The sequence below is a fragment of the Pantherophis guttatus genome, chromosome 5, assembly GCF_059756535.1.
Source record: "Pantherophis guttatus breed Tessera chromosome 5, ASM5975653v1, whole genome shotgun sequence".
In the NCBI taxonomy this organism is placed as follows: domain Eukaryota; kingdom Metazoa; phylum Chordata; class Lepidosauria; order Squamata; family Colubridae; genus Pantherophis; species Pantherophis guttatus.
In genome coordinates this window covers 58,603,020-58,667,657 of record NC_142067.1, presented here as the reverse complement: position 1 = coordinate 58,667,657, position 64,638 = coordinate 58,603,020, and the positions used below count along the sequence as shown (strand labels likewise).

The window sequence follows — 64,638 nt, the reverse complement described above, 5'->3', positions numbered from 1 at the left end:
TCTGCAGTGACCTGCTCAGGTTCCTTTGTAAGTGAAACCTCCACCAGAAACAAACCAAACAATCTACATTAGTAGGATTAGAGAAAGTATTAAATATTGTGCTCCATAAAAACCAGAAATCAAATTGGAATTTGGTTGAGACACTATTAGGGACATTTGAGTGATATAAAAGGGGAGTTGTGTAAAATCCATTTTTTTCCAATATAGAAACTCAATGTATATGAAAAGGAAAAGTACTATCTTTTGATCCAATCCCCACCTACCACCCACCCGAAATGCTCAATTGTCTTCTGAGAATAGGTCTCAGAAGATCTGTCAAGCCCTTCCAGGTGGGTTATAATTTAGCAGAACCAAAACCTTGGACATTTTTCATCTTTCAATTTTCAGGCGAGAAAATCCAACTGTCTTGAGACTGGAATGAGGCTTCCATACACTTGGATCTTGTTTGGGTTGGGCTTTAAATGGTTGATGGTATATCGTCCCAATTCTTCAAGTGCTAGCATACATTTCCCAGCTACTTCATCATTAATCCTTGTGCAGCTGCTGCTATATTGTTTGCATAAATGAATAGACATGTTAGGATTTAGCTAAAGATAACTTTGTGTTAACCTTAATATGTTCTTTTTAAAAGGCTACTTGAATTATCTGCAGCACAAGAAAATGTATTTAGTTGGAGCTAAATGAAAACTGTGTGTACTATATGTGTTTTAAAATGTCCATTTTCATGCCTGATCTTTAGCATGGTCCCCACTTCCTTCTATTAATAATTTGCCAGCAAAAATGATAAGAGAATTTATGTCCTGGAACCTCTTTCACTTATATAGAATTGAGTTCTTGCATTTTTAGAAGTAATAAGAAAAGAAAAGTGCTATCCTTTCTGAAACTAAGTTTCAGTATAGCAGAAGTAGGATGGAAAAAAGGGCAAATCATAGCTTTCCGGGGTAAAAGGTTCTTCCGGGAGACAGTGAAAGATAACAGCTTCAGAGCGGTTCGGACCAGTTCGCAAGAACCGGTAGTAAAACTGGCAGGAGGCTCTGCCCACTGACCCGGAGGTCATCATAGGTGATCTGCGCATGCGCGCGTGAGATGCAAACCGGTAGTAAAGGTAAGTAGAACCCACCCCTGCTTCAGAGGTAGGTGGTACAGAATGTCAGCAAACTCCAGGATATATGAGCTGTGCAGGCCCTATGGCCCATACTCCATTCATTAAAGTGGGTACTCTTAAGAGGCATTCCCATAACCCTAGTTTGAAAACCTGACACTATCATCATGGGGAGGTAATTCAACCAATAAATTATCATTTTGCTTTTTAATCAACATGTACATGCTTATATGTGTTATATATAAAACACTGAAATGAATTTATAATAATAAGTAATGTAATGCAATGCAATGTAAATGTAATGCAATGTCTTAATCTTATATGGCCATAAAAGTAATTGAATAGCTGAATTTTATGTCACTTATTTTAAAAAAGCACATTGAGATGAATGTAGACAAAACGTTTAGTTCACAAACAGGTCAAAAGTATGAAAACCAGGAAGAAACCTCCCATTAAAATTCCCACCTTATCTGTGAACCTATTAAGCAATATATCCGGGCTGAAATCTCTCAGCTTCAACTTTCTATTGATCTTGAGGAAAAAAACTCTAGAAAAATATTACCAAGTTATTGTGAAGTACTTTTAAAGTATTCCCTCCCTCCTGCCCTCCCTCATGTCCACTGCTTGTTGCATGATTGCTCCATGTATTTGGATTATTCCTTAGTTCACGGGTATCAAACTTGATTGCGTCACGTGACATATCATGACTTTTTTGCTTTGCAGAGCCGGGGTAGGCCTGGCCTGCACATCCAGCCTGGGGGCCACCAGTTTGACACCCCTGTAAAATCATCATCAAACCATTTCTATTGTTGCCAAAGTTAATTAATTAGAAACAGCCTTCTAAAGTTACTCACCCTTCCTATTGAAATTAAATTCTGGCTTTTCCCATCTTCCTTATCAAACCTGACAACCCTACCTTCATTTTGTTCTTTTAATTATAGTCCATAATTCCTCTAGACCAAAACCTCATCCCATAAAGTATACTCAAGTTACTTTTTAAAAAAATATCTTTTATTATACAATTTTCTTTGTTCTATATAAAATTTCCATATCCACAATGGCAATGTGACTGACTGGGTATTATCTCTTTTAAATACAAATAATAAATCTTATACACACAATACAGGAGTGAAATCCAGCCAGTTCTATCCAGCTGAGGCAAACCAGTAGCGGCAGCTGCGGAAGGCTCCGCCCACCCGTGCGGATGTCATGACGTTGCTTTTTTACAACATTTTAAGCCTCTGCGCATGTGCAGAAGTCTTTGCGCATGCGCAGATGACAGCACACGCACATTGGCAAACCGGTAGGGAAGGTAAGTGAATTTCACCCCTGATACAATAGCTATAAATATTATTCTCAAAATCTATTCACCGTATGCTTCACATATCCTTATTAAACATTTTCCATTATTTAATTAAATGCTCTGTTCGGTTTTGTCTATAATTAGTTAATATCAAACCATATAAACATCACATTTGTAACCGTTATCGTCCAAGTCTATTAATCATAATGTTTACTTATCCTCATTATTCAATATTCATTATTTAATTACGCATTTACTTCATTTTTATTTCCATATCGTCCTTGATTCTAAATTTCTAATTTCTGCTTCTATTTTCTAACCATTGATAAAATAATTCCCAAGTTAAAAAGTATTGTTTCCTCCTTATCCTTAATTTTCAAAGTTAATCTATCCATTTCAGCACATTCTAGTATTTTCTTTATTACATTTCCTCTATAGGTATATTTTCATTTTTCTAGTTTTGGGCATACACAATTCTCTCTACTGTTACCAAATATAAAATTAAATATGTATTTCTTTTATTATATTTCTCGAGTAGGATACCCAACAAGAGCATCTCTGGTTTTAGGTCTATTTGTTGTTTTATCATTTCTTCTAGCCACATTTTTATTTTTAACCAATATTTTTTTGCCATAGGACAAGTCCACCACATATGATAGTAAGAACCCGGTATCTGTTTACATTTCCAACATCTGGAAAATATGTTTTGGAACATCTTTGCCATTCATGCTGGTGGCAGATGCCACTTATAAAATATTTTGTAGAGATTTTCTTTGTAGGCTGTTGACAATTTATAGTTTCTTTCCCAGAGTTTTTGCCACTTATCTAATTCTATAGTATATCCAAAAATTTTGGACCATACTATCATAGTTTCTTTTACTTGTTCTTCTTCTATTTTAAAATTCAGTAGGTAGTATATATATTTTTTTATTTATTTATCATCTGTCCAGTGGTGGGGTTCAAATTTTTAAACAACTGGTTCTGTGGGCATGGCTTGATGGGCCTGGCTTGGTGGATGTGGCTTGGTAGTCATGTGACTGGATGTGGCTGAGGTATCGTGACTGAGCAGGCGTGGCCAACTTTGTGTCACTCGCATGGGTGGTACCTGGCAGGGTTGGGGAGGGAATCCAGGGGTCTCCAATGGGTGGGGCTGGAGGGAAGAAAGAAAGATCCAACCTGTGTGTGTGTGTGTGTGAGTGAGAGAGAGAGAGAGAAAGAGAGAGAGAGAGAGAGAGAGAACACCGCCACCAGCCCTGATTAGTCTCCAAGATTGGATTGGACCTCTCTCTCTCTCCCCGCCCCCTCCCTTAGAAAGTCTGCCAGGCTGAGGGAAAGTGCATGTTGAGCTTGGTCTCCTGCTCGACAACGCATATGGGAGGCAGGGAGGAGGTCGTGGGAATGCAAGCTCAAGCTACCTGGATGCCGAATTGGGAAAGCTCTTCACAGGGGGTGGTGATGGTGGCACTGGGTGTTAGGCCGTCGGACACATCGGGAAAGGATTGGCAGCGAGTGGATGCAGTGGAGGATCACAGGCAAATGGAGGCAGCGGTAGCATTTGATGATGTCACGGGCCAATGCAGGGATGCTTGGCGGCCCGTTTGAATGTATCGATCAGCTGAGACTCGCTCAGCTGTTCACTATGTGTGTGGGATGGGCGGGGCCTGCGCGGACGTATAAAAAGCACTGAAAGGCAGCTGCTCTCAGCACCAACTTTAAACTAATGTAGCTCAGCGTTGCTTCGGAGCTAATGTTCTGTCCCCGTCTCACACACACATACCAGCAGTCGACCAAGAGTTAAAATAAACCAGCAGACAAGAATTTCCTTTGATAACAGAATTGGCAGCAACCCAGTGGCTGCTTGCCAAAAGTTTTTACTTACAAAGGGAGGTTTATCTCCTCTGACCGAAAACATCAAAGTAAGTCCACAAAAGCCAAAGAATAGTCAACTCCAGTCCAAAAATCCATCCAAGCAGAGCATATAACAAAGTTTCAGAAATGCAGAATGACTTGCTAGCTTTCAGTTTTGTCCGTCACAAAGCCTGAATGGCCACCACACCCTCTTTTATCCCCTGTTGGGTGTGGTCCAGTGACTCAGCTTAATCTCTGGCATGCCTCCTTCTCTGCTGTGCGCGCTTGTCTTTTCGATGCTGTCGGGGATCCAGCCAAGACTTATCTCCATCGCTGTCTAACTGTGGCTGCTCGGAAGTGCCTGGCTCCTGGCCTATCTCTTCTCTTTCGGAAGACACCTGAGGAGACGCCAGAGAGGAGGGTCCTGGAGAGGGAGGCCTTGCCAACTCCTCTCCTCCACTTTCGGAGTCTACTCCCTCCGATAAGACAGGCTCAGGAGTCGGAGTCACAACAGCTAACTTGCAGCAGCAATAAACCATTTGCCAACTCCGGTTTCAGCATGGATTGTTTGGGGCTGTCAAAGTTTGTTTAGGAACGCTGAGAGAGCATGTGCTATGGCATACTGCGGATGCCCCTCTCTGCTTGCGCTCTCCCTCCCCAGTCTAGCTTGACACAGGCAGAAGCTCACAATTGCCCTTTCCAAGCCCACTGTCAGTGAAGCTGGGCTTCCTCCCCAGGCCCCCATCTGTTTCACACACACACACACACACACACGACAAACCTAGGCAAAAAGCCATCCTTCACCGGCACCCATGCACAGAAATCAAGAGGATTTCTTTCTTCTCCCACCCCCCACCTCTGCACTACACTGCTAAACCCTGATCGGAACAAGCCTTTTTTTTCCACCTCCTTTCTGCAAAGGAGACACTATGCATGCCTCCACACTTGGAATTAGCAGTATTTGCGCTGCCCCAAGGAGTGGAAATGCTGGAGAGACTGGCAGGCAAGGCTGGTAGTTGATGAGGACTCCGCATCCACGCGCCCATGCGCCCGGTCAGGTTGTGGGAGAGCTGGGTCTGAAAGGCAGCTGAGCCTCACAGTGTCCTCCATCAAGCAGCCCTTTGGCCAAGTGCGACGGGCTCGGATCTGCTGGTCTCCCTCCCCTGCCGTTGGCCTTACCTTCTCAGGCCAGGTGAAGAGTGGTTGGCTGTCCTGGAAGGGGAGGGGCGAGTGGCACCCACCTGCAGGCTGCTGCCCATGAAGAGGCCACCCGGATAGCCGCATAGCACTAGCAGCTCGTGGATCATGGTGCTGCACGGGGACCAGGCCTGCCTGAACCCCTCTTCACAGGAGCCCCAACTACATCTCTGGCCTCCTTAGTGCAGAGCCAGCTCTGGGCACTAGACTGGCTCCCTGCAAAGCCCATTGTCTGCTGAGGAGCCCAGTCGAGGCCTCACCCACCGCCTGCTGAGGTGCACCTGGACTCCCGGTGACGAGATGGGATCCTTCAGGCACTTAGCTTGGCCGCCTGTTTAGTAACTCCAGCCCCTCCCTTAAAATGCCTTGTCAGAGCTGCCTTGGGTTTTTGCCTGCACTGACATCGCTTGTTTGGAGGACGGCAGGGGGCTGGTTAGAGGAGTGCCAAAATGGCCTCAGGATAGGCCGCCCCAGGCGAGGAGTGCTGGGGAGGGGAGGGGCGAGGGGCAGGGCCAGCCAGTGGTGGGATCAGCCAGTTCGCCAAACTGGGCCAAACTGGCTGAATCTCACCTCTGCCAATAAGTAGTGGCTGCACGGGGCAGAGTGGGGCCAGCCAGCAATTTAATAACCGGTTCATCCGAAGTTGTGCGAACCAGTTGAATCTCACCACTACATCTATCCCTAAAAATATCTGATCTAATTCTGAGGGTTCTTTGTAAAATCCATACGTTTCTGCATCTTTCTTGTATCTTGATTGTATTTGCATACGTGGCCACCAAGGCAAATCAATTCCTTGATTTTTCAGTTCTTGTTTCAATTTTAATTCCCCTTGTTCATTTAGGATATCTTTATATATTGTAATTTTTTCCAGTTCAAGAACATTTGGATGTATTAGTGCTTCCATCATGGATAGCCAGACCAGTATTTTCATGTAATATTTCTCTTTGATTGTTTCCCATACTAAAAGCAGAATATTTCTAATATAATGTCTTTGAAAATATCTATGTATTTTATTTTTCCATACCACATAAATACATGCTACCCCAATTGTAAATCATATCTTTCTAAAGTCAATATTCTTTTGTTCCTCGAATTAACCCATTCTTTCATGCACTGAGATCTGGTAGTACAACTGCCAATAAGGTAACCCAAATCCCCCCCTTATTTTTAGCTTCTTGTAGCATTTTCAATTTTATTCTTGCTTTTTTCCCTTGCCAAATAAACTTTAAAATCAATTTGTTTAAATCCTCAAAAAGCTTTTTTTCTAGTTTTATCGGAATTGTTTGAAATAGAAATAATAACTTTGGCAAAATGTTCATTTTATTGTAGCTATTCTTCCAATCATCGACAGCTGTAGGTTTTTCCATTTTTCCAGGTCTATATTTGTTGTATTAATTTAAAATAATTAACTTATTTAATGGTTGTACATCCCACCGTTAACCAAATTCCTAAATGTTTTACTTTTTTAGTTATCTGAATGCCCATCTTTTCCATCAATTCATTTTTCTGTTTATTTGTAAGATTTTTTTACCAGCATCTTAGTCTTTTCTTTGTTTATTTTTAATCCTGCTACTTCACCAAATCTTCTATTTTTTTAATTAATTTAGATCCCATTTCTAATGGTTCTTCTAGGATAAATACTAAATCGTCTGCAAACGCCTGTAATTTGTATTTTTCTTTTTTATTTCTATACCTTTTATTTCTGGGTCTTGTCTGATCTTGCTAATCAAGACTTCCAAAGTTAGTATAAATAATAGGGGGGACAGAGGACATCCTTGTCTTGCACCCTTACTTATGTTGAAATTCTGTCATATCCCCATTTACTATCACTTTTGCCATTTGTTTAGAATATATTGTCTTAATCATATTTATAAATTTTTCACCAAAGTCCATACATTTTAGTTGTAGTATCATGAATTGCCAATTCAGATTATCAAAGGTTTTTTATGCATCTAAGAAGATCAGCGCTAGTTATTTTTAGAGTGTACTTCATAGTATTCCAAAGTATTCAATATGATTCTCATATTATTTTTAATTTGTCTTTTGGGTAAGAAACCATTCTGGTCCGGGTGTATAAATTCGTTCAGGAACCTTTTTAGGCTCTGCTACTATTGAGGCATATATTTTGTAGTCTACATTTAATAATGATATTGGTCTATAGTTTTTTATCTGCTGTACATTTGAATCTTCTTTGGTATTAAGATAATATTTGCATTTTTACTGTATCTATAGTCTAGTTTGACATCCACAATTGCATTGAAGTCTCCTATCATACATATGTTTTCATAGTATTTTTTAATTATCTTCTTATGGAGCTTTTCATAAAATTCTTCTTGTTTGTTATTTGGTGCATATATTGCGATCAAAAGAATCTGTTTAATTTTTGTAGTTTCATAAACGTTTTTTTCCTTTTCATAGGGGAGTTCAATCCATTTATGTAAATTGATAACATCTTTATTTCTTCTTCCATCACTTCATTTATATATAGATTTTACACTCCTAATTCTTATCTCTCTCTCTGTTCTTTTGCTCTTGCATCTTCTCGTTCTGCTCATTCTCTTTTTTTCATTTTCACTCTCTTCTTGTTGCGAAGTCTTTTCTTCTGCTTGTATTTCTTCTTGTCTTTTATTTTCTATCTCTTCTCTACTTTCCTGTTCTTCGCTTGCAATAAAATGATGATAAAATAATTTATTTGCTTTATCTAGTGAATCCAATCTAAATCTTTTATCTTGCCAAATAACCAGGATTCCCTCTGGTATCAGCCATCTGAAAATCACATTACATTTGATCAGTTGTGTTGTCAGAAATTGATATTGTCTCCTTTTATCTCTTACTCTCATAGGGATCTGTTTCAAAGTCACAATTTCTTTTTCTTTATATATAGTCTCGTCTCTTGATTTTTTAAGTATTTCATCTCTCAATATCTTTTTAGTAAATCTCACATGTATCTCTTTTGGGAATTTATATCGCCTTGCATAGTTTGTATGAATTCTAAATATTTCATCTATTTCCCCTTGAACCTCTTGTTTAGTTTTCTGTAGAGCTCTAGCCAACAACTCTGTCATCATGTCCATCAGGTCTTCCCCTTTCTCTTCTTCAATATTCTGGAATCTCAGGAAGTAGGCTGCCTTTTCCACCTCCAGGGCAATTACTGTCTCCTCCAGACCTTTATTAACTTATGCTACTTCCTCCACTTTTTTCTCTGCTTGTTCTGCTTTTTCCTACATTTTCTGTATCCTCTGTTCATTTTTTTGCTATCATTTGCTATTTTTTCACCCATCTTACGTATCTCCTCCTTCATCTCCCCCGTTTCATTTTTTATTTCATCATGATTTTTTGTCATGTCTTCTTGGTTTTTAACCATAGCTTCTTGAATCGATTGAAACATTGTGTGCATAATCTGAAAAGAGTTTGATTTCTCCAAACCAAACATACTTCCTATAGATCTTTGACTGGATGGGCTGGATGCTGCTGCTGCAGAAGATGGTGTAGATGAGGCTTTCTTTCCTACCTTAAATATATTCGAGGCACTTGTCATTTCTGTTGATCAAAAGGTCTTAAAAGAGGGAGAAAAAATTTAATTTTATCTAGACAGGGTAAGAATACTTTCCAAATGTCCAAATATTCCTCCTTAAATTTTTCTGGCATAGTACACCAAGATGTTAGCCAAAAATCTAAGATTCCCAATCACCCCTGTTTTACAGTTATATATCTGCAATATATCTCTATAATCCACAAAATTAATCAATAATTAATCAAACAAGTCCATCAACAACTTAAGATTTCTTTAGGAACAGCTGTTTTCCTCTGTCCTCCTTCTTTTAACAATTTAAATTTGTAATCCACATTGGTCTATCAGTTCTCCCATTTATTGTAATCCACAGTATCTGACAGTGTCTGGGAGACCTAAATGTCTGTCCAGGCCAAAAAAAGAGATATTCCATTTGTATCCAATGTCAGTCCAAGCTGTTTCTTGATTTTGCCTTACCAGACTTATTTATATTTGTATGTCCCCTCATACAAGAGTCAATGTTCTCACAGCCTGTGTTTATATGTCCAGTGAAAATAGTTGCAAATATAATCTTAGTTTCTTCTTCTTTGTACTTTATACTTTATACTCAGTAACCACCACTATTTTCCTTTTGCTTTGACAATATTTGTAATCCACCAGGGCCCCAAATCCCACTGTATATCCAAATCAATAGACTTTCACTTCAGAGCCATACCAAGATGAAAAGACTGCTTTCATGTTCACAGTACTCATTACTCCTTCTTTTTTCAGTATTCCACAGCTCAAGGTATTTAGTGTTCTCACAGCCTGTCTCTAAACATCCCACAGTTATCAGTAGCCAGCTGTAAAAAACACTTTGTAACCAACAGTTCTCAAGGGCCTCTGTAGTCATAACAAAGATAGACCATTTTCACTTCTTCCAGTCTCTTCCAGTCAGTAGATGGGACCCTTGCTCTTTACTTTTCTTTGGCAGCTCTGTTAAAAGTTTCTTGACGATTTCAAATCAAATAACACTCAAAAAGTACTAAAAATATATATTCTAGTAATCTTCAAACAGTTAAAATTCTTTAAAAAAATAACTAGTCCAAACTATCCTTTAATTTAAAATTAACTCCTTTATAATAATTTCTTCCATTCTTTTCTGGATCAGTCAATGGTACTGAAACGTAGCCGCCGCTACTTTCGAGGAGCAGTAAATCCTGCTCCTCCCTTTTCTTTTGAGTTCCATTTTTCCAAACTCATTAGCATTTGAATTGGGATAAATTCCACAGCAGAAAGTTAGGAAAGTCTCACTCAGCACAGCCACGCTGCTCCTTGATTTTTCCCTTCCTTTCTCTTTCCAAGCTGTCACAGCTTCAGTTCAGCCTTAATGGCCATCTTCTCTCCTGCCAGTTTCAAGGGGCTTTCCCCGGATCTAATGGGAGATTGCACTTCTCCTCACGCTCTACGGGGCTTCCCCTCTATCTTCGTCAACCCCTCTGGGGTTAACTTTGGCCTTGGGGGCCTCCAGACAGGCAAAATCGGATGGGTACGATGGAGCTCCATTTTCCCCGCTCTGCTCTGCTATGACATCAGCTTCCTTCAAGTGTATTCAAGTTACTAAAGACTTGGAAGGCCAACCAGATGCTCTATGTAAGAAGATTTTTCTGAAAAGTCAAGCTTCCTTTTTGAAATCAGCAAGATGTTTACATCATGTAACTGTCTTTGAATTCCAAAGAGTACTAATTTTAGCATGCTTCAATGCTTTTCCCAAAGCAGTCTTGGAGGACTGATATAAAGAAGTTTCCTATGAGCTACAGTTATGCCTCTGTAGACAAGGGAGATATTGATATTGAAACTGTACCTCATGTCTTGTTATACAGTATTGTACCCTCTGTAAGGATCCTAGGACTCATCTTGCAATTCCTTTCCTGATAAAACACTCAGGAAATCCTGAGCTTTTTTTCTGTACAATTATTGTTATCCGATTAGTATGATTTTGTTTCCTTGAACACAGCCAAATTCTGTTATACTCCTTATAAAATTAGACATACTTTCATTGATCCAATAATGAATCCACCACCAATTGCAACATTCTTACCCTGTTTTTATTTTATTTTATTTTATTTTATTTTATTTTATTATTAATATGTTTTATTTGTAACTCTCATCTGGGACCATAATAAAATCTCTCTCTCTCTTTCTCTTCCATACTTATGTTTCCATTTGTGCACTGTCTCTTTCCTATCTTCCAGAAGAGCAGGACTCAGAAATTTCATTTCCATACATTTTGTGATTGAAATAAAATATTTCTTATCAGAATTTGGGATTACAATTGTAGATTTCATATGTTAAGAGATAAATAATATATGCATTATCTAATATGTTAAAAGTGAAGAAAAGAGTAAGAAGAACCCTGGAAATATTTAATAATGGAAGAACTCAAGGACATCTGGATAAATTACCTAAAATTCCTCTTATTGCTCCTCACCCCCTTTGAAAAAGAACTATTTCAAATATACTATTTCAAATTCAAGGTAGCCCTTGAATTACCACCACAATTGGAACTGGAAAATTCATTGTTCAGTGATGCATGTGATTGTTAAGTGAGACATCACATGACTGTGACTTGCAATCTTCCCTGACAGATTCCCCATTGACTTTGCTTGTCGGAAGCTGACTGAGAAGGCTGCAAGTGACCCTGAGACACTACCACTGTTGTAAATGTGAGCCAGTCGCCAAGCACCCATATTGGGATCACATGGCCCTGAGAATGCTGCAATAAGTATGAAGTGGATTGTTATTCACTTTTATTGATGCTGTTATAACTTTGAACAAGTACTAAATGAATGGACTAATGTTGAGGACTAATGTAGAAAATATGGCACTGCTGTACATCAAGTGTAAGTTTATTCTAATATAGGGTTTTGTATGGGTCCCCCCCCCCACTTTTATAAGTAAAATGGGGAGGCTGCTATCCTGAATAGAATAAATGATCTTGTATAAATCATTTGGAATTGGGTTTTGAATCATTGAATAGAATGGATAGGAAGCAATTTAAGAAAGAATCAATATTTCTTTTAAAATATGTTGGCTCTCTAAAATACCTTGTGAGAAATACATCTTCTTGAAATAATTCAATAACAGAAATAAATATGAAATGAGAGAATAAGAACAATAATATATAGGTTTGACATATGTAATCACATGGCTGTTACAATTATTTATGAGTCCTCAAAAAGTAAAGCAAATAGCTATAGAGTTTTAATCTGGAAGACAGTGAATGTCCAATACAAATCCTAGTGCTAATGTTCTGAAGAATTTGCTGGTTCCACAGCAGAAGAAGCATGTAGTTTATAGCCCAAAGATTCCAAGAAAATATTCAATTACAGTTTTGTGCTATATTTGCAGTCAGGATATCGGTAAACAAAACGGGAATCGCAAATCTGCAGAGGTTTCAAAATGTTTACTAGCAGTTGAGTTGCTGTGATAATCTCTTGGTCAGAAAGAAAGCTGTCTGCACAGATACTTAAAGCACTGTTAATCTTCTCCTGCAGAGGTAATTGGAATTTTTGTTTTAAGAGTTTAGGCAAAAATTTCTCACATATCATGATGAGGTTCTGGCTTTCCTTGATGGAACTACAGGAAGGGAGCTCAGGCTCACAATCCACAGCTAAGCAGCTAAATATATCCTTGTATTTCTGTTGTCTATTCATCAAGTCTCTGCCTATTAAAAAGAATGAAAAAAAATCTGCTTAAAACATAATTATATTGTTATTATATTTACTAGGCAGTCAATAATCAATTTTCTGTGGGTAAAGCAAAGAGAAATTTAAAATATAAAAATAACAGTAACATGATAATAAAAGCGTGTTGAATAAAATTGAAATAAATCAGAAACAAAGAGTAAAAAAGTAATGCAGTACAATATAACATTAAAATAAAAGCCAGCAACAAATAAATAAAACAATACAAAAATCTAAAAGTACTCAAAAGTTTTTAAACTATTTGGCAAAAAACATATCCATGAAATCAATATTGCTAAGAAAGTATGTATCGCAGTAGGCTATAAATATAACAAACAAAGAAATAAATTAAAATATCATTTTGTAAGAAATTTTTTTCATTATTTACCATATGCAGCGTTGACTTTAATATTGCTTCAGTTTTCTCATTCATATATTTATTTAACAAATGACAAATTTAATTATTTATCTTTTATTGTTAATTTTTGAAGCATCATTATAAGAAAACTTTATTAAAGATGATATACAATTCCATCTAGTTTAACAATCAGTTCTTCAGTCTGGCTTCATCAGAAATATTTATAATCTGTCACATGCTCATTATGACACTGTTTTCTGCCTATGTAGTTAGTTAATTGGCCTATCATTTTATGAGTTAAGCTGAAAGAAAAGTGAATAGAATGTATTTACACCTCACCAGTCAGTTCTACTAGATAGACCAGATCAGGAAATTGATTCTACAGGAAAACTAGGATTAGGTTTGTCAAGATTGGCTATAATAACAAGTCTGATTGCCCTATACACTCCCCTGCCCCTGCCACTTCTTATATTTCAATGAATGAGAGAGGTGTCTGCCTGCTTCACTTCTGAATATTATCTTGTTTCTCAACGCTTTAAAATGTTTACACCTCCTTTGCTTACATAATGGTTCTTGCATATCTCTGTTAGTCATTTTCATCCCTCTCCATAGTGCCTCCTAACTTGTTGTGACATATTATTCAAATTTGCATCTGAATACCTTCTTGTTTGTCAATGACTCCTAGCATGCTGGCATCCTGGATAAAGAGTTGTCCATTACTGAAAACACCAAAGGTGTCAGCATCAACATGAGTAAAGTAGAAGAAATAGTTCAGGCCATTATTCATCATGAAATCAATAATAGTGAGGAGCTGAAGAGCTAAATCCACTGTCACATCAGAAGATGAACCATAAAATTCCTTCAGAGGTCTAGTACTGGCTGTTACTATTAGTCGGCCACAGGATCCCAAATATTTTGGAAAGGGCCATCCTTCTGCTCCAGGGAAAATCTGCCAAAAAAGGAAATGTGAAGTGTATTACATTACCTAGTGTAGCTATGTAATGTAGCTATATTAGTAACTATACTAGCTAATACCCTCCTGATATCATGCACTTCCACTCCATTGCCCCTCTATTTAAAGAAGACTAATTCTAGTGAAATCAGGGAATATACTGGTTATTCCTTGGGTATACTTTTATTAGGGCTACCATGACTGAGTGGTAAAACTCCAAATGATCACTAGATTCCAGTGCTGAAAGAGGAAAGTGCAGCACTGCTGCAAGTTAGTAGTTATTCTTTTTCAGATTTCATCTTTTCTATATGTTTTCTAAGTTATTACAAGCTTCTGAGAAAATCAAGCAAACTAAAAGACAGTGTAAAGTGCAAATTCAAATTTTTTTTAGTTAAATTTGTGATTAAAATGTTATTTACTCACTTATTCATTAAGAATAAAATTATGCAGTATGCTAATTACCAAAGAAATATGGGTTTGGAAAAAAGTATTGCTTAAAATATTAACATATTTAGATATGTTAAAACTATTAATGTTAAACCATTAATCAAATAATTATTACAAGTCAGTGTCAATATTTAGATTCCATACAAACTACAGTGTAATACTAAGTTTCAATTAAATCATACTAAATTATAATTCTTTATTATAATACCATGTGGAGTATGTTCCTAGAAAAACATTTGATATGTTACATGATTTTAGGTTTCTCATTCCTGAACTCATCCTTGAAGATTTGGACTAGCTCCTGATGTTCTGCTCTTTGCATTTTTAAAATGTGTCCTTTTTGTTTTTCAGTTTATCAGACAGTTCTTAGTGCAACCATGGTGGTTTCATCAGGTCTCTCTTTCTCTCTCTCACTCGTATAGTTTGGATATATCTTAATTATTTCTTTCTTAGAATTTCTCAAGTATCTTTACTTGTTTTTCCTTTCAGAATTTTCATCCATGGAATTTTTCCTACTTTTCTTCTTAGCTTTTTAAAGTCAGCTTTTGTGATGTTTAGAGCAGGGGTCTCCAACCTTTTGGACCTCAGGGACCACCAAACTCATAATTTAAATCATGTGGACCACTGGGGGAGGGGAGGCTCAGCCGCCTTTCAGGCCTACTTGTCTGCTTCTGCAGAGGCCTTCAGGTGGGAGGCCCGAGAGAAAGTGCCTGGTCCAGGCACACAGCCTGGAAACCTCTTTTGTGTTCCTTCTCTCAAGAAGTTTGGTCAATCTGAGTGAAGGAAAACGAAGACAGGCAGACTGACGGTGGCTTGCTGACGTTGGTGGGAAAGTTGGTCCCATATTCCAGAGCTGTGGTAGTCGCTGCCTGCTCCCTGGCAGGCCAGTGCACGTGGGTGGAGGAGCTGCTCCGGGATGACCAAAGGGCCAGTCCTGGGACTACCACAGCTCTGGAATATGGGACCGGGCCATGGTGGGGCTGGAAATCTCCGCCATAGGGGGTGGCACGTGCAATGTGCAACTTTGCAGGTGGTGCAACATGCAAAAAGGAGCGCAGCCCTTGCTGGCCGGAACAAGATAATAGTGTTGATATGGAGGGGGGGGCAGCCCAAGTGGGCCGAAGCGATGGTGGCGATGGCTGGAAAGTGTGGGAGCAAAGCATTACCTGCATTTTCGTGGCATCAGCATTCCACCTTTGCAGTAGTATATTTGCGCCAGCTGGTGGCACCAAGGCAGCCCTTGTTTCCTGCCACTTGGGGCTCAGAATGATAAACCACCTCCAGGAAGTACTACAGCTTTTTTCCATTTTATCATTTCTTCCCTATATTACAGTACACTGTTCATAACTGTCCTATTTTAAATTTAATCAGCATCAACCTAGAATCTTAACCGGTGCACCATTATTATTTTTTGCACAACATAATCAAGGCAATGCAGCAAACAAATCTCAGTTCCCTCGCTTCATGCTAAATTTCTTTTAAGAATTTATACTCATTCCCATTTTAAATGCATAGGCATATTTATGCCTGGGATATTTCCACCAACCAAATACAAAGAGAAGTCTTTAAAGCCTGGTGTTTCTAAATCTTTGCTTTTAAATTGCACAGGCAAAAAAAAGCAGGTTGGAAGCAAATGAGGACTTGGGAAAGTAATGGTTAGGGGAAAAAATCAATGAGAAAAACGGAGATGTCTGGAAAGGGACGGCAATCTAAATAATAATAATTTTTAAAAATCCCAATCAAAGGGGATTTAGGCAGCTAACACTGGAAACGCCAGCTTTGGAAAGCGCCAGCTGGGTACAAAAAGAGAAAGGGGTCTTTTTTCCCCCCTGAAAGAGCTACAGGGAAAGAAGGGGAAAGAGCCAGTCGACTTTGTGCGAAAAAGTGGGGCAAAGATACCTCAAAGATATCTCCAAAGAAACCTCCTCCTCCTCCTCATGGAACCGCTGCTGCTCTTCTTCCTTTTCTTCCTAGTCGTAGCCACCCAACCTCTGAAGATCCAGTATTTCCACCTCATCCAAAAGGCTGGCTGAGGGCAGAAGGATAGAAGGGGTGGCGAGGGCTTTGTGGGGTCCCCCTGATGGGGGATGGCTTGAAGTAGACGAAGAGCTCGGCTTGGCAGAGCCGGCACTGGGTTTGACCTGCCAGCTGGAGGGGAGCTGCTGCAGGGGACTGATGAGGGGGCGCTTGGGGCTCGGAGTGGTAAACTGCATCCAGGAAGCACTTACAGCAGAGAGAAGCAGCTGGAGTCAACCTTGGCTTTGTTCTCCATTGCAGATGCTAGATTGGCCCCAGCAAACTGTCATCTCTCGAGGAGCCCAGCTGAAGTTTCCCGTGCCGCTTCAGCAAGCGCTCCTCGAGAGATGAGAGTTTGCAGGGAGCCAATCTAGCGTCTGCAATGGACAGCAAAGCCAGGGTTGGCTCCAGCTGCGTCTCTCTGCTAACAGGCGGCCAAGCTAACTGCCTGAAGGACCCCATCCTGTCTCTGGGAGTCAAAGTGCTGAAGCACGAGCGGCGCAGGAAACCTTGGCTGGGCTTCTTGAGAGAAATGCAACAATTTCTCTGTGGACCAACAAAATTTTCTCACGGACCACCGATTGGTGACCTCTGGTTTAGAGCACTAATCCGGCTGCCTTCAGTTCTCCCTGCCCACTGTATGATGAAATGATCACTCTTTCCCCAAATTCCTAACATTTCCATTTCTTCAACTACTTTCCCCATTATTAAGTATCAAGTCCAATATAGTCAATCCTCTAATTTCTTTTTCTACCTTTTGAAAGGTGAAGTTTTTTGCAAGGCCAGGCAAGAATCTGTGGCATATCCCACTTGATTCCCAGTTGATGTCAAGATACAGAAGCTAAAATACTGCATTATTACATTATGTAATTCTGGAACATTCTGGCCATTGCGGATATGTCATCTATAACCAGTGGTGGGATTCTGCCGGTTCTAGGTGGTTCGGCTGAACCGTTTGTTAAATTGCTGGCTCGCCCCGCCCCTTGCCAATAAATAGTGGGGGCGGGGCAGGCGAGCCAGTAATTTAACAAATGGTTTGGTGTTTTTTTGCAATTTATTGGCCTCGCAGCACACCGAACCGTTTGTTAAATTACTGGCTCACCTGCCCCTCGCCCTGCCCCACCTCCCACCTACGCAGCGTCAGCCTATCCTAGCCCAGGGCTGGGCAATTGTGGCTCTTTTACAACCTGTGGACTTCAATTTCCACCTAGCCCATTCTGGGGAATTGTGGAGAATTCTGGGAGTTGAAGTCCACAAGTCTTAAAGCTGCCAAGGTGGGAGACATCTGCTGTTACACTGTAGAATCCTTTCAGGCATGAAGATGGCCAAGTATCCTCCTTGAGAGACAACAGTTGAACATCAGGAGGGCTGTTAGAGGGCAGGGCTACATTTGGAAATTTTTGCATTTTTGCAGGTGGTGCAATACGATCTGGTGTCTGCAATGGAGAGCAAAATCCGGCTTCTTCTCTCCGCTGTAAGTGCGGCATCAGGATTCCACCTTGGTATATTTGCAGCACAAGGCAGCCTTCATCTCCTGCCGCTTGGGACTCGGAGCAGTAAACAGTGTCTGGTTCGGGGAACAGCTGGATTTTGCTCTCCATTGCTCTCGGCCCCCTGCAAGCTCTTGTCCCTCGAGGAGCGCTCCCTGAAGTGGTGTGGGAAACTTTGGTTGGGCTTCTTGAGAGATGAGAGCTTGCAGGGGGCCGAGAGAGCAATGGAGAGCAAAATCCGGCTGCTCCCCAAAACAGACACTGTTTACCGCTCCAAGTCGGCAGGGTCGAGCTGAGGACTTTGTGCAGTATCTGTATGACAAGATTGCTCAGATTCGGGAAGGTCTGGCCTCTGACTGGGTAAGTCCGGACGGGATGACTGAGGCAGGTCTTGAGAGTGTTATCTGGGAGGAGTTTGATCCTGTTGCTCCCGAGGATGTGGACAGGATCCTGGGATGGCTGAACGCAACCACATGTTTATTGGACCCGTGTCCCTCCTGGTTGGTACTGGCTTCCTGGGAGGTTACACGAGGCTGGCTCCAGGGGATTGTTAACGCTTCTCTGAGTGAGGGGGTCCTGCCGACCGCTTTGAAAGAAGCGGTGGTGAGGCCCCTCCTCAAGAAGCCCTCCCTGGATCCGGCTATTTTGGCTAACTATCGCCCAGTCTCCAACCTTTGCTTCGTTGCGAAGGTTGTTGAGAGTGTGGTAGCGCGGCAGCTTCCCCGGTACCTGGATGAAGCTGTCTATCTGGACCCGCTCCAGTCCGGTTTCCAGCCTGGGTACAGCATGGAAACGGCATTGGTCGCGTTGGTGGATGATCTCTGGAGGGCTCGGGATAGGGGTCTATCCTGGTCCTGTTAGATCTCTCAGCGGCTTTTGATACCATTGACCATGGTATCATGTTGCACCGGTTGAAGGGGCTGGGGGTGGGGGGCACCGTCCTGCGGTGGTTCTCCTCCTACCTCTCTGACCGGTCGCAATCCGTGTTGACAGGGGGGCAGCGGTCGATCCCGAGGTGCCTTGTTTGTGGGGTGCCACAAGGGTCGGTCCTCTTGCCCCTTCTGTTCAACATTTATGTAAAGCCGCTGGGCGAGATCATCCATGGTTTTGGGGTGGAGTTCCATCAGTACGCTGACGACACTCAGCTGTACATCTCCACCCCAGGCCACCCCAACAATGCCCTTGAAGTGATGTCCCAGTGCCTGGAGGCCATGCGGGCCTGGATGGGGAGAAACAGGCTCCGACTCAACCCTTCCAAGACCGAGTGGCTCTGGCTTCCGGCGTCCCGATATAGCCAGCTGGTGCCATCGCTGGCTATTGGGGGCGAATCACTGGCCCCCACGGAGAGGGCTCGCAACTTAGGCGTCCTCCTGGACACATGGCTGTCTTTAGAAGAGCATATGATGGCCGTGGCCAGGGGGGCTTTTTATCAGTTTTGCCTGATACGCCAGTTGCGTCCCTTTCTGGATCGGGACTCCCTACGCAGGTCACTCAAGCACTCGTCACTTCCCGCCTGGACTACTGCAATGCTCTCTACATGGGGCTCCCCTTGGGGTGCACCCGGAGGCTGCAGTTGGTCCAGAACGCGGCCGTGCGGGGGATTATGGGAGCAATGGGGCGCTCACATATAACACCTCTCCTGTGCGAGCTGCACTGGCTTCCTGTGGTCTTCCAGGTGCGCTTCAAGGTGTTGGTGACCACCTTTAAAGCGCTCCATGGCTTAGGGCCGGGGTATTTGTGAGACCGTCTTCTGCCGCCAATAGCCTCCCACCGACCGGTTCACTCACACAGAGAGGGCCTCTTCAGGGTGCCGTCGGCCAGGCAGTGCCGGCTGGCAACCCCCAGGGGGAGAGCCTTCTCTGTGGCAGCACCTCCCCTCTGGAATGACCTGCCCCCTGAGATACGCACGATATCAGACCTCCGGACTTTTCATCGGGCCCTGAAGACACACTTGTTCCATCTAGCTGGGCTGGCTTGATCCCATCCTCTTAGTTTTTAATCGAAATTCGGTTTTAATTGGGTTGTTTTAAATTCGGGCCAAAATTATTTAATTGTTTTTTAAAATGTTTTTTAAATTTTATATACTATGTTTTATCCTGGCTGTACACCGTCCTGAGTCCCGCAGGAGAAGGGCAGTATAGAAATATAATAAAATAAATAATAATAAATAAATAAACGAGGGCTGCCTTGCGCCGCAAATATACCAAGGCAGAATCCTGATGCTGCACTTACATCAGAGAGAAGCTGGATTTTGCTCTCCATTGCAGACACCAGGTCGGCCCCCTGCAAGAGAATGAGAGAGAGAAAGTGGGGGAAAGTGGGGGAGAGAGGGAAAAAGAGAAAGAGGGGAGAGAGAAAGCGAATGAGAGAGAAAGGGGGAGAGAGAAAGAAAGAGGGGGAGAGAGAAAGAGTGGGGGAGAGAGAAAAAGAGAAAGAGTGGGGGAAAGAGAGAAGGGGGAGAGAAAGAGAATGAGAGAGAGGGGGGAGAGGGAGAGAAAGGGGGAGAGAGAAAGAGAATGAGAGGGAAAGAGTGGGAGAGAGAGGGGAGAGAGAGAAGGAGGGGGAGAGAGAAAGAGAGAATGAGAGAGAAAGAGTGGGAGAGAGAGGGGGAGAGAGAGAAAGAGGGGGATAGAGAAAGAATGAGAGAGAGGGGGAGAGAAAGAGAATGAGAGAAAGTGGGAGAGAAAGAGAAAGAGTGGGAGAGAGAAAGAGAGAAAGAGGAGGGGAGAGAGAAAGAGGGGGGAGAGAAAGAGAATGAGAGAGGGGGAGAGAGAGGGGGGAGAGAAAGAGACTGAGAGAGGGGGGAGAGAGAGAAAGAGGGGGGAGAGAGAGAAAGAGTGGGAGAGAGAGAAAGAGGCGGGAGAGAAACGGAGAATGAGAGTGGGGAGAGAGAGAAAGAGGGGGGGGGACAGTGCCTGAAGGACCCTATCCCATCACTGGGAGTCCAGGTGCTTCAGCAAACGGTGCGCTGGATCCGTATTAGTGGTTCGCGAAATTTAAAATTATGAACTTGGTGGTCCCTGAGGTCCAAAAGGTTGGGGACCCCTGCTCTGGAGGATTTAAGCAGCTTAACTGTGCTTGCTTGCCAATACCAGAATTACAGAGTTGGAAGGGACCTTTGGAGGTCTTCTAGTCCAGAGATCTCCACCCTTGGCAACTTTCTCTGCCTGGGCCTGATGCTTCCTGAGAGGCAGGGGGTCTCTCCGAATGGGACCCCCTCCCCAAAAGGCTGGCCCCAAAGTCCTAGCTCAGAGGTCTTCAAACTTGGCAGCTTTAAGACTTGTGGACTTCAACTCCCAGAATTCTCTAGCCACCATAGCTGGCTGGGGAATTCTGGGAGTTGAAGTCTGCCAGGGTTAAAGTTGCCAGAGTTGGAGATCTCTGGACTAGAAGATAAATGATGGCATAAATGATGACCGGTCAAAAGTACGAGGACCTGTCAGAAATCATTTTTTTCAGCCCTCTGGGTAGTCCCTATGTGCATAGGGACTACTGAGAGGGCTGAAAAAGTTATTTTTGACCGGTCCTCGCACTTTTGACCAGTCCTTGAACTTACAACTGTCCTCACATTTTATGTTTTACGTCCTATCTTGTCACCATGGTGAAGAGAAGTAGTGGTGAAATGATTGACACGGTTGTTAAGAATGCTGCAATGGTCATAAATGTGAGGATGGTCATAAGTGTGAGGACCGGTCAAAAGTGCGAGGATCAGTCAGAAATGACTTTTTTCAGCCCTCTGAGTAGTCCCTATGCACATAGGCACGCCCACCCGGTCACATGACCAGCTAGCCACGCCTATCCAGTCACATGACCAGCTAGCCACACCCACCCAGTCACATGACCACCAAGCCACACCCCCAACTAAGCCATGCCCACAGAACCGGTTGTTAAAAAAATTGAATCCCACCACTGTCTATAACCTTTGATGGGGTTATGGTTTTCCATTCAAGGATGGTGTGCCGTCTGAGAGCCCTGAATCTTCTTTAGTGCATTTTCCCTTTCTTGAGAGTAGTAGTAGTAACTGAGTCTGCTGTCAGGATTTCATCCAGGGTTCATCAATACATCTCTCAGTACATCTACATTCAAGAACTAGTAGCTTTCTGGGGGTGGGTGGGTATATTAAGACATGATAATGAAAATCAGTTATTGCAAAGTCAAACAGTCAAGCCCTCTATTTATAACAGCCCCAAGGTTTAAATCTTACATCTCTTACTTCAATTAAGACTCCTTGACCCTACTATTACTATTAATACTACTATTCTTGAACTATTTTTTTTAAAAAAGTTAATACTTAAAAGCTAATACGTTTAATATTTAAAAGAATTATATATAAGCAATAATTTACTTATAAATGTAAATTATATTGTGAAATTATAAGCGGTGGTAGAAGAAAGATAAGGAATTACTGTTAAAGTGATTGACTGGAATTTTGATACGAAATAGTGAATGAGCTGATTATACTCTTGAGACAGATCGACTGATAAATTGAGTGATTGAATAGATTGGTAATTAGAAAATTAAGAAAACAAAACTGTGATTGATGAAATAAGTATAAGTAAATTGATTTGTATTGTGAATAGAAATTAACTGACTAAGTGGGGTAATTGGGAAATAATAGAAATAAGTTGTGTGGGGAATAAGTGGTTGAGTGGGGGAAAAAGAAAATATTAAGAAATAATCTAAAATTTTATGTTAAGGTGGGAAAACTTTACACAAATATTGAAAATGTCTACAACATCCACCATAACAAAAACAGGGGAAAAAACCTATAATAAACACGACAGTAACGACTGCTTCCCCACTACAACAAAAAACAATAGATAGCATGGTAGAAAAAGAAAAAGAAAATTGGAAATGTCACCAAATGTAATACAGAATATGTTTCAAACGATTCAGGAATCACCACTCAGAACACAAGAAAAAATAGCGGAAAATCAGGAAGAAATGAGAACTTTCCATGCAGAGATTAGAAATGAAATAGGAGAAGTTAAGGAGGACATCAAGATCATGAATGATAAAATTGGGGATATTCAACAATCTATAGTAGAAAATGAACAGAGAATTAGGAAAGCAGAAACGAAAATAGATCATGTAGAACTAAAAGTAGAAGCAATGGAACAAAAAACTTTACAACTAAATAAAGAAATGTCAGATTCATTAGCCATGCTAGAAATGGAAAAGACTTCATATTTTTTGTGTTTTCAAAACATACTAGAGGAAAAAGATGAGGATTTAGAAGGAAAAATGGTGGAGATCATCTCAGGAATGACTCAAAAAGACCAAAGGGAAATAAAAGGACAACTGGAGGAAACCTATCGTGTACAAACAAATTATATAAGGAGGCATAGATTGGCGAGAGAAGTCCACGTTAAATTTTCAAAAAGATCTACTCGGGAGGAAGTCTACAGGAAATCCAGAGAAGAAACATTGACTCACGAAGATAAAGAAATCATAATCTTAAAACAGATACCCCAAAGAATAAGAAATCTATGGCAACAATACCAGTTTTTAACATCACTATTGATCAAGTATAAAATAATGTTGCCAATAGAGGGGATCTTAATTACATGAGAAGATAAAAAATATAAAATAGACACTCTAGAGAAGGCAAGGGAATTTCATAGCACACATTTTAGGCTGGAGGAAGAGCAGGAAAGTAAGGAAGAAACTGACAGTAGAAGTCAAGAAGAAGAGCAAACAGAAATGAACCGAGAAAAAGAAATAAGAAAGAGGCAAGAAAAAGAAAGGGAGGAAAGAGAAGGTGCAAAGGCAAAGACACGGATGGAAACAAAGATACACAAAAAAACAGATACAATAGGCAATGGACGAACCAATCAAACTCTTTTCAGTAAATATTAATGGATTAAATGCTCCAAAGAAAAGGAACCAAACATTTACAAAACTACGAAAACTAGAAGCAGATGTGATATGTCTGCAAGAAGTACACATCCAAAAACAGCATCAGAAAATTCTAGAAAACCCCAAACTAGAAAGATTATACACATCCCTGACCCGAAAAAAGAAAAAAGGAGTAGCAATTTACATAAAAGAAAAAAATACAATCTAAGTTAGTCTATGCTGATGAGGAAGGTAATGTGGTGATGGTAGAATTAGGAATAGGAAGGGAAAAAATGTTAATAGTAGTGATATATGCACCTAAGCAAAAACAACAGGAATTCTTTAAGGATCTACATATAAAATTAGCAGAATTAGAATATGAAAATATCTGTTTAATAGGGGATTATAATGGAATAGTAAATGCAAACAAGGATTACAAAACTGATAAAAAAGAAAAGAAAAGAAAAAGGATATACTTCCAAAAGAATTTTTTCTCGTGGTCAAGACTGGACATGGCCTGGATGACCCCAAATATCAAAACAGCAGTAGAAAAAATCGAGATACACATAAACCAATGGGCAGATCATAATCCACTATTCATAAACTGGAAAGGGGAAAGGAGGTTCAGGAGATGGACGATGAATCAAAGAATATGTAAAGAAAAAGAATTTAATTTGATGTTAGAAAAGGAAATAAAAATATTCTTTCAGATAAATAAAAAAGAGGAAACTTCCTTACAAAATACATGGGATACTCTAAAAGCATATATAAGGGGCCTGGTAATTGCATATACGGGGAAGAAAAATAAAGAGAAGAAACAACAATTAGACAAATTAGAAAAAGACCTAAAACAAATAGAACAAAAATTGCAGAAAGAACCCCAGGATAAAACAATAAAAGAAGAATGGAAAATAATTAAACATAAACTGAATCTGATAAACCAAAAGGAATTAGCCCAAAAAATAAAAATGGCAAAACAAAATTATTTTGAATATGCAAACAAAACAGGCAGATGGTTAGCCTACAAATTGAAGAAAGAAAGGAATAAAAGAATGGTACATCAATTGAGAGACGATAAAGGGAAAATCCAATATAATAGAGAGGCCAAAAAAGAAATCATTAAGAAATTTTATGCGAATTTGCTATTTAAAAAGAGAATTTTTTGAATATGGTAACAGAAATTCAAAATTATTAGCAAGAATGGCAAAAGATAAAAAAGAAAAAAGAAAAATAGGTGTCCTAATAGATGAAAAAGGTAAGAGATGTTATAAAAAATTAGAGAAATGTGAAATTGTTAAAAAGTTTTTTCAAGAATTATATCTTAAAAAAGAAATTGATAATTGTAAATTAAAAAATTTCTTAGAAAAATATGGTCAGAAGAAAATTGATAATAAATATAAAGAAAAAATGGAAAAGGATATTACCTTTGAGAAAATTAAAGATGCGATTCAGAAGCTAAAACTTGGAAAATCTCCAGGTGAGGATGGGTTACCAGCAGAATTTTATAAAGAGTTTAAAGAAACTTTGATCCCAAAACTACAGAAATTGTATAATAAGATATTACATGGAGGTGATATTCCCATGTCCTGGAATAGAACAATTATATCCTTAATCCTGAAACCAGGTAAAGATTTAGAAAAGATTGAATCCTATCGGCCCATTTCCCTGATTAACCAAGATGCTAAGATATTTACTGCAATTGTAGCAAATAGATTGAATAATTTTAGAGATAAATATATAAACCACAATCAAGTAGGTTTTGTTAAAGGGCGTTATATGTGTGATTTAGTTAGAAGAGTATTAAATGTTATTGATATTGCTGAGAATAATGGTGATAAGATAGGTATTCTTGCCTTGGATATTTTTAAAGCCTTTGATTCTATACAATGGGATACTATAAAAGAAATGATTTCTGCATTAGGATTTGGTAATAAATTTATTCATATTATTTCCAAATTGTACCAGAGGGGTACGGCAAGAGTGAAGGTAAATGGTATATTTACACAAGATATAAATTTGGAAGCAGGGACGAGACAGGGTTGTCCTCTGTCTCCAACCCTATTTTTATTAGCAATGGAAATTTTAACAACTTTGATTGAAGAGGATTCAGAATTAATAGGTTATAAAGGCATCAAAGTTAATTTATATGCAGATGACACTCTTGTCATTTTAAATAATATTACAAATGATATAAAAAGAGTTCAAATACATTTGGAAGAATTTGAAGATATGACTGGTTTGAAAGTAAATTGGGCAAAATCAGAATTATTAATGGAAATTGATAGAGAAAACAAATTAGAAAAATTACAAAATCAATTTGGAATTACGATAAAGGATAATTTAAGATATTTAGGTATTATACTTAAAATTAAAAATTTAAAGAAACTAAATTATGACATAGTAATAAAAGAAATTGAAGAGAAAATTGGGAAATATAAAAAACTAAAGTTATCTTGGTTTGGTAGAGTAGCTTTATGTAAAATGATGTTACTTCCTAAATTTAACTTTTTATTCGAGATGCTTCCGATTTTTTTAACTGAGAAGGACATTGAAGTATATCAAAAAAAATTAGATAAATTTTGTAATGGGGATAAAAAACCAAGATTGATTAAGAAAATGTGGTATCAGAACCAAAAACAAGGTGGTTTAGGAATTCCAAAATTATTAAACTATTATAGAGCATTTAATATAAGAACAGTAGTAAAAATTTTAAAAGGAGATGTTGAACTTTGGGGTAGTTTGGAAATGAAGGAAATAAAGAAGTTTGGTTACAAATGGTTTTTGGAAAATTTTAAAGGTAAGGTTAAAATTTGTAATTATTGGTTAAATAGTTTGACTAAAAATTGGGATAGAGTAGCAAAAAAATTAATACCAGACGTATTGTATTTAGGTAAACTGAAAGAGAATTGCCCAATGAAATTAAATAGTAACAGAGAGAGGATTATAATAGAAGAGAAAGTGGAAACAATTAGTGAATGGTTGAAATTTATAGAAAATGAAATGAGGAAAGAGGAAATTTATGGAAAATTAAACATTAATTGGTTTGAAAGAATTCAAATGAATAAATGGAATAGGAAATGTAAAGAAAGAAATGATGAGGGTAGAAAGGAAACGGAATTTGAAAATTTGACATCTCGAATAATAAAAGATGAAATTGGGCCAAAGGGATTAGTTAGTAAAATTTATAAAATTATTAACTTTGATAATAATTCACAAAGGGTAATGAAAGAGAATTGGGTAAAAGAACTGGGTATTGAAATTTCATGGCCCCACCCCCAATTCTGGAACCACTTAAGAAGGAAGAGCCAAGAGAACAACGACTGACCCGAGCAACTTATAAACGTCAAGAACAACAACTAAAAGTGCAACAACTTCAAGATTTACCTCAAGAAGTTCAAAAAACAGAAGGAGTGGGGGGGGGGGCTAGGCCAAAGAGTAAGGTGGAGGAGGATGTTCAGCTGATGCTCTTAAAGCTTCGAAAGGCCAAAGATGGCAACTAAATTCGTATCTTGGAATGTTAATGGTTTAAATTCACCACAAAAAAGAAAGAAAGCTTTTCATTATTTGAAACAATTTAAGAATGATGTTATTTGTCTGCAAGAAACACATATTAGATTATCAGACCAAAAATATTTGATAAATTCAAGATTAGGTACACACTTTGTGGCATCAGCACCAGAGAAGAAAAATGGGCTAGTTATATATATAAAGAAAGGATTATCAGCTAATTTAATTGAGGCAGATATTCAAGGAAGATATATTGCAATTGAATTATTAACTCAGACTGGAAAAATGCTTTTAATTGCAATATATGCTCCAAATCAACAACAAGATAAGTTTTATAAATTTTTACACACTAAAATAATACAATGGGACTATAAATCTTTTATCTTAATGGGTGATTGGAATGGAGTAATAGATACACAGAAAGATAAAAAAACTTTATCAAAGATTTCAACACGTGCGAAATTACCTAAATCCTTTTTTGATATGATGGAAGATATGGAATTGAGAGATATTTGGAGAGAACGCAATGTTGAGGAGAGAGACTTTCCTTTTTTTTCTGATAGACATCAATCCTTTTCTAGGATTGATTTCATACTAATTACAAATGATTTTATTTCTAGGGTGAAGAAGACGAAGATATGTCCAAGAACTCTAACTGATCATAGTCCAGTTTGGGTGGAACTGGAACAGGAGAGGGGAGAAAGGAGGTCTTGGAGGCTAAATGAAAATTTATTTAGATATGAAGAAAATGTGAATGAGCTTAAAAAACAAATGAAAGAATTTTTTTGCCAATAATATGCATAAGGGTACTTCTATGAAAATGGTTTGGGATGCAAGTAAGGCTTATATGAGGGGAACTTTAATATATATGAATAATAAACATAGATCAAAACAACAAAAGAAGCGGAAAGAGATAGAGGAGGCAATAAAAAAGAAAGAACAATTACTCATACTTAATCCAGGAGATAAGAAATAAATATACTACGAGAGCAATTTAATATGTTAATAGCTGATCAAGTGGCAACTAGTTTACAATATGCTAAACAGAATACATTTTGTAATGCTAATAAACCAGGCAGGTGGTTGGCCTATGTGTTGAGGAAAAAACAGAAATCACGAGTTATTGGTAAGATAGAATTTAGAGGTAAGGAAGTTTATCAACAGAATATGATCAAAAAGGCTTTCTTAGAATTTTATACAAAGTTATATGCTAGTGATTCAATACAAGGTATAGATATAGATAGATACCTAAAGGAAGAGAATATTCCTGAATTAACGTTAGAACAGAGGGAAGGGCTGAATCAGCCAATAACCTCTGAGGAGATTATTGCAGCAATTAAACAGTTAAAAACAGCTAAAGCTCCGGGAACAGATGGATTAACAGCTGTTTATTACAAGAATTTACAGTCTGAAATGGTAGAACCGCTTAGAGCATTATTTTGTAAAATTCAATTCCACCTCCTTGGAGAACAGCTTTTGTGTCACTGATCCCGAAGGAAGATCAAAATTGTACCAAACCTGAAAACTTTAGGCCAATATCACTTTTGAACACTGACTATAAAGTTTTTGCCAAGATATTAGCGAATAGGTTAATGCCAGTTATGCAACAAACAATTCATAATGACCAATCAGGTTTTATAAAAGGGAGGCAAATGAAATATAATGCTAGAAAATTGTAAATTTATTGGAATATTTGAAAAAACAACAACCAGGTCTCTGCAGCATTTATATTTCTGGATGCAGAGAAGGCGTTTGATCGATTGAATTGGCAATTTTTGTTTAAGATAATAGAAAAAATGCATTTTGGAGAGTATTTTACACAATCAATTAGAGCAATATATCAGGAGCAAACAGCACAAATAATAGTTAATGGAGGTTTAACAGATGTTTTTAAAATTGAGAAAGGTACAAGGCAGGGCTGTCCTTTGTCTCCATTGTTGTTTATTTTAACTTTAGAAGTTTTGTTGAATAAGATACGTGACTCTGATAAAATAAAAGGGATTGTAATTAGACAGCAAGATTACAGATTAAGAGCGTTTGCAGATGACTTGGTTGTTACTTTATCTCAACCTATAGAATCGGCTCCACATATGTTGGACATAATAGGTCAATATGGTAAGGTGTCCGGATTTAAAGTAAATCAACATAAGACAAAGATGATAACTAAAAATATATCCATATCTCAAAGAGAGGATTTAGGAAGGATAACGGGGTTTGAAATAGTTAAAAAGGTTAAATATCTAGGAGTATATATTGCAGCTTCAAATACAAAATTATTTAAAAACAATTATGAAGTTCTTTGGCAAAAAGTGCAGAAAGAAATGGAAAATTGGAAAAAGCTACAATTATCTCTACTGGGAAGGATAGCAGTAATAAAAATAAATGTATTTCCTATGTATCATTTTTGTTTCAAATGATATCAGTGCTTAAGAGAGATGGAAACTTGAGGGAGTGGCAAAAAGGGGTTAATACCTTTATTTGGGGCGGGAAGAAACCAAGAGTGAAACTGAAAATTATACAGGATGTACGTGAGAGAGGAGGTCTTAAAATGCCCAATTTAAGATTGTACTATGAAGCAGCTGTTTTATCACAAATTAGTGATTGGTTTAATTTAACTGAAGAGAGAATGTTAAATATGGAAGGTTATGATTTGTTATATGGATGGCAGGCTTATTTGTTATATGAAAAAAAAGTGGATAAAGTGTTTAAGGGTCATATACTTAGAAATGTGTTGCTGAGAGTTTGGAAAAAATATCAATATAAGCTAAACTACAAGATACCTATATGGGCAAATCCCAGACATGCAATAGAAAATATAAGTATAGAACAAAAAATGGAGGTGATTACCTATAAAGAGCTTCTTTTTATGGAAAGGGGTAAATTGCAATTGAAATCTTTAAATGTATTGAAAGAAGAAGGGATAATTTATACTTGGTTTCAGCTAGATGGAGGGAAGATCAAAAAATTGGTGTCATGCAAAATGAGGAAAACCTGGTAACGCAGATTAGAGATCAAAGTCAGATGCATATTAAAAGGTTGTATAACGCTTTATTGGAAATAGATTCAGAAACGGAATTGGTTAAGGATTGTATGATAAAATGGGCACAAAACTTTCAGGAACCTGTGATGATGGAAACATGGGAAAAGATTTGGGTTAGAAATGTTAAATTTACGAAAGCACAAAATTTGAGAGAGAATTTTTATAAAATGTTTTACAGATGGCACTTAGATCCTAAAAAATTATCATGTATGTACCCGAATTTACAACCTAAATGTTGGGGATGTGAATGTGATGATGCAACTTATTATCATATATGGTGGACTTGTAAGAAAATCAAGGCATTTTGGATAAAAATTTGGTGGGTGATGCAGAATATTCTGAAAAAAAGGTTGAAATTTACTCCTCAATTGTTTTTATTTGGTATAACGACGGATTGTACAGTATTAGAGACTAAACTGATCTTGAACTTAATATCAGCAGCTAGGCTGTTGGTAGCGCAATATTGGAAGAAGGACTCTTTGCCTACTATTGAAGAAGGGACATTAAAGTAGCGAACTTAGCGGAAATGGCGAAAATTTCAGCATATCTGAAGAACTATACACAAGAAAGATACATATCGGAATGGAGAAGATGGATTGATTATATTCAAAATAAGTATCAGACAAGAAAATATCAAATAGCTTATGAATGAATGTTAAACTTTATTTTAGAAGTATTATGTTATCCATAGTGGAGTGTGTGGGGGTGGTGGGGAGGGAAAAGGGTGGGGGGAATATTGGGGGGGGGAATTTTCTTTGTAAAACTTTTCAATAATAAAAAAAAAAGGCCAAACAAAACAGATTTAATAGAAAAAATTCTAGAATGCGCTGAAATGGATAGGTTAACCAAAGAAATACAAGAAAGAGAATAATCAGATTACTATAAAATATGGAATAAATGGTATAATTGGTTAAAAATTAGAAATAAACAAAAAACCTAGAGGGGAACTATTACCAGTATAGAAAATGTCATTACACTAAGGAGAGGTGAAGAAATATATAACAAGCAGAATGTCACTTTGAAATAATGCTTAAGAAGGAAACATAATTTCTTTTTGTTTATATGTTGTATAAATGTTTGTTGTGTATATGTCATGTTATGGTTTTTTTTAATATTTATACTCTAATAAAAATTTATTTTTTTAAAAAAAAAAGACTCCTTGACCCTTTGATAATAGTTTGCCTGGTCTCAGACAATTTAATAATTTCCATTTCTAGGCAAGAGCCATGAAATCATGCATGGTTGTTGAACAGTGGTCCCCAGCCTTTCTGGCTCTGTGGACCAGCAGCAGTGGCAGCAGGGGGGAGAGGGAATGGTTTCACATGTGTGCCCGCTGCTTGCACAAATGGAGTTTTGCACACTAGCACACTGCTTGCATGGCCCAGTTCCCAATGGGCCGCAGCCCAGTACCAGACTGCAGATCAGGGGTTGGGGACCCCTGTTGTAGAATATGAATAGAGTAGAACAGTGGTTATCTATCTGTGGTCCGCAGTCTCCTGGGGGGCTGCAATGTTGTCACAGGGAGTCCATGCAAGCTTGAAGAAATGTTATGATTTAAATCTTTAATGAAGTCTTAGGGGTCCATGGCCACAAAAGGTATTTGAAGGGGTCTGTGGTGAAGAAAAGGTTGAGAACCCTGCTATAGAATATGACTTGTACATTAGCTAGAGCAGATTTAAGCACAAATCCATCTATTTGTGGCGTTCCCATGTAACACCTCTCCTGTGTGAGCTGCACTGGCTCCCGGTGGTCTTCCAGGTGTGCTTCAAGGTCTTGGTTACCATCTTTAGAGCGCTCCATGGCTTAGGACCGGGGTACTTACGAGACCGCTTTCTGCCACCAGTAGCCTCTCACCGGCCAGTACGCTCCCATAGAGAGGGGCTCCTCAGAGTGCCGTCGGCCAAACAGTGTCGACTGGCGGCCCCCAAGGGGAGAGCCTTCTCTGTGGGGGCACCTGCCATCTGGAACAAGCTCCCCCCGGAGATACGGAGGATCCCGGACTTACGCACTTACGCATGCCCTCAAGACCTTTTTATTTCAACAGGCTGGCCTTGCCTAACCTCCTTTTCAATTGTTAATTTTAAATTTGTTTTAAAATAATAGGGGTGTTTTAAATTGTTTGGGCCAAATTATTTAATGGGCTTTTATATTGTTTTTAAATTTTGTATTATGTGTGTTTTATCTTTTGGCTGTTCACCACCCTGAGTCCTTCTGGAGTAGGGTGGTATATAAATTTAAACAATAAAATAAAATAAATAAATTTGATTAAAAACAATGTTGGTGTCCATTTAACTCTCGGAGCATAGACATGATTTAACACAGGTGTCCTCACTTTGAGGCCCTAAAGTTGCTGAACTACAACTCTGATTGCCTCTAGTAATTGACTATACTTGCTGTATATTAAAAATTGTAAATCTGGTATCTTAAGCACTCAAACCTGGGGAGGTCTGAACTTTGCAAGAGTCAAAGTGGGTGGGGTTTAATCATGCAAATGAGTAGCCATTTTTAACCTTAAGTACCACAAAGAGAGTAGAATCTCATGCCCTAGGAAAAAATTCTGGATCTAGCACAAGGATTATCAAACCAATTCATAACTTTTCTCATACCTCAAAGTGAGTTGAAATGGGACTTCCAAAGGATGAGTTATATTACATGAAAGCAGATGACATTATACCTGTAAAATAATGGGATGAGTGTTAATAGACAACATGTAGAGGAGACGCAGTTTATCCCGGTCTGTAAAATGGTCCATGTAGACACTACCAGCATCTGGAACTTCAGCATATCGTCGTACTATTCGATCCAACAATCTTTGTGATGGACAGCGAAGCATTGGTGTACGAAGGCCCTATAAAAAAAATGTTGAGACGTATAGTCTTTTCTCTGCTTTTATCACAAGAACTTAGATAAAATAAGACTGCCTGCTATTAATTTCCCTTTTGCACATTCTGGAATAGATTCTCAAAATATGTAATTTAATAATTCAATATAGATTGTCCTTTTTTAACACCCACTCATTTGGTGACTTATGATGGTGCTGAACAAGTGGTAACTATGATCAGACCTCATTTTTATGACCATTGCAGCAGCCCTCTGGTCATGTGATAGTGATTTGCAACCTTCTTTGCCAACTTCCCACAGGCCAAGCTAATGGGGAAGTCAACAGGAAATCAGAAGTTGTGATCATGTGAGGTACTCATTTAAAGACAGCAACCAGGACTGCTAAAACTGCCATCAATAAATGGCATGGTCAAGTGATTTTTTGACTTATGACCTCTTTGCTTAATGACAATTTTCAATCCCACTAGCATAGTTAAATGAGGGCTACCTATAAAGCATTGAAAATATACTTATAGAAGAGTGCTTGTGTTTTGCTACTAATTATAATAAAAAGAGCAATCATGCTAACTTCTCTATATAAACAAGTATGAGTATGAGAAACAGGTATAACATATACTAGGAAGAAATTCCTCCAAATGATAGCAAGCCAGATAGCAACCCAATCCCAAAACTTTACAAAAGTCTACAAAAAGGACCTTTGCATAGATCCCTGAAGATTCAAGATGTTGCAAGGTGTAGTGCAGTGCCATGTTGACAGCATCATCTTCTGATCTATTTGCTTGGTAGGCAAACTGAGAGGGGTATAACAGAGGATCTACAATGATTTTCATGTGGGCCAGCACTAACCTCTCAAAGGTTTTCATAGCTACAGATATCAGAGCAACTGATCTGAAGTCATTGGCTTCTTGATGAAGGGTTTCTTGGGAACCGGGATGATAGTAGAGTATTTGAAGCAAGGGGGACATAACACATCTCTAGTGATTAATTAAAGATGAGGGTGAAGAGGGGGGCCAGTTGTTCAGCACAGGGCTTCAAATAGGAAGGAGTTACTCCATCTGGCCCTGGTGCTTTTCTGAACATTTTTCTATTAAATAGACTTCACACATCTTTTTCTAAGATCACCAAAGGTGGTGGGCCAGAAAGATAGATATAGGATTTTGGCTACTGTTGGTCTACTTGAGGTGGGGAAGGTAGCGATAGATGACAGTGATCTCCTGTCATACCTACAGTAGAATATATCAGGTCATCTACCAGTTAATGATTCTCTTCAATAAGGGAGGAATAAAGGTTCTTGGAGAGATACAAGGCAATGGTAAACCACTTCTGAACTTGATAGACTTGCCTATGCCATGATAGACTTGATAGGCTTGCCTATGTCAGCCAAGACTCACACAGGGCACCGAAAAGGAAGTTTTGCCTGCATAGTTTGTATATAGTTTGATATTAGAAACAAGTAATAATTGATTAAATTTTCAGATTGGCAGAAGTTCCCTCATGAAATATTTGGTTCAGGGTTAGAAGGGTGATACTGTAATAATAAAAGATTTATAACGATTATGGACTGCTACCACAATAATATGATAAATTGCACTGATATATTGTGTTAGCTGTATAATTACTGTATAAAGGAATGAAGAGCCAATTTCTATATGTCTGATTATTTATATTTGCCATATTAACTGTCAAACTCTGATTCCAAACTGCACATTTTACTTCCTAGTTGCTATTGCTATTCTGTCGCCTACAACTGGTTGCTATGAAGTGATAATTGAAGTTCTGTAATCAGTATCTTGAAAAAATGGACAGGCGACTTCCGGCGGTGACGTAGGGCTGTGGCGGCACAGGAGAGAAGCGCTCTCTCTCTGTTGCCGGTTTTCCGAGCTTTTGGTGCCTTATTCGGTGAAGACCGATCTTGGAGAGATCGGGAATAGAGAGGGGAAACTTTGGGGGCGGCGAGGAGAGGTGCGATCTCCCGCCGTACCAAGAAGATCCCTCAATCCAGGCTCGGGAAGAAGCTAGCTTGCGAGCGCAGCTGGCCCGGAGGCCCGACAAGCCGATTGAGACCAGCGGGGGAAGCGGAGGAGTGAGCACAGTGCAAAACGGACGAGGGTGAGCAAGCAAGGATTGTCACTTTGGAGTATTTTGAAATACTTTGGCACAAACCCGAGGAGGAAAAAATTGTTCCGGAGGGGCAGCACGGAGAAGAAGATCTCAGAGCACAAGGGGGCGGCAACTGAGGAGGTGAGCAGAAAGGAAGAGGACGAGACAGAGACAAGCAGAGAAGACTTTAAACAGTGAAGACGAAGGTGAGGAAAGGTGGATTTGAAGTACAGAGATTTAAAGACTTAGAGAGAACGAACATTTATTATATCCTCCTTTTTTTTTGGCTGCTCTAACGGAAGGAGAGAGGTATTTTGGCAAAGAATAAATTGTGGACTGTGACTGTGCAGATTGGAGATCGCCATATTGGAACAGGAAAGACCTCTCTTTTGTTGGAATTACGACGAAAAAGACTTATAAAAGTCATAGAAAGTCATTGAAATATATTACTCTTATATAATTCTCTCCTCTTTTAAAAAACAACAACAACAACAACAACAACATATAGATAACTGCTTTGTTATTGATATTTATCGGAATTAAGAATCATAGTGGTATTTGGGTTTATTAATAAATAAATTAATATATAGTATATAATAGTACATGCAATATATAGTATATAATAAATTAGGATTCATAATAATTGTACTGCTATAGAAGGAAATAGTGGGAACCAATTGAATTAATTGTTTTGTAAAGCCTGTGATTATTTACTTTTATATATTTATATTTATATCTATTTAAATTCTTTTATAGTGTTATAGAAGGAAATAGTGGGAATTAATTGAAATAATTGCTTTGCAAAGCCTATGATTATCTATTTTCATATATTTATATTTATATCTATTTATATCTATTTATATCTATAATTAGCTATTTAGACTAACCTATATTAACATATTGTAATACCTATATTATATATTTTTACTGTTTTTTTTTATGAAGAATTTTATAAGAGACAATTAATTAGTTAAAGCAATCTTACTTAAAGAAAATAGATAAAGTAATGAGGGACCATTGAATTGAATTCTCTATAAGTGAAAAGGAAAGGGAAAGAAAGAAATTATATAAAAGTTGGATGGTGATTTGGGAGAAAGTTGATAAAATACTGGTGGAACAATATAGAATTCTGAAAGAGATGACGAGCACCACCACGACAACGTTGAAGACTGCGAAAAAAACGACATCAATTTTAGCTGGACCATCGGCCTCACCAGTATCACAGAAAACTCTAGAGGGAATGTTTGCACCAGAGAAACAATCCAGCACATCCAGTTTGCCAACAATGCAAGCCACTTTAATCTCAATACAAGAAACAATGGTCAAAATGCAAGAGTGCATGACCAGAAACCATGAACAATCTAGGAAAGATATGGATGAGGTAAAGAAGGAAGTTAAAAATGACATCCAAAAAATTGATGAAAAAATGGACTTGATTCAAGAAATTATCCAAAGAAATGATCAAAAAATAAAAGAAATAGAACAAAAAACTGAATTGACAGAAGAAAAGTTGGAAGCGTTGGACATAAAAATGACGGGATTAAATAAAGAGCTTGAGAACACAGTAGCCCAGCTGGAGATGGAAAAGGCGGCATTTTTTCTGCGTTTTCAAAATGTAGCCGAAGAAAGAGAAGAAGATTTGACAATGATAATGGCGGAGATGATAGCTGAGGCTCTCCAAAGAGAAAGGGAAGAAATAATAAATGAATTAGATGAAGTGTACCGCGTACACACAAACTACGCCCGACAACACAAACTTCCACGGGAGGTACACATAAGATTTGTGAGAAGAAAGGTGAGAGATATTGTTTATAAAATAACAAAGGATGAACCTATGCTTTACAAGAATAAAGAAATAGTAACTCTGAAACAAATTCCTAAGAGAATAAGAGACTTGCGAAAAGACTACTGGTTCCTGGCCACGTTGCTAAACAGGAGATATATACCTTTTAAATGGACGATACCTGAGGGAATGTTGGTAACGTGGCAGGGAAGGAAAATAAAGGTGGATTCGCAGAGTAAGGCAAAAGAACTATACGATCAAATGATGGCCAGTGAGATAACAAATGGCAGCAGAGAGGAGAGAGGAAGAAGCATTAAAGGAAATCAGAGTCAGGAACGTGAAAGAACCTCACCACAGGGAGGGAAAGAGGAGGAAGGAGAGACTCAGGAGGAAGGAGGAGTACAAACAAGAGGCAAAAAAAAGGAATTAGAAGAAGCAAAGAAGAAACAACAGGAAAGTCAGTAAGACATGGAAAGAACTCTAAAAATTCTATCAGTAAACGTAAATGGCCTCAACTCACCATCTAAATGACACCAAATTTTCAAAAAGATTCTGAAACAAAAGTCCGATATAGTATGCCTCCAGGAGGTACACATAAGAAAACAAGATATAAATTACATACAATATAAGAAATTAGGAATAACATATGCATCACTGGCAGAAGAAAAAAAAAGAGGAGTAGTGGTATATATTAAGGAAGGGATAGATAGTAATATAAGATATACAGACACTGAAGGTAGAATTGTGATGGTAGAGTTAAAATTTGACTTCAAAAATATATTGTTGGTAGCGATATATGCACCAAATAGCAAACAATTAGAATTTTATAAAAAAGTACATGAGAAAATCATAGAGCAAAAAATGGAAAATGTATGTTTAATTGGAGATTTTAATGCCATTTCGGATGTTAAAAAAGATTATAAATCTGACCAGCAAAATAAAAGTAGGAAAAATATATTACCTAGAACTTTTACAGAAATGGTGGAAGAGTTAAACATGATAGATAGCTGGAGGTTTTATAACCCCGAAATCAAGAATTTCACATACTACTCGAATCCTCATAAGTCCTGGTCCAGGTTAGACATGGCATGGGTATCTGGTATGTTAATGAGAGAGATAGAAACTGTAGAAATCTTATCAAACGATTGGGCAGATCATAACCCATTAATGATGATTTGGAGGGGGCACCAAAGAAAGAAAAATAGATGGATAATGAATTTACAGGTAATGAAAGAGAAAGAATATAAGAAATATATGGAAAAGGAACTAGAATTGTTCTATAAGGAAAACACAAAACAACACACCTCCCTACAAAATTTATGGGACACCACTAAGGCGTATGTAAGGGGCCTTACAATAGCGTACAATGCAAAAAGGAGAAAGGAGAGAGAAAAAGAATATAATAAAATACGGGAGGAAATTCAAAATTGGGAATATAAATTGCAAGGGAATCCAGGTGATGAAGAAATAAGGATGAAGTGGATAGCGGCAAAACATAAGCTCAATATATTAGAACAAGGGAAATACGCACTAAATTTGAAATATATAAGGCAGAATCACTTTGAGCACGCAAACAAACCAGGGAGGTGGTTGGCGTATAGGTTAAGGAAGGAAAGGGAAAAAAGAATAATCCAGAAACTACAAGATGATGAGGGGAAGATCCAACAAAGCATAGAGAAAAAGAAGGAAATAATACTTCAATACTATCAGAGGCTGTATGGGAAAGACACAGTAACAACAGAGGAAATTGAACAGTACTTAAAAGGAGAGGGGGTACAAATATTAACAGAGGAGGAAAAAGAATTACTAAACAGGGAGATCACGATGGGTGAATTAAAAGAAGCATTGAAGAGACAGAAAAATAACAAAACACCGGGGACTGATGGCTTACCAACAGAATTTTACAAAACATTCGGAGAATTATTAAACGGAATATTATTAGAAGTATATAATGAAGCCCTGTCGGAGGCAAAACTACCAAACACATGGAAAGAAGCATATATCTCCCTAATACCAAAAGAAGGGGCAGATGCCACATTGATAAAAAATTACAGGCCAATTTCTTTGTTGAACACCGATTATAAGATTCTAATGAATATAATTGCCAATAGAATGAAAAAAATATTACAAAACAAAATACATCAAGACCAAAACGGTTTTCTGCCCACAAGACAAATAAAAAATAATTTAAGGATGGTAATGGATGTCTTAGAGTATTATGAAGTGCATTCAGAGAGACAGATAGCCCTGATCTTTCTGGATGCACAAAAAGCGTTTGACCAAGTAAACTGGCAATTCATGAAACATCAAATTAAAAGTATGAATTTCGGCGACAAATTTATAAAAATGATATCATCAATATACCAGGATTAGAAAGCATGTATATTAGTAAACGGGGATCCAACGGGATTTTTTGGAATAAATAAAGGAGTAAGGCAAGGATGTCCACTATCCCCTTTGCTTTTTATTTTAACGTTAGAAAATCTATTAATTAGAATTAGGGCAAACAAAGAGATACAAGGGCTAAAGATTAAGAAAGAGGAGTACAAGGTCCAAGCCTTTGTGGACGACCTTGTCTTTTTTGCAGAAGACCCAATAGAAATGACCCCCAAGTTAATAAAAGAAATTGAAAAATTTGGAAGAGTAGCAGGCCTAAAAATCAATAAAGAAAAAACAAATATGATAACAAAAAACATGACAGCAAAGCAAGTAGAGCAATTAGTAAAGGTTTCACAATTACAGGCAACTAAGAAGGTGAAATACTTGGGGATCCATTTGACAGCTAGAACTGTAACAATAAAACAAGATAATTACGAACCCTTGGTCCAGAAAATTAAAGAAGATTTAGATAAATGGGGGAAACTAAAGTTGTCCCTTCTGGGGAGGATAGCAGTAGTAAAATCTAACATACTTCCAAGACTCCTTTATTTATTCCAAACGATCCCAATAAAATTGGATAAGAAATTTTTTGATAATTTGGATAAAATAACCTCAAAATTTGTATGGGAGGGGAAAAAATCGAGAATAAAATTAAATATATTACAAGACGATAAAATTAGGGGTGGTTTCGGTTTTCCAGCGTGGTAAAAATATTATAGGGCTGCCAGTTTACTATGGATCAAGGAATGGATAACTTTGGAGAATCAAAGATTGTTAAAGCTCGAAGGACATGACCTAATGAAGGGATGGCATGCCTTTATTTGGAACTCTGGAAACAAATCATATAAACATTTCAATAATCATACCATTAGGAAATCTTTAATTAGTACATGGCAACAAATTCAAAGTAAGCATTATATGAAAATCCCCGGTTGGTTGTCAACAATAGAAGCAATTACCCACCCAAATACACTATCAGAACAAAAAATATTACGATATAGAGAAATATTAGATACACAGGGCAAATTAAAAACTAGGGAAGAATTAAAAGAACAAGGAATAGCAATAGACTGGTGGCCCTATTCACAAATAAAGATAAGATATAGGAAGGACCAGGAGGAGGGGGGAATAGATTTGAAACAAAACAGGTTGGATAAATTATTAGAATCTAAAGAAGGGAAATTAATTTCAAAAATCTACAAATATTTACTCGAATATGATTTGGCAGAAGAATTAGTGAAAGGGCAGATGATAGCATGGGCGAGAAACATCGGGCACAGCCTACAGCTAGAAGACTGGGAAAGAGTTTGGGAAACTAATTACAGCATGACAAAATCGGTGGCCTACAAAGAAAATCATTATAAGATGTGGTATCGATGGCACCTGGCCCCTGCAAGACTTGCGAAAATGTACCCAAATGTAGATCCGACCTGTTGGAAATGCAGAAAAACACAGGGAACCTTCTACCATGCTTGGTGGCTTTGCCCCATCATTAAGAAATACTGGAACAAGGTAAGGATATGGATAAGAGAAATTACAGATTGTGAAATTGAATTAGAACCTGAGATTTTCCTATTGGGCATGATCAAAAAGAACATCCGAAACGACATAAAATACCTAATACTTCATATAATCACAGCGGCAAGATTAGTATTAGCACAATTCTGGAAAAGCGATCGATTGCCAACAGATCAGGAATTAATACAAAAAATATATACATGCGCAGAGATGGATAGACTAACCTTAGAGTTACAGGATAAGGAAGACTCTAAATATTATGAAACATGGAATAGATGGTACCAATGGATAAACCAGAGGAAAGGAAATGGCTAGAGATGAAATTTAGAAGAAATCAATATAACAAAAAACAGCACTGTCAGAGGTATAGAATATGGAATACTTTATTGTACGTTTATATATATGTACATATAATATATATATTTATATAGAATAATGGAAATTAGTTAATAGGTGACGTTTATGTACTGTATATGTAAATTTGTCTCTCAATTGGGAGAAACTTGTACGTGTTTTTTTTTTAAATGTTCTTTCTTTTAAACAATAAAGTTTATATTAAAAAAAAAAAAAAAGAAAAAATGGACAGGCATTTGAACTGGTTAAGTATAAATTCAAAACAAGATCAGCATAACCTTCCTTGACTGATGAAGAAGTCTGGTTTACCTATTTAGGATTAAATCGACCAACTTTCTATACTTGACTCTATGTTTACTAAATTGTTTTTATACTGTTATAACAAAGAAAACATTTGCAGCTTTTCTTTTCAACACGGCTCCATGAGACCACATAGGCAGAGGTTACATACACATCTCTAAAACAGGTTCATTGAATCCTGAATGAGACTAATTGTTCTTACATTACTGTATATGGTATACTTATCATCTCTTGTTTGTTATTAGCATTAAATATTTTGCTCTGCATGACAATATTTGCTAATGTCAAATACAGACACTTTAAAAAATAGTTCAGGGAGAAGTGTCAGCTACTGCAAACTGAAATGAAGGCAGCCTGGATGGTATGGTTGGGGAGTAACATTTCTCTGCCAGTGACAATTTTGTCAAGAGATGCATATAAGCACAAATCTCTTGAACAGGCAAGGTTAGTAGGCAAGGTTTTCAGCTTGGACTATTTGTAATTTTCAGTAAAGATTTCCACTGTGACACACAAAGTAATCATTGTGGCAGCTGCTGAATTGGTAGTTGGATCAGGTAGGACCATCCACATGAAGTGAAAAATTTTATTTCACAGTCTGTCATTTTGATTCAAGTACATTAAGACAATGCCATAATTCTCTGCTCTATATAAAACAATTACTTCAGCCCAATAATTTGAGTCAAGTCTCCTATATATCCAAAACCACATAAGAGAAGAAGCAGTTATTGGAAAAGTTCAACTGATTTGATGCAGAAGTGGGAATTTGTACTCAAAAAATGCCACTCTTCACTCTTGCTTAACTTGTTGGTAAAGATGATTGATTGTTAGGTAAAGCAAAGGCAACAGTGCTTTTCTTCAATAATTTTATTAAGAGTTACAAGCAGAAAATAAAAACTAATACAAACTACAAAAATATAGAAATATAAAAAAGAAATTAAAAAGTATAAAAAGTAAAGAAAAAGTAACTTCCCCCTTCATCCCAACAAGTAAAAACAATTTTAATAGCTTATCACAATTTCTTAATACAGCATGTACTCCCTTCACCCCATAATTCATCTCTTAACTAAAGAACAAAATCAAAAAGTCCTGTCACTTTTTCTTTATCAGCAAAAATCCAGTAAGGGAAAACATCTAATTTTCTATTTTAAGTATGATTGAATAAGCTGACACTGTGTTCCTTCTCTGAATTTTTAATGATCTTTATTTTTAACTCCTTCAAACGAAGTCCCAGGACCTGTTTTCTGATCATCTTTTTTGTAACCCAAAAATCTTTCAAATCTTTATCAGGCCTCTTTTGTACATCCAGTAATCAAAACTTGCTTTTTTTCGTATCACTTTTCATATTACATATCACTTGTCATAAAGTCCTTCAAGACTTTAACATATTTCTTTTATAAATCCAGTAAAAAAAAAAAATCCAAATCACTGCTTGGTTTAATAATTGTCTTTTAATCTCTTTTAAGCGGTGAATTATTTATAGGCTCGATTTGTGTATCCAGCACATCTTTCTCCATTATTATTCTCATTGCCACACAAATTTAAATCTACACTGAAATTAATTTCAAACTTATCCATTGTAGCTAATACCTAGATAAAAACCTACAGGATACAAATTAGGAAATGGGTCCTGAAACAAGCCAAGAACCAAGGCAAAGAGGCAATCAACACATACAGAAATAAAGAGACTTATGGACTCTTATATACTTTCCTATCTACATAGACAATGGGCAGCTTGAGTAGAACTGTCATTCCAGAACCAGGGAAACAAAATCTACCTAGATATTTCATTGGAAGCTATCTACAATCCCAGAACTATCAGTTCAAGCCCTTGTAATTTCTAATATAGGGCATAAAATGTAGAAACCTCTATTGGTTTAAATACACATACCTTCAATCACCACAATTATAAGCAGTAGTTAGGGATTCCACATCTCCATTGTTGGACTTATGAAGGTATCTATAAGAGAGTAGGAATCAATCTGACTGAGATATTACAATTTATTGAGTCCTGAATCATTCATCCCACATCTGAAACAGGGTTGCCTAGTCTTAACATGATCAGCTGCTTCATAGGGATTCAGGCTTATTTCTTACTGATTATTGGGAAGTTTCTGCAGTGCTCAAAAGCCATGAGATATGGTCTTATTCACCACTCAGACTCTGGATAGAGTTTGACAGAACAAACAAACAAAGTACCTTTGACAAAGTAGACCATAAACTACTACTTGATAAAATAGAAAAATGTGGGTTAGACAGCATCACCACCAGATGGATTCGTAACTGGCTGTCCAACCACACTCAACTTGTAGTCCTCAAAATGGAACTTCATCTACATGGAGGGAGGTATGCAGTGGGGTACCCCAGGGCTCTGTTTTAGGCCCAGTACTCTTCAACATTTTCATCAATGACTTGGACGAGGGAATAGATGGGGAACTCATCAAATTTGCAGATGACACCAAGCTAGCAGGAATAGCCAACACTCCGGAAGATAGGCTTAAGTTACAGAAGGATCTTGACAGACTTGAACATTGGGCGCTATCTAGTAAAATGAAATTTAATGGTGAAAAAAGTAAGGTTCTACATTTAGGCAAGAAAAACAAAATGCACAGATATGGTATATGTGGTACCTTGCTCAATAGTGGTGACTGTGAGACGGATCTTGGAGTCCTAGTGGAAAATCACTTAAATATGAGCCAGCAGTGTGCTGCAACTGCCAAAAAAGCCAACACAGTTCTAGGCTGCATATACAGAGGGATAGAATTAAAATTACATGAAGTGTTAATACCACTTTATAATGCCTTGATAAGGCCACACTTGGAATACTGCATACAATTTTGGTCACCACAATGTAAAAAAGATGTTGAGACTCTAGAAAGAGTGCAGAGAAGAGCAACAAAGATCATTAGGGGACTTGAGGATAAAACATATAAAGAACAGTTGCTGGGACTGGATATGTCTAGTCTTATGAAAAGAAGGACTAGAGGTAACATGATAGCAGTGTTCCGATATCTCAGGGGTTGCCACAAAGAAATGGGAGTCAAACTATTCTCCAAAACACCTGAGGGTAGAACAAGAAGCAATGGGTAGAAACTAATCAAGGAGAGAAGCAATTTAGAACTAAGGAGAAATTTCCTGACAGAATAATTAATCAGTGGAACAACTTGCCTCCAGAAGTTGTAAATGCTTCAACACTGGAAGTTTTTAAGAAGAGATTAGATAACCATTTGTCTGAAGTGGTGTAGGGTTTCCTGCCTAAGCAGGGGGTTGGACTAGAAGACCTCCAAGGTCCTTTCCAACTCTGTTATTCTATTCTATTCCTAGGGGGAAATTCAATTGCACTCAGTGGAATCTATATTTGAATAGACATCTACAAAATATATTTGAAGTGCAATACTCTAAACCACCCTGACAATGAAAAAGTGTGAAATAAACATTAACCTTGTTCTCAATCATAAGAACTGAATAACAAATAAAAATTAAAAATGCAAAAATCATTTCGGAAAAATATACATTTCATTGGCCAGAAATTAACTGTAATTTTAATGTGACATCTTCATTTTCTGGTATTAAAATTTTAATTAAAATATATAAATTCTGTACAATAAATAGTAGCAAAGAAGAAAATAAAGTTTTAGTGATATTATAGCACTTCTAACTCAATATATCCCTTTATCTACTGACAAATCAAACAATGGGGCATGTAAAGAAAAAAAAAGGTTCTATCCGATTTTCTTCTAATTAAACTTGAAAAGAACTATGGGTCTTGCTGTCAGCAAATGTTGCACCTGTATAAGATTTTAGCTTCTAACAAGTGCTCTAACAGGACAAGTATTGATGCTTTTGAACTTTGGAGTTGGTGAAGATGCCTAAAATTATCATGGACAGCCAAGAAAAAAAAATCCAATAAATAATTGAAATCAATCCTAGCTCTTTGGAGAAAGTTCTAATGCTGGGTGGATGGACTCAGTGATGGTGGGTGTACCATTCGAAGAGTTAAAGGATCAGATTAGGGCAAAGCATCATGATGAAAAGCTTTCTATGTGGTCACTAAGATTCAACCACAATTTGGCAGCAAATAATTGAAGTAATCCAATGGAGGGGACACCATTGTATATGAAAACTTTTGGATTCTGAGAGAACTTTGTGTGACAGAAGCCAGACTGTAGAAAGAGGGTTTCTTTAGTTGGAAGAAATGTCCATCTGGGTTCAGTTCCAAGTGGGGAGAAAGACACTGGAAACATGGATGCTGCTTGAAAGGATGATTTAACGGAGCAGAACCATTAAGCACATGGTTCTGGTGCAGTTGAACACATGGAGTGGAGAGTGAGTGTTATTTATACCCTCTCTTGGGCTTTGACCTTGAGCTTCCTGTTCCTGTGGCAAGGGCATGTGTCCTATTGGTTGCAGACTCCCATGTGGAGTCATGTTTATCTGAATCAAGTTTGGTTGAACCTTGCTGGGTGATGTAGTGAAAGGGCTTGGTTGTGTCATGTGGTGAGCTAGATAATCCTATTATGTCCTGGATGGTCATGTCTTAATCCCATCACCCTGAAGCTGAAGTCTTTTGTTTTGTAAATAGACTGGCCCAGTCCTCAATGGGCACCAAATATCTGCTGGGGGCAGGGAGCTGCTCTTTCTCTTTAAAAACCTGTTTCTCCTTTTCTCATCCAGGGAAATACAATATTCTGCCTTCTTAATATTTCCCAAAACATTTCATTCTGCTAAGAGGGGTGAGTGCTAACTTTCTTCACTTCCAAACTGAAGAGGGACAGAAGGAGGTGAAAAGATAGATAGCACAAGTTGCTTAAAGGAAACTTACCAAAAAACAAAAAGACAAATAAAATGCTTATAAAGGCTTTATTTTGTTTTGTTTTCAAAAGCTGCGGGTAGTCCTTGATTTAAAAAAATGGAATCCTAGTGCTAGAGAAATTAGTAGTTTATAAGAGGAACTCTTGTGTTTCCCGATTGAACTTCATTTTGTTTTTAGTTTTTTAGTTTTTAGTTTTTTTATTAATGTTGAAAATGTCCCATGCTACCATCTTGTGGTGATTACAGAGAAATCCATGGAAAGTGAGGTGGTGGGTGGAAATCATGCTGTATAGTTGACATGTTAAAATAGGGTTGGCGTGTGCAGTGGTGGGATTCAATTTTTTTAACAACTGGTTCTGTGGGCGTGGCTTAGTTGGGGGTGTGGCTTGGTGGTCATGCGACTGGGTAGGTGTGGCTAGCTGGTCATGTGACCGGGTGGGCATGGCTAGCTGGTCATGTGACTGGGTGGGCATGGCTATCTGCATAGGGACTACTCAGAGGGCTGAAAAAAGTCATTTCTGACTGGTCCTCGTACTTTTGACCGATCCTTGCACTTATGACCATCCTCACATTTATGCCCGTTGCGGCATTCTTAACAACTGTGTCACTTATTTCTCTTCATCATAGTGACAAGCTAGAGCAAAAACGTAAAATGTGAGGACAGTCGTAAGTTCGAGGACTGGTCAAAAGTGCGAAGATCAATCAAAAATAACTTTTTCAGCCCTCTGAGTAGTCCATATGCATAAAAGGATACAGCAATAGAGAGGGATGAAGGAAGGGAAGGGAAATTAGAGTAGGAGTGAGGGTAAGAGAGGGAGGAAGAGAGGAGGAGAAGGAGAAAGGAAGAGGAAGTAGGGAGGAGAAGAAGAGTGGGGGAAGAGAAAGTAAGAAGGAAAGAAAAGAGAGGGGTGCTAGGTTTGAGGAGAAAGATTGCTGTACAATAAAAAAGATGAAAGGAAAGAAAGCCAACCCCAAACAAATATAAAGATATTAAGATAAAGAATGAATTGTTAAACTTTAAAGAATAAAAGAGAACAAATATGAATAAATAGCAATAATTAGAAACACACATACAAACATACAATGTATTTTCTTTGAACAGAGTATTTGGCCGGTTCACAAATTTAAACAGTGTTTAGTCATTTCAATTAAATTTACAATTTCTATATTTCCTTTTTGCCATATTTATTCCTCATCTATTTTTTTAAAAAAACAATATTACCCTTCATCCTCATCTCTAATCTTAATCAAATTCAATTTTTCCCTTCTATTCCATATTATACCCCTTCCCATTGTCATCTATTTTTATATCCATCCTCACATTGGTTAATTATGTAATTATGTAATACAGTTGTTTAATATAAATTCAACATTTTAATATAAATCAATTAGTTATATAACTATCTTTTTTGTATATTAATCAATATGAACATGAATATTCCAATTATTTCCATGCAATCCAATTTCTTACAAATCAATTAATTATATTTACCAATAATATTTTTTTTTTTTTAATTTGATTTATATGCCGCCCTTCTCCGGAGACTCAGGGCGGCTTACAGTGCGTTAAGCAATAGCCTTCATACTTTTGTATATTTATACAAAGTCAGCTTATTGCCCCCACAAACTGGGTCCTCATTTAACCTACCTTAGAAAGGATGGAAGGCTGAGTCAACCTTGAGCCTTGGAGAGATTCGAATCAGCAGTAAATTGCAGGCAGCTGTGTTAATAACACAGCTTTAAACCACTGTAGTACCAAGGCTCTAATAATAAAGCAAATAATTTCCTCTATATATTCCTCCAAACCACAACTTAACCATTTCTGCTTTCAACACAATATACAATTAATAGTATCTCAATTATTACAATTCCCTAGTTAAATAGAGCTTTTTTTCTTTTTTCTTTTAAAATCTTGAACTCTCCTCTTTTGCCCTAAATTTCCCATTGTTTGCACCTACCTTTTTTGGTGAGGAGAAAGAAAAAGAAAAAGAAATCTCTCTCTCTGCCTCATTTTGTCACGTTGCAGCAGAGCCTGCTTTACTTTCATTTTCCTTTTAGCTAGGGAAAAAAAAAATCTGCTCGAGCACTCTTTGCAGCAAGCAAAGAGCTTGCAAAACCAGAGCTTGCTAATGAGCCTGTAAAACAGCTGAGAGTGAATCAGCTGAGAGTCAGAGGCCGATCTAATCATGCTAATTAATCTATGCTGAAACTGAAAGAGGCTGTTTTTTTCTTGCTGTTTGCTTGCAAGGAGGTAAGTGGTACGAGGCATAGGTCAAAGGGGGGGCCACCCTCCTTGCCACTTAGCCCCCCTGTCACCCCCCTTTGCCTCTAAGCAAAGGGGCATCCCACCGCCCCCCTAAGGCATCCCACCGCCCCCCAGGGGGCGGTACCACCCACTTTGGCAACCACTGGCTTAACTACTTAACAACCGGTTCTACCAAAGTAGAATCCCACCACTGGGTCTACCCATTTATATTTGCAGGCGTTGGTCTACTCATTTCTTTTCTTTTAACACTGATCAGCTGTAGGGTGGCTCTTTGAAGCCCCGCGGCAGCTGCGAGATAAATAAAATTATAAAAAAACACCGAACCGTTTGTTAAATTGCTGGCTCGCCCACCCCTCGCCCAGTGGTGCGGAGGGGCGGGGCAAGGGGCGGGGCGAGCCAGCAATTTAACAAACGGTTCGGCCGAACCCACTAGAACCGGCAGAATCCCACCACTGGGCGTATGGTTAAAGAGACAACACTAGTTGTATAGTCATTTTTTTCTACAGGTTTCATTATTTTGCAGGCAACACTGAATATATTTTCATAGATGGTCTGTCCCACTGCAGTGATACTCTGGAAGGATCAAAAGCGGAACTGAAGACCAAATGCATTCCAAAGCCATCTAAAATTAATGCTTCTGCATATCTAACCAATGGGGGCAGGGGGTATTCAGTATACCAAACAGTCACACAGTAAGCAACCAGTCACACAGCTTCTTAAAAACCCAAATCTTTAAAGAGCCTGAGATACTTACACATCTTGTGAATCTCAATTTAAAAGCAAAAGCCTAATCCAATGATCCACTGGCAATAAATTCAGTTAGGTGTAACAAATCAATAAGCAAAATGTATTTATAAAATATTTAAGTGCAATAAAAGGAACTTTTAAAGCTATATCGGCTTTTCAGTTTTTTGGAAAGTTAAATATTTACTGGAAACACACTTGTACACACATACCCTGAACATTTCAACAAGCAGAGAAAAAGTGAAAGTGAAGGAGTAGGAGAAGAAGGGAGTCCGTTCTCCTGAATTAAGCAACTTTTGAAGAGAATGTACAGAAGGGAATTTTGTTATCCTTGTTAGTGTAGGTTCGATAATAGTAAGCACAATGATTAAGAAAAATAGTACTACAAGTTAGTTCTGAAGCCAGAACTCTAATTTTATTTTATTCTGTACTAGTTTTAAAAACTGGAAGTCTCAGATGGTAAGCATGATACAGATTCTGAAAGTCTGTTCATTGTCTGATGGTTTGTTTACATGACTAAGATGAACACATTGACAGCTGAACTGAAACTGAGCTCATCAACCACTTTTGTTGTAAACTTTCCAAAATGAGGTCCTTTGGTTCATATTTATGCTAAACTGTGTAAATTACATTTTATATAGAACATGTTGAAATACTAGCCTTCATAGAATAATCCTAAAACATTTCTACAAACATAAGGGTCAAACTGCCTGTGAATCTTAAAGGACTGATATGTCATATTGTTATTCCTGTCAATGACAGAAGATATTAATATTCTCCCACTGAATTTTATAATAAAATATGTTTATCTATTTTATTTCTTTGGCTAATCTTGTTTAAATAAATCAAACAGTAAAACAAACAGATAGAATTTATGCACCTCAAGGAAAGGTGTTATCCAAATCAGTCTAGAATCCAAATAGTGTGAACAACAAAAAGGCTTTTTTTTTTTTTTAAATTGATTTATATGCTGCCCTTCTCCGGAGACTCAGGGCGGCTTACAATGCGTTAAGCAATTGATCATTCACTGATCATTTATCAGCATTTGGGAGACATGCATACACCAGTATTTTGGACTCTCTAAGGTTAAAGAGTACCCACCCAGAAGCTTCTATTTCCTAGCTTAGTCCACAAGGTGGGTATTAAGTTAATTATTTGTATACAAAAAGCAAGCAGGCACTTTTGCACAAAGAAAGGACCCTGACTGGAGCATGATGTAACATACATACCATAGAAGTGAATGTTGCTTTAGAGAAAGGATGCAGAAATACTGAAGTTCTGGTGTTTTGAAAGAAAGACAAGGACTTTATATATCTAAATAGATCAAGTTGTATCTCATATGAAAGGAGGAGGCCAAAGGATAACCTGACTGGTTTAAGACAGACAAATACACTGACTGGAACATTCAGGATTAAGAAGAGGAGGGAGGCATTTTCTTTTGACATGATCATATCAAAGTGAATCCTGCCAAATGACAGAGCACCAAGTTATATTTAAACTCACTGTGGAGTAAGTTTGTGTAGCAACAATGTGATCCACAGTGAAAAGCCACAGATCAAATACTTTATTGTATTCTATTATGGAGTTTCTTGGTGTGCATTTATGGATAGAGAGACAAAGTGAAGCTTCAGAAGGGTTTGGGATTTGTTTGCTTGTTTAATTGTCCAACTTAGTTTTTTACTGTTGTGTCTTTTTTACTGATCAGCAAGACAATTGGAGTCAAAAGTACTTCTTCTGCTGCTTGCTTTACAGTAACTTCTAGTAAGTCTTCAAGAATGATGCACAGCAGCCTATGGTAATCATGTATCAATATAAGATGAAAAGCATGCATAGTCAACAATAATAACAACAACATAGTTTCTTTCTTTATGAAAATAATCATGTGCTAGAGAAACTGGGCCATTCAGCAGCTAATCACCTTACCACTTGTAACTTATGTGGTTTGCGTGTATCCACATATGTAGGGAAGGAGGAGTAAGAACCAAGGATGATCCAAAATCCATATTACAATTGTTGTTTCCCACCCACCGGCAGCTTTTATACAAGACTGTGTGTTACATATCAGTTGAGTATTACAGAGACTGTGTACAGACCTGGACCAAGAGAGGGGTCAGGCGCTTTGCTTTCAACCATTTCTGGAATCTCTCTGTCTTCCATAGAGCCCTTTCAATGCTACATCTTTTAGTCTGGGTAAGGGAAGTGCAAATTCTCTCATCAGACTCGTCATGTTGGTATTTTGTGGTTAATCGGGAGATCTCAACCAGTCTCCAACTTTTGCTGTCATCTGAATAGTTCCCAGGATAACGGGAGAGAGAGCTTGGAGGGAGGGTTAAATGTGAGGAGAGCCAACTGTCAAACCTGTCATCAAAACACAAACATAAAAGAGTGTTAATCCACCTTTGCCCAGTATAGCATGGGAATGTTTTCCCATACTTTAAGATAGGCTTCCAAAAAGAGATCTATAAAATGGCTAAATAAAGGCCATTTTTGGAAGAATGTTAATCTTGTGGCAAGCACTCCATGTTATTGCCACTGGAAGAGTCTAATACATTTCCCCCATTCCTTACTTTATTGGTGGGAAAAGAAACTGTAGAAATTGTAGAATACAATAACCCTAAGGGTACTTGTAGTTCAGAACATCTGACTACATCCCATTGGGTTCACAACCCCTAGTGATCACAGAAAAGGAAGTGCAAGACCTATTTCACAGACAAAAGCCAGGAAAAGCTCCAGACCCAGACAAGATAACTCCTTCTTGCTTCAAAATCTATGCTGACCAATTGGCCCCCATCTTCAGCAGAATCTTCAATAAATCACTAGAGATGTGCTATGTTCCTTCTTGCTTCAAATGCTCTACTATCATCCCAGTGCCGAAGAAGCCCACCATCAAGGAACTGAATGACTACAGACCAGTTGCTCTAACATCTGTAGTCATGAAAACCTTTGAAAGGCTACTGCTGTCCCACTTGAAAACGATCACAGATCCACTGTTAGACCCAGTGGTGGAATTCAGCCAGTTTGCACCACTTCAGGAGAACCGGTTGTTAACTTTCTGAGCAGTTTGGTGAACTGGTTGTTGGAAGAAATTATTAGGGCAGATAACTGGTTGTTAAATTACTTGAATCCCACCACTGGTTAGACCCCTTGCAATTTGCATACCGAGCAAATAGATCAACAGATGATGCCCTGCACTACATCCTACAACATCTTGAATCTCCAAAGACCTACGCAAGGGTCCTCTTTGTAGACTTTAGTTCAGCATTCAATACCACCATTCCAGACATTCTTCTAACTAAGCTAAACCAGCTAGAGGTACCTGAACACACTTGTAAGTGGATCATAAGCTTCCTAACAAACAGAAAGCAGCAGGTGAAGCTAAGCAGAATCACATCAGATACCTGTACAATTAGCACAGGGGCCCCACAAGGCTGTGTGCTCTCTCCACTTCTCTCTATATACCAATGACTGCATCTTTAACAATCCATCTGTTAAACTACTGAAGGTCACAGATGGCACAACAGCGGTCAGTCTCATTCGAGACAATGATGAATCCACATACAGATGGGAGGTTGAACAACTAGCCTCGTGGTGCACCGGAACAATCTGGAACTGAACACACTCAAAACCGTAGAAATGGTGGTAGACATTAGGAGAAACCCTTCCATACTTCCACCTCTTACAATACTAGACAACACAGTATCAACAGTAGAGACCTTCAAATTTCTAGGTTCTACCATATCACAAGATCTAAAATGGACAACTAACATCAAAAACATCATCAGTAAATAATGTTCTTTCTGCGCCAACTCAGAAAGCTCAAAGTGCCCAAGGAGCTGCTGATATAATTCTATAGAGGAATTATTGAGTCTGTCATCTGCACCTCTATAACTGTCTGGTTTTGTTCTGCAACCCAACAAGACAGACACAGACTTCAGAGGATAATTAGAACTGCAGAAAAAACAATTGCTACCAACCTGCCTTCCATTGAGGACCTGTATACTGCACAAGTCAAAAAGAAGGCTGTAAAAATATTTACAGACCCCTCGAATCCTGGACATAAACTGTTTCAACTCCTACCCTCAAAACGATGCTATAGAGCACTGCACACCAGAACAACTAGACACAAGAACAGTTTTTTTCCGAATGCCATCACTCTACTAAACAAATAATTCCCTCAACACTGTCACACTATTTACTAAGTCTGCACTACTATTAATCTTCTCATCGTTCCTATCACCCATCTCGTTCCACTACTGACTGTATGACTGTAACTTTGTTGCTTGTATCCTTAAAATTTATATTGACTGTTTCCTAATATGATTTGATTGCTTATTTGTACTCTATGACAATTATTAAGTGTTGTACCTTATGATTCTCGATGAACATATCTTTTCTTTTATGTACACTGAGAGCATATGCACCCAGACAAATTCCTTGTGTGTCCAATCACACTTGGCCAATAAAATTCCTATTCTATTCTATTCTATTCTATTCTATTCTAGTCTAGTCTAGTCTAGTCTAGTCTAGTCTAGTCTAGTCTAGTCTAGTCTAGTCTAGTCTAGTCTACATCCAACATTAGACATATTTATGCTCAGCAAAACTGCTATTGCTCTGTTGCATACTCATTAATACCATCTTTGCTATTTATGTTGCATATTTGATTTGGAGGTCTTCGAGCTTTCTCAGCCATATACTTGGGTGGATTGGGAATATCAAGATTCCATTATTTTGACAGAACAGCATAGGTCAGAATGAAACCATTGGACCTGACCCCTGAAGAAAAGGAAATGGTAGACATAAACAATTAACAGTGATGACATATTCTGCAGATATGTATTTTTTGTTAATAGTTATTTAAATTTCATAATCATCGAAAACTTTTGCATTTACAAAGATGATTGATTTTCTTCATCAACCTTCAGTATTAGCTTTCTTTTCATCCCATTGTAGAAACATAAAAAAGTATGTAAACACGTTTGATGTAGCATCCATTTGGCATCAAAGCTGAATATTATAGCTTGCTTTCAAGATTGTTAGATTGTAAGAATGGCTCTTCTGTGAAGTTTGTCTAAAGCATAAAGAGAAACTCCCAAAGTTTGTTATGGAAGATTAGTTTCAGTTTCCTCTAAATCAAGCCCTAAACTTGACTTCCCCTTGGAAAGTACTCCAGGAGAAGAAAATACCTCTTAGAATCAAAAGCAAGTGTACAGTTTTTATAATGTATGGTTCTATATTTCAGTCAGTGAATGATTTTTCCAGGATTTTTTTTTTTTTTTTTTTTTTTGTGACAGTGCTTTTGTAAGGAATGTTGGAAATAATTTAACAGAGGGAAGACACTTAGATCTCTACCAATGTTGGTGAATAAAACTCCCAGTGCTAGTTGTTGCTGTTGGGAACAAATGCCTACTTCCTAGAATATAAATTTGTAAACATTCTTTCAATAAACTTTTATTTATTTATTTATTTATTTATTTATTTATTTATTTATTTATTTATTTATTTATTTATTTATTTATTTATTTAATTTGTATATCACCCTTCTCCCAAAAGGGACTCAGGGCAGTGAACAGCCAAAATTAAAATACATACAATACAAAAGTTAAGATAATTAAAAGAGATTAAATCAATCGGCCTCCCAATTTAAAACCCCAAGTCTATAAAATTTAAAAATCCCATTAAAAACCATTTAGGCTAGGCCGGCTTGCTGGAATAAATAAGTCTTCAGGGCCTTTTGGAAGGTATGGAGATCCGGGATCAGTCGTATTCCAGGAGATAGCTCATTCCACAGGGCGGGTGCTCCCACAGAGAAGGCTCTCCCCCTGGGGGCCACCAGCCGACATTGCTTGACCGACGGCACCTTGAGGAGGCCCTCTCTGTGAGAGCGTATTGGCCGGTGGGAGGTTATCGGTAGCAGCAGGCGGTCCTGTAAGTACCCTGGCCCTAAGCCATGGAGCGCTTTAAAGATAAGAACCAACACCTTAAAGTGCACCCGGAAGACCACCGGGAGCCAGTGCAACTTCCGCAGGAGAGGTGTTACATGGGAGCGCCACGTCGCTCCCATAATCACCCATGCAGCCACATTCTGGACCAGTTGGAGCCTCCAGGTGCTCCTCAAGGGGACCCCCATGTAGAGAGCGTTGCAGTACTCCAGGTGAGACATGACAAGGGCATGGGTGACTGTGCATAAGGAGTCCCGATCCAGAAAGGGGTGCAACTGGCATATCAGACGAACCTGATAAAAAGCCCCCCTGGCCATGGCCGTCATATGCTCTTCTAAAGACAGCCGTGTGTCCAGGAGGACACCCAAGTTGTGAGCCCCCTCTGTGGGGGTCAATGACTCACTCCCAATAGCCAGTGAAGGCACCAGCTGGCTATATCGGGACGCCGGCATCCACAGCCACTCGGTCTTGGAAGGGTTGAGTTGAAGCCTGTTTCTCCCCATCCAGACCCGCACGGCCTCCAGACAGTGGGACATCACTTCGAGGGCATCATTGAGGTGGTCTGGGGTGGAGATGTACAGCTGAGTGTCATCAGTGTACAGATGGCATCGCACCCCAAAACGACGGATGATCTCACCCAGCGGGCTTCACATAAATGTTGAACAGGAGCAGCGAGAGGACCGACCCTTGTGGCACCCCGCAAACAAGGCGCCTTGAGGTCGACCTCTTCCCCCCCTGCCAACATGGACTGCGACCGGTCAGAGAGATAAATACTTTCCTCATCCTGCAGCTACCTATCTACCATCTAACTTGCTTTGGTAATTCAGAAGGAACTATTTAGAGAGATGTCATCAAAATCTGTCCAATTGTAAATTGTAAAGGGCAGCTGGTATCAGTGAAGAAGATATCTGGAGCCTTAAAAACAGGCATTATATAGAGCTACTGTATGTGGTCGCTAAGAGTTGACCCCAACTGCATGGCACCTATCAATCACTAATCAATATAAAGCAAAGACATACATGTAAAGGAAAGCAAACTAAAGCTCCATTGTAAAACCAAATTTAAGCAACAGGCTGACCAAAATTATTTTACAAAGTATATCCTCAGGACCTTTTTTATAAACCTTCATCCTAGGGAAATGTTGTGAATTTGGGCTTTTTTTATTTTGTGTCTGTCTTGCAAACTGTTATATTTATAAAGCTATAAAATGTTCAAATAATGTTGACGGAATAGTGCTCTAACAGCCTCCACAGACAAACATTTACTGCTGGTTGCCACCTTTAAAGCGCTTCATGGCTTGGGACCTGGGTACTTACGAGACCACCTTCTGCCACCAATAGCCTCCCATCGACCGGTACGCTCCCACAGAGAGGGGCTCCTCGGGTGCCGTCGGCTAGGCAATGTCGGCTGACGACCCCCAGGGGGAGAGCATTCTCTGTGGGGGCCCCTACCCTCTGGAATGAACTGCCCCCGGAGATTCGTAGGATTCACGACCTTCGTACCTTTCATCGTGCCCTAAAAACATTATTATTCCAACAAGCAGGGCTGGCCTAAATAATAATAACATTTTACTATTTTAATGGGTTGTTTTATTAGAATTTTTTGGCCAATTTATTTAATTGTTTTAAATTGCTTTTAATTTTTATATTGTCATGGTTTTATTTTTGGCTGTACACTGCCCTGAGTCCTTCGGGAGAAGGGCGGTATAGAAATTCAAAAAATAAAATAATAAAATAAAATAAAATAAAATAAAATAAAATAAAATAAAATAAAATAATAAAATAAAATAAAATATGCACACATACACACTAAGTGGCAGACATTCACAAAAATGTCCTAAATATTGCAATGCTTCCAATAAATCAATGGAACCTATTGCAATTTTCTCTTATTATGAATATATTCAAATCTGTAAACATTCAAACCTGAAGCTTTGGCAAGATGATTAGGAGTGCGCAATAAAAACTACTTTAAAATTGATATAATTTATGACTCATTTGACTTAATTGACTGATTTTTAAAGTGTATTGAAAGATGCATATGATTTTGAAGACTGCCTTAATAATTCCAAGCAATGTATTTCAAAACTGATTTAAGAACCAAGCCTTGTGCTACAATGTTCACTTAGAAAACAATTCCAGTAGAATCTTTTCAGAGTAGGTGATTTGATCATTTGATACATTAATGCTAAATTTATTTAAAATTGCAGGGGGGGTTGCCCTCTAGCTCCAAAAGAAAATGAAATCTCTGCAAAGTCTTTAACTTTCGAAAAGCACTGAATTCTTAAGTGATGTTTATGAATGACTATTTTTTGATAGTACAATACTGTGTATATTTACTCAGAGATAAATCCTACTCTTTGTAATGTGTGTAATTATATGACAGCAACATCAAAAAACTGTCTCCCCATGGGGGTTGCAACCAGACATTATTTTATGTGGTGCAAGAATTTTCAAGTTCTGTTCTGACACTGAAAATGCCCTGGTCTAGATCATGTAGTTACAGGCTTTGGGATACAACAAAGAGAATAATCTGATATTACAGGGGAAAAAAGCCATGTTCCTGAGTTTAAGCAGTGGATCCAGTTGTTGTCTATGTTTGAAAAGTCTTTGCTCTAAAAATGAGGAAGAGGCCTCAGTGTTATCCTATATGATCCAGATTTTAGTTTAATGTTTGAATTAATCTTGTATAATCCTGTATTTGCACTTATTATATGTATCACTGTTGTTGCTCTTACTACATTTAATTTATTTAACCATCCTCATATATTTAGCTCTTTTTTCTTCACTGTATTATCACAATTCAATTTAGACTTTTTTCTCTTGTAATTCACCATCTTAACAGTAAAAAACCATATATATATATATATATATATATATATATATATATATATATATATATATATATATGTATGTACTCTCAAGATCAGGCATATATGAAGTTATTTTCATCTTTCAACTTTTAATTTGAGAATTCTTCAGACTTTAAATAGCATCTAACTAAAAGCAATGCGATCTTATGAAGATCATGTTGGACTTGAACTTGAAAATCCCTGGTTGACTCATGAACTGAATGCTCTCCCATTTACTGAATCTTCCTTGGCCTCATTTCAACATATATAGACAGAGGAATCCCAAAGGTATGTGTAATAGAGTTCCTTTGAGAATAAACTCAATAAAGATTGTAAGGAAGCTTACTTGCAAATATTTTTAAATAAGAAATAGTCACTACAAACTGCTAAACTTGTTGCAGCCTATCATTTAGTATTCAGTATAAATGGCTAAACAGATTAAGTCCAAATAGATCTTTTCCCATGGAATTCTTTAGGGCAAACTGAAAATGATCTGAGACTCTGACCTAATATGCAGGGAACTGGATTCTAGTACCATGTTGTATAAGTTACTGATACCTTGAAATGTTTTGTGGAAACTGAGCAAGAATAAATTAGAATATAGTTCATTATTCTGTCACTTTCTTTCATCTGAAGCTTTCTCTCTAGCTATGCAAGGCATGATAGACTTCTGTTCAAAAGGTTTTATATTTTGAGTAGAGATAAGCAAATCTCTCATTTCTACATGGAGTCATTTTGCTATCAAGTTTTTTCCATGATTCTGTTTCATTGTTATTAATTTGCATCTTTACCCCAACCCTCTCCTAAATCCTTTATAAAAAAGATTTTAAATATGCTTTTTAAGAGTAAAACCACAGTATTTAGAGATATGTAAAACCCTTTAAAGAGTAAATTCTGCTCTGTGTACAAGTTTATTACATGTGAACCAAGTAATTATGCACATAATTGATAAAGAATAGATTCCGGGAATATCCTTAACTTTCTGTACAGAGTTTTTATGTTCAGTAAATGTAGAAAGCCATATGGCAATACAATAATAAAAAAAAGAACTGTGACTTTCTGACCGGTTTCCTCTCACTTGAAGTCAAAAAGAGGTGCTTTAAATTTTGATTTAATATGCTTTGTTCTCATTTTAACTGCTATCCTACAGTTTATGACTTGATGTACTGTACACGTTATGTTGATATACTATGCGAATTCAATAAACCTTAATTAAACTGTATACAAAATACACTAGGATATTATGCAAATATATTACATACCACTCAAGTAATCCTCCTCCTTCCCTTGTGCTGGCCACTCCATTCTCCATTTCTCCATTGCAGTGCAGCGCCCAGGATCCACTTTGATAGGTGTGTGTGTGTGTGTGTGTGTGTAATAATTTGCCTGGTCAAACTAATCCCGCAGTCTCCCTTACATTGGGGCCAGCTTCAAATTGTGCTGCCAACTTAATTCCTCACCCCTCTCACTTTTTCCTGCAGACTGACCAACACCCCCTGCACGCAGTTCCATGGTCGGGAAGGTGAAGAATTGGGATTCCCCCCTCCCTCCACTTCCCAATTCTTCACCTTCCCATGTAAGCTCTTGGGAGCATCAACTCCTTGTCTCTATGGTAACCCCCTCTCATTCCTCGGAAACCTGGCCTCTTACAGGAGCCATCCGGAAGGCTGAAACAGCTGCGAGACCAATGTGCAGACAAGCACCCTTGGAAACAGCCTTTTGTTAAAGGGTGGAAATTTAACAACCGGTTCGCCCAGGGTCAGATTGGCCGTTGCAGGAGGCTTGTCCCGCATTGTCAGGGTAATGATGATTTAAAGCTGACCAGCCCTTTAAGACTGAGAATGAGTCAGCAGGTTATTGCACTTTAAGAAGCTGCCTATATAAGGGAGGTCATTAGAGGGTGTCTTTCTCTCCTCATGTTCTATCTCCATTATCTCTCCATGTATTTCTCCATGTGCTTCCTGTTATAGTTGAAGATTGGTTGATTGCCTGGCTTTTTTTTTTTTTTAATTTGATTTATATGCCGCCCTTCTCCGAAGACTCAGGGCGGCTTACAATGTGCTCAGCAATAGCCTTCATCTTTTTGTATATTTATACAAAGTCAGCTTATTGCCCCCACAAACTGGGTCCTCATTTCACCTACCTTAGAAAGGATGGAAGGCTGAGTCAACCTTGAGCCTTGGCGAGATTCGAACCCTGCAGTAATTGCAGGCAGCTGGTCTTAATAATCAGCTTAATAACAGGGTGCCTTAAACCCCTGTACTACCAAGGCTTTGCTTAGCATGTGTATGTATATATACATACATATATAACTTGTAGATAAACCACTGTTTGCAAAACCTCTGTGTACTGTATTTTGCTCCTGGGTTGTCCAAAACTAGTAGTCATGCTGTGCATACTCTGACACGCATGTCTGGCAGAGCTGGAGGATGGGGATGGGCCACACCTCCCACAACAGCCAACCTGACCCTGGGCGAACCAGTTGTTAAATTATTTGAATCCCACCACTGCATCAGTTTCCATAAGTTGAAATGAAACAAGTATACACCACATCTCATTGAAGATCAGCTAAAGATCCAGTGTAGTTTTGAACAATGCAGCAAAGCAGAGGGTGGTGTTTTCTTTTTTTAAATACTCACTTTCCATCAGCTGAATTTCTTGCAAATTTAACAGCTAACCTCAATAGTCCTGAGATTAAGGGAAAAGTGCTTTTAGAGTATCCTTTCCATCTTCACAGTCTTGCTGAATTTATTAGCATTGATCATACAAACCTAGTATCATTTCACAAATTCAGGGGAACTTTTGAGGTGCATTCTTATTTGAAGGAAGCTTATTTGCCTTGATGATCCTTGGTATCCCAACACAGTTGATACCCCTATATAGTAGTCATTGTTGCTAGGATTTGTGACCATAAAGTAAATCTGAAGCATGGCTGTTGCCAAACAGTAATAACATTTTTTGTAAGGCTTTATGAATTAAGTTTTAACTCATCCCAAAGGCTGATTCAATTGCCACAAAGTATGTAGAACCTGAAAGTAATATTAAAAGTGGCTATTGTATGTGTGTGTATATATATACGTATCTCAGAGCATTTTTGACGTAACTTGAGCCCAGTTTGCCTCCAATCACACATTGAACATTCATATTGAATAGCAGAAGGAGGGAAAGATGGCCCAATCCCTCAGCCCTTTCAGAGAATTTGCAAAAGTTTAAAGAATGCAGAGATATACAAGACATCCAATCTGTAGGTCCAATCATGTATGTCTGTGCTGGGGATTTAAATATACAAATACAAAATAGCTAAAAATATATGTACTAGGTTTTACCAAGGCTGTCATTATTATATTATATTACCTTCAATATGAGAGCAGAGAGAAAAAAAGTCAACTTATCTATCTGGTTCAGTAGCAATAACCATCAGATAAAATTATACTGTAGTTTACTAGCACAACAATTTCTGTCTGCTGTGCTACCAATTGTTTAAAAGCATTTAAAATTATATAAATCATTGGAAAAGAATGAGCATTTCTCTCAGAACTCTCTCAAATCTGCTATCATTTTTTTTCTCGTAGAAAACCTGAAATTGAACAAATCATGACAAGAGCACTAATAATTTCTGCAAATTAGAAAAATATATTAGGTTAAATTGCCATACTCCTTTAGCATAGCTCAAATATGATAAAAGTACTTGAGCCTGATTCATATTTTAGTTCATTCAAAATGATGTGAACTGAGCACACATTGATTTGGGAAAAGCTCAACTACAATAGTCTCAAAAATGCTTATCCCAACCCTAAAATTGAGGTCTCAAGCACTTCCAGGGAGTAAGTCCCTCTGGTGAAAATATGCTATCTTCTCACATCCTCTGTGTTCTTCTTGAATTTAAGATGATCAGATATAGTTTATCTTGGTATCACCATTACAGAGCAGTTCAGCCGTTAGCCAAAGGTTTCAGGCCTTCTTTGTTGCAGAGTCCCTTTGAAATGCCATGTCTTTAGAACCACATCAAGCCTGCCTAATGTTAATTTTAGAAGTGCTAACAAAACTTATTTATTTGAGGGACCATTTGAGTCTGAAATTAATTTAGCATCTGCAGCTCTTGGCTAGATATTGGAAGCCTAATATATATACATTATTTTCACTATATTTAGATAAGCAACAACCACATAGTTGGAGTTGCTTCCAGAGTTCATAAAATTAGTAACATAAACATAGATATTAATCAAATAAATAAAATAAATTACATTGATTTCATTTTGAAAGAGTTAACTATGTGCGTGAAATTAATTGAACTCAAAATACATGATAGCAATCTGCCCCATGTCATTTCCTTAGCCAAAGTGTTTGAAATGTAAAGCAAACAGCAAACAACAGTCAAAATTTAAGGCATATTATAGTGATAAGTTTACTTATATTTTATGATACAATTGTTAAAGTCAAAACTTGCTTATGCAAATTATAAGGAACTTTTTAAAAAAGCAACTAAGCTTTTGAAACAATATTGATGTAAGGTCTTTCTAGGACAAAAATGGATGCTTGCATCTTTAAATGATTTAACGATTTATTAATAATTTCAGTAAAATTATATGTGTTACTAGCATATAAATGTGTGCCAGGTTGCGTGATGGCAAATTTATATATTTGAGGGGATTTTTCCTCCTCCAAAGAAGTAAATCCCATTTCCCCTTCATCCCACCCCAAATATGGTATGGAGATTCTGACCTTATTTCTTCTTTAAAGAATTTCTTGCAAATGGATGTTCCAATGCAGGCATTGCACTTATCAAGTCCCAAAAAGGTCCGACCAAAAGTATAGCTGGATTTGACTCGGGGCCCTGAAGAGGGGGAAACTGTTGCTTCTAAGAATAGGTTGCAATTCACAGTGAAACTCAGAAGAGAGAGCAGGAATTTGGAGCCAAGGTGATACATCTCAAGCATCTCTTAGGTCTACCTAAGTTCTAATATTCTCAGTTTTAATTGAACAGCATTTACAGAGAATTTGATCCAAGAGGCTGGAATATTTTTCTCTTACCAACTAGTTGGTAGCTTTAGTAGAAAGAGTATGAATTAGGGTGGGCACAAGGAAATACATGAGGATGCAGATAACATTTGTTGCTATAGTTACCTTTCCTCTTCTAGGAGCAGCTGCTGACCCACCCATCACAAAACACAGCATGCAAAAAAGCTTCACTCATCATAATGTTCATGGAGACAAATAAAGGATATCCTGTTGAAGGAACAGAAGTCATTCAAAGTGAAAACCCTAAAGGCATGGTTTCAAATATAGGCCACATTTATAGCCAGGACATGTAAAGTAATGAAAAATTGCACTTCAGTTTTGCCCTATTTTGTAAAATTCATGTTATAACTCAATTCCATTTCACTGGTTTTTGTGTTTGCAACAATTTAATCTCAGAAAGCCTTTCTGTGTACTTGTGAGTCTGTATGATTTAATACCGGTAGATATATTTTTCCATAGTGCTGAAAGGATGTGATTTATTCTAAAAAATAAGGCTTCCTCATTTCTCTCATTCTTGTTCCAGGATACAAATATTGGAAGCAATGAAGAAAAACTATTGGAAAAAAAACTTGATTACATAAGAAATAAAAAAGAAACATGTTTAAATAGAACTTCAAGTAGAAAGTAGTAGAACTTCAAATAGAACTTAGTAATGGTTAAAGGTAAAGCTAAAGGTTCCCCTCGCACTAGTGCAAGTCCTTCCTGATTCTAGGGGGCGGTGCTCATCTCCGTTTCAAAGCGGAAGAGCCAGCGCTATCCGAAGACGTCTCCGTGGTCATGTGGCCAGCATGACTAAACGCCAAAAGGCGCATGGAACGCTGTTACCTTCCCACCAAAGATGGTCTCTATTTTTCTACTTGCATTTTTAACGTGCTTTCATACTGCTAGGTTGGCAGAAGCTGGGACAAATAACGGGAGCTCACCCGTTACACGGCACTAGGGATTTGAACCGCTGAACTACCAACCTTTCGATTGACAAGCTCAGCATCTTAGCCACTTAGTTATGGTTACTTGCTATTTAATTCTTCAGGCTGAAACATTAACTCATAATCATGATTATAATGAAAGCAAATGTCAGTGATTCTGAAACAATATATACGAAGCTGAATGGATTGAAAATGCAAACTTGTGTCATGTTCTTTTCAGTTAGATAATCATCCAATTAAATGTGATAATTGCTTAAAGAAGTGAAGTAGGTTGTTATCTGATGGAAGCCTGGTTTGATGATTGGTCAGTCATTAACTAACACAGAAATTTATTAAATGAACTTTGAAAATAATTTTTCAGTAATGTTTCCTTTTATTTCCCTGGAGAGAAAAAATACTCTTTTTTTTCTGGTTTCGTTTCTCATTAATTAAGTAAAACAAACAGCAAAAAAGGGAAAACAAAAAAGGGAAAGAA

The 64,638-nt window shown here is 38.0% G+C and overlaps 1 protein-coding gene across 3 annotated transcripts; it reads right to left on the bottom strand.

Annotated features, from left to right (window-relative positions):
• Nucleotides 1-11,831: 11,831 nt before the first annotated feature.
• DIPK2B (divergent protein kinase domain 2B) lies at nucleotides 11,832-63,304 on the bottom strand. Of its 3 annotated transcripts, none has more exons than XM_087871269.1 (5): nucleotides 62,941-63,304; nucleotides 51,522-51,786; nucleotides 33,009-33,182; nucleotides 13,705-13,993; nucleotides 11,832-12,667 (listed from the first exon to the last, which is right to left on the bottom strand). In XM_087871269.1, exons 1-5 carry the CDS (start codon nucleotides 63,153-63,155, stop codon nucleotides 12,327-12,329), a joined length of 1,284 nt encoding a protein of 427 aa, XP_087727395.1. In that variant the 5' UTR covers nucleotides 63,156-63,304; the 3' UTR covers nucleotides 11,832-12,326. The 3 variants fall into 3 exon arrangements, with proteins under 3 accessions (XP_087727395.1, XP_087727396.1, XP_087727397.1); XM_087871270.1 differs by lacking the exon at nucleotides 62,941-63,304 and adding an exon at nucleotides 59,481-59,709; XM_087871271.1 differs by lacking the exon at nucleotides 33,009-33,182 and having other exon boundaries at nucleotides 12,126-12,667; nucleotides 62,941-63,250.
• Between the last annotated feature and the right edge of the window lie 1,334 nt (nucleotides 63,305-64,638).

What these genes read in the sequence shown, in the direction of transcription:
- DIPK2B (XM_087871269.1), bottom strand. Translation starts at nt 63,155, where the DNA reads ATGCTTGAGATGTATCACCTTGGCTCCAAATTCCTGCTCTCTCTTCTG. An exon ending in TGACCCCTCTCTTGGTCCAG is followed by an intron (nt 33,183 to 51,521) that starts GTCTGTACACAG and finishes TTTTTTTTATAG; the next exon opens with GGCCTTCGTACACCAATGCT. An exon ending in CTCATCCCATTATTTTACAG is followed by an intron (nt 13,994 to 33,008) that starts GTATAATGTCAT and finishes CTTTTTTGGCAG; the next exon opens with ATTTTCCCTGGAGCAGAAGG.